At 36.9% G+C, this 72,089-nt stretch overlaps 1 protein-coding gene and 1 non-coding gene across 3 annotated transcripts; one reads left to right on the forward strand and one right to left on the reverse strand.

Annotated features, from left to right (window-relative positions):
* Nucleotides 1-6,014: 6,014 nt before the first annotated feature.
* Nucleotides 6,015-42,124, reverse strand: SGPP1 (sphingosine-1-phosphate phosphatase 1). Of its 2 annotated transcripts, XM_057731063.1 has the most exons (3): nt 41,239-42,124; nt 15,217-15,306; nt 6,015-8,475 (listed from the first exon to the last, which is right to left on the reverse strand). In XM_057731063.1, the coding sequence occupies exons 1-3, from the start codon at nt 41,938-41,940 to the stop codon at nt 7,924-7,926; spliced, it is 1,344 nt and encodes a 447-aa protein (XP_057587046.1). In that variant the 5' UTR covers nt 41,941-42,124; the 3' UTR covers nt 6,015-7,923. The 2 variants fall into 2 exon arrangements, with proteins under 2 accessions (XP_057587046.1, XP_057587047.1); XM_057731064.1 differs by lacking the exon at nt 15,217-15,306.
* Nucleotides 20,125-20,241, forward strand: LOC130852868 (small nucleolar RNA SNORA61). Its single transcript, XR_009053571.1, has one exon. It is a non-coding gene; the product is annotated as a small nucleolar RNA SNORA61 (small nucleolar RNA).
* Nucleotides 42,125-72,089: the final 29,965 nt, after the last annotated feature.

Genomic DNA, 72,089 nt, shown 5'->3' on the forward strand with positions numbered 1-72,089 from the left:
CTAAGACCAGGGACAGCCAAATAAATATTATTAAAAAAAAGAAATTGCCTTACTTCTTAGTAAGTAAACAAGACAATGCTAAACACATAACTCTTCCTTTATCACAGATTTTAAAATATAAATTATCTATCAAACAACAGTTTGGTTACCTTCAAGTTGGGTGCAATTTCACCCACAAGCAATAAATAGTGTAGGTCTTCTACTGGTAAAGAAAGGCAACACTCCACTATTCCCTTTGTTTACTGAACAATTTAACCTCTCAGCTTTACATTCTACCACTCCCTTCCAGGTACCTTGATGGCTCCAGACAAACTGCAATCCATTTGTTTGCCAAACATGTCTAATACATCCCCATTTCCATGCTTTAGTTCATCCAATTTACTTCTACCTAAAATGTATCCGCTGCCCCACCACACTACTCTTAGCCCACTGAAAATTATTTTTAATAAATTTATTTATTTATTTATTGGCTGTGTTGGGTCCCCGTTGCTGTGCACCGGCTTTCTCTAGTTGTGGAGAGCGGGGCTTCTCTTTGTTGGGGTGCGCAGGCTTCTCATTGTGGTGGCTTCTCTTGTTGCAGACCACGGGCTCTAGGCGCATGGGCTTCAGTAGTTCTGGCACATGGGCTCAGTAATTGAGGCTCACAGGCTTACTTGCTCCACAGCATGTGGGAATCTTCCTGGATCAGGGACTGAACCTGTGTCCCCTGCATTGGCAGGTGGATTCTTAACCACTGCACCACCAGGGAAGTCCCCCCCATTGAAATTTTATTTGACTTATTTCATTCCTTCATTTTTTTCAACAATGCATCATAAAGTTATAGTCTGCCTGACTGAGGAAGTATTTAAGAAGACTGCACATGATTACCTGCTAATAAAATATTATAGAATACAATTATGCATTTGGTAAGAAACTGCCATATATGAGCTCTAGGATGCCAGATACATCTAAAGTATTTTGTAATTCTTACCATACGATCCAGCAATCCCACTCCTGGGCATTTATCCAGACAAAACTATAATTCAAAAGGATACATGCACCCCTATGTTCACAGCAGCACTATTCACAACAGCCAAGACATGGAAACAACCTAAATGTCCATCGAAAGATGAATGAATAAAGAAGATGTGGTACATTTATATAATGGAATACTATTCAGCCATAAAAAAGAACGAAAGAATGCCATTTGCAGCAACATGGATGCAACCAGAGATTACATTACTAAGTGAAGTCAGTCAGAAAGACAGACAAATACCATATGATATCACTTACATGCGGGATCTAAAATATGACACAGGACTTCCCTGGTGGCACAGTGGTTGGGAATCCGCCTGCCAATGCAGGGGACACGGGTTCAAGCCCTGTGTGGAAGATCCCACATGCCACAGAGCAACTAAGCCCGTGCGCCACAACTACTGAGCCTGCACTCTAGAGCCAGCAAGCCATAACTACTGAGCTCATGTGCCATAACTACTGAAGACCATGTGCCTAGAGCCAGTGCTCTACAACAAGAGAAGCCACCGCAATGAGAAACGCTTGCACCACAATGAAAAGTAGCCTCTGTTCACCACAACTAAAGTCTGTGCGCAGCAACAAAGACCCAATGTAGCCAAAAATAAATAAATTTTTAAAAAATGAAATAAATAAAACATGACACAAATGAACCATCTCTGAAACAGAAACAAAATCAGGGACATAGAGAATAGACTGGTGCTTGCCAAGGGGAAGGGTGGTGGGAGAGGGTAGGAGTGGGAGTTTGGGATTAGCAGATGCAAATTGGTATATATAGGATGGATAAACAAGGTCCTACTGTATAGCACAGGCAACTATATTCAATATCCTCTGATAAACAATAATGGAAAAGAATATAAAAAAGAATGTATACATGTATAACTGAGTCACTTTACTGTATGGCAGTAATTAACACAACATTGTAATTCAACTATACTTCAATAAAAAAACAGATTAAAAAAATAAATTATTTTGTAATTCTACAATTACCCTTAACATATATAACACAGTTGGAAAATGTAGACAACTTATTTTTAGGAAAGTTAGAAAAATATTTCAGATATAAATGTCACATTTGGGTTTATAATTAATTAATGATATTTATAAATTAAGTTATATGTTAATTTAAAAAATTTACAGCTTGTGTCCATGAATAATTTAAATAAGATTTTGGGAATATACTGCCAAGAGAAAGAAATTTTTAAAAAATATTTATTTTGTAAAGCTGTTTGAAACATTTTTTAGAGTGGAAATGTTGAGGGACTATAACTTTTATTCTTTTACTATTTTTATTATTTCAAGATTGTTATCACAGCATTTCGATCAGAAATTAGAAAAAGTAATTCTACCATTAAAATGAGTTTGGTGAATTTTATCCCTTAAATCAGCCCAGATAAAAGCAGGGAGGGAGGGGCCAAGGGAACTTTAAATATTAGGGGAATTAGAATCGACTTTATTGTCACCAACCCCAGTTGAGTCCCATAAATCTGGGCCTGGAGACATTTGGAATCCAGGAGAATCTTTGTGCTTAAGAAAAAATATTGATACTTAAGCCCTGACTATATCTCATCTACATTTTAATTATAAATATCACTTTAATTATAAAAATCACAGATTGTAAAGTAGCTGGTTATGTGAAAGATTAAAGATCAAACTGTACAAAGTAATATTTTCAAGAACATATTTATATAGCTTATTACTAGAAACTAAAGTTATATCCTCATATATACAGAATATTTCCTTCTCAGATTTTATTTTAATTCCAAAGAAAATAACATCTTAAAACTTACTTGGATACAAATCACATTCTATACAATGGGGAGTTGTAGTAATTACACGCAAAACATTTCAAGAATCTAAATTATTACCCTTTAAATATTTGCATGGGGGACTTCCTAGGTGGTGCAGTGGTTAAGAATCTGCCTGCCAATGCAGGGGACACAGGTTCAAGCCCTGCTCCGGGAAGATCCCACACCCTGTGTAGCAACTAAGCCTGTGCGCCACAACTATTGAGCCTGCGCTCTAGAGCCCATGAGCCACAACTATTGAGTCCATGTGCCACAACTAATGAAGCCCACCCGCCTAGAGCCCATGCTCTGCAACAAGAGAAGCCACCGCAATGAGGAGCCCACACACCACAATGAAGAGGAGCCCCCGCTCGCAGCAACTAGAGAAAGACCGTGTGCAGCAATGAAGACCCAACACAGCCAATAAATAAATAAATAAACAAATAAATAAATAAATAAATTTAAAATAAATAAATATTTGCATGAAAAGTGACAAAATTCTTACTAGATGAGTTGGAAGCATTTATTTACAACCTAAACCTTTGAAACAGCTAGAACAAGAAGTAAAATGTAGACTATTACATAACTTTAAACTTTTTTAGATCATCATTCTTTTTGAGAAGCTGATGAAAATTGTAGAATTTTTTGCCTGGGTAACTGCACATCCTGAAGCCTGTCTATTCACTCAACATACCTTATGAACGCCTGCTCTGTCCCAGGGATCCAGAAGTAAATAGAGGGACAAGCCACTTTTCGTCATGGAGCTTACATCACGGAGATGAAGACAGAAAATTTAAAAAGTAAGTAATACATAAATAATTACAGGTTGTGATATGTGCTACGATGGATTTCAGTTTATGAGAACCCCTAATTTAGGACAAGGGATAAACTTCAAATCTGAAGAGGTAATATTACTGCAGTATTATTTTTTAAAAAGAGACTCCATTTTACATCTCATAAGAAAATATCATTATGTAACAAAGGAAACCTTAAAAATATGTATTAAATCAAACAAATATTGCAAACAGCATAATAGGTTAAACTTGAACTTTTAAAACCTGAGATAATGGACTTCATGACATTTAAGGTTGAGAATAAACCCAATGATATTGTAGACATCATGATACAACCTGTTAGTACAGGTCATAAAGCAATCTTAAAATTCATTTGGCTTTCACAAAATGACAGGAAAATACCCTTAAAAAACACACATTAGATTTCTGTCATGTACTGTTGCTTACAGTACTAGGAGCTGGGCTTTTTAGACATCCATGGAAAATGCACCAAGACTAAACATGATGAAAGGAAAAAAGAAGGCCAAATTAGGAGATACCAGCTAGTTGAGGTTAAAAAGTTAGTGTTTATTTCTGTAAACATTTTTATTAAAAAAAATTTTTTTATTTTTCTTTGAATTTTTTCCCCTTATTTTTTATTTATTTATTTATTTATTTTTTGCTGCATTGGGTCTTAGTTGTGGCACATGGGATCTTTTTTTGTTGCAGCACTCGGGATCTCTAGTTGTGGCACGCCAGCTTAGTTGCCCACAGCACGTGGGATCTTAGTTCCCTGACCAGGGATTGAACCCCCATACCCTGCATTGCAAGGCGGATTCTTTACCCCGGACCACCAGGGAAGTCCCCACATGCTTTGTTTATAAAGATTTGTAGTGGTCTGGTGTGCTTAAAAATAAAGAGCTTTCTAAAACGTCCTTTGTAATTAGCATGTTAAAATTTATTTTTATTGTACTATTTATAGCTTATGTAACTACCATTAAAGTCCAAGTGTAAAAGTTACTTAAAGTTTAAAAGTTTTCTTTTTAACTGATGTATGACAGCAAAAACTGGAAAAACAGGACCACAATTTGACAAAATAATCAGTATAGTCAGCATCCACTACATCCAATTACTCTTTCTCAAACTATTGCCTCTTCCCTTTCTCAAAATAATCTCCACAGCAAACAACAAAAACTCTCTTCAGAAAAACTAATTCAACTATAAAGTTGAATTTTAAAAACTGGCCTTTACTGATGTCCAGATTGAACAGTTTGGTTTTAAATCTAGAGTAAACATTCTTTATTAACAAGAATGAAATTGCTTTGGCAATAAAAAATCTTTGCTGTATATAATTGTGTGAGCATACACAACTTTACTCAAAATAAAAACATTTTAGTATTTGCTCATCTTTATCAAACATTTTATGAAAATCTGCCTTTAAGTTATACTCACATCAGGACTTCCCTGGTGGTCCAGTGGTTTAGACTTCACCTTCCTATGCAGGGGGGTGTGGGTTTGATCCCTCCTCAGGGAGCTAAGATCCCACATGCCTCTTGGCCAAAAACCAAAACATAAAACAGAAGCAATATTATAACAAATTCAAGAAAGACTTTAAAAATGGTCCACATCAAAAAAAAAATCTAGGGGCTTCCCAGGTGGCACAGTGGTTAAGAATCTGCTTGCCAATGCAGGGGACACAGGTTCGACCCTTGCCCCAGGAAGATACTACATGCCACGGAGCAACTAAGCCCGTGTACCACAACTATTGAGCCCACGTGCTGCAACTACTGAAGCCCATGTGCCTAGAAACTATGCTCCGCAACAAGAGAGGCCACCACAATGAGGAGCCCATGCACCACAAGAGTGGCCCCTGCTCGCCACAACTAGAGAAAGCCCATGTGCAACAATGAAGACCCAACACAGCCAATAAATAAATAAATAAATAAATAAATAAATTTATAAGAAAAATCTAAATTATACTTATATCACTTTATATTAGGTCTTATAATGACTTTCAGGTGGCCCTAGTTTTTGCAATTCACATGTTATGGCACTTTATAATTACAAAATGAAATGTTCATATGTTTATTCTGCTTGAAAAAGTACCTTTTCCTAGTGTTATGCTTAATTCCTGAATTAATGGATTAACAGTCAACTACCTACAATACCTAGTCATGGACTTTACTGAAACATGTTTTATGCATAAGTTTTAAAAATAAAGTTATGACACTTTTCACTAAAAGTACAATGTCAGAATGATCACATATAGAGCCCAAAGTCAGTCTGAACCTTAAAGAATTTCTTCAATGTCGTCTATTACAAAAAACAGTACTTCAATGCTTCATAGGAAAAGAGTGTTAGCATGAAAATACTAGATATATTTTTATAAATCTCTACCAGACAATACAGAAACAAATGCACAGAAGGCAAACAAAACACCCTCCAATCTTGAATTTGACTTTTATTTTAAAATACATTTAGCATGGAACTATCATAGGACAGAAAATAATAAATCACAAAGAAATGGAATATTTTCAAATACCGTTTAAGCTAGATATAAAAATTAATAAGATAGCATAGACCCAAATTATAGGAAATAGTCCCTAAAATTCAATTCAGTAAACACATTTTGAAAGAAATTTCTTTGCACACTTTCCAACGTACCGATATGTTCCTAAGTGCCTTGGTTTTCTGTTAACTAAATAGGTAAAGGTTGAAAATTTAGTTGCTTTACTTACAATTATCAGATTTGCTATTGGCAAAAATTACCATGTCCCTAAATTCTCAATCAGAATTATAAAAATATGAGCTCAAATAGTTATGCTGCCCAAAATAGAAACATCTTAAGTTGATACCTCTGGATAATCAGACAGATATTGCACTAAGTCAGTAATTCCATACCTGATGCCCATTTACATGGAAAGTTAATCCTCTTCTTTATGAAAACCTTACTACAAATAAACTTAATGTTAACCTAATTACAATTACACTTCAAATTATAAAGGCACGAACAGAATAAAGAATAGTTTAATACTTATACTCAAATTTTCCACCATGAAAATAATAAAAGGTTGAAAAAATAATAGGATCTAAAATACTGATACTTTTAAATTTTATAATTTACCATAAGTAGCTAATAAATGGGTATTAAAAGTTAATACTGCTAAATCCAATCCTTTCCAAATAATTTAGAAAAATGGTCTGTTTACATATGAAACATGTGCATTGTCCCATCTATAAAGTTCAATTACATTTCCATTCATCGGAAAGATCTACCTATAGTATAAACGATCAAGACAATGTACAAAAAATATATCTTGTTCCTATAACTTACAATGCACAGAAAAATACCTACAAAAATGGAAATATTTATCCATTTAGGTTCCCAATAAATTAGTGAGAAAGTTTAGTCCATTCCACATTGCTTTCTAAACAACGGCTGAAGAACTGAAGGGTGGTTTACTTCTAGCCCTGTTAGCTTGACAGATATTTTTAAAAATATTTGTCTGATTATATGTAACTTAAGATAAAGTTAGTCTTATTTTTATATCACAGTATACATGGCATTTCTTAATTCAGCAACAGAAAGGCACAATTAGCAAGCAACAAAATTCAGTACCTGAATTCTTAAACTAATGTCCAGAACAATTGCAAATAAAGTACATTCAACATGGTGTACAGAACTGGGAAACAAACAAAGAAAGGAATCCAAAAACTAATTTTTCTGAAAATCTGGTCCATTAAAAATGCCTCCTATGTTCAACATCATGGGTAACATGAAAGGTGATGGCAGTGTAAAAAGAGGCAGTAAATCAATATGTGGTAGCATATGAATTCTGGTCTAGTAATTATGCAATTTGATTAGGAAATGGCTCCCATAGTAAATAAACATTAAATATATGTTATTAACAACATACCTGTATTAAGTCCAAATACACAGGCACAACTGTTTGCATATTATTACTGATTTTATAATACACCCCCATGGTTTTAAAAAAAACTTAGGTATATTATTTTATATATAACATATATTAGATACATAATTGTATATTATGGTCCTTAATATATATTATATATAACTTGAATCCATAACAGCACAAAACTCTCCAAATATTACACGAACATTCCAAATGGATGCTTATCATTTTCTCAATGTTGAGTTAGCTCAGCTCACCTAAAACAGTAACTGGATGTGCAATGATAAAATGCACTGACTCTTACGGATTTACTTAAATAATTATTCAAGTTAAATTCCTGCAAAAGCCTAATTCTGATTTGGCTTTTAACTAGAATATGGTTTTAGATATCAGTAACTGATACCCTCCTTTCTTATCATAAACAGTATCTCTCCATCAAGAGATACCAATAAAGAAAAATATGTAAGGAACCAAAAACGTGATAGAGAAACCTACCATTCCATAGGTAATATACCGATAAGGAAGTTCAACTTCCATGTGCTGTCTTGCTTTTCGAATATTGTCATATGGTACACTGAAGATTTTACAGGCTAAAGGAATAGTGATCCTTTTCATTATATCTCTGACTACTAGTACAAATAACATCCCTATGAAGATCCGCAATATGGCTTTTCCAAACAGAGTCACCGAAATGGGGAGCCTAGCTAAAGGTAATATATCCAGAGGAGGATCTAATATTAGACCCATTTTATAGGTAAAATGAGATCCACATGCAATCCCAGCACCACTTCCTAGAATCTCAGCTGTGTCTCCCCGGGATGTACTCCAGGTGTCTAGAGTGAAAGAAAAGATCCCCAAGGCTAAATGAAGCCCGATGATGATTAATGGAGAATATTTGTAAGTTTGGTTGAAGTTGTCAATCAGGTCCACAAATGGATAGAAGATAGCTAAGATTAAAATGGTATACACGAATCCAGCAATAACATCCTGAGAAAAGAAGAAAGTAGAGTTGTTTAGTGTAATACTTCTTTTTGGCATTTAAAGAAATATATATATATATTTTTTCACATTTCAATGTTAGTAAATATACATTTTTTAAAATATGTCACATTCTTAAAGTAAACTTTATACCATATATAATAGGTACTAAAAACTGTTATAATAATCCTAAAAAGATTTACTGATGATGATAAAATGATTATGTTTTTATAGTTCTGCCCTTTTATAAATTAATACATATATGCTATACACATTTATATTCAAATCCTGAACAATAAACTATCCTTAGAGTATGTAGTTGTGATTTCTGGGAAAAACAATATACAGCTGACCCTTGAACAACACGGGTTTGAACTGTGTGGATCCACTTAACTGCTGATTTTTTTCAATAGTAAATAGTAGCACTACATGATCGCTGGCTGGTTGAATCTGAGGATGCAGAACCCCTGATACGAAGGAACTGCAGATATGGAGGAACCGAGTATATGAAGGGCACTCTGTAATTACAGGTGGATTTTTGACTGTGCTGACCTCCGCATTGTCCAAGGATCAACTGTACTTATTTTCAAAGACTTCATCTTCATGCATTTACTATAATAATCACACATTTAAACACATAATTATTTCCATGACTAAAGAGGATACAAAGCCTATTTTTCCTTTTCCTATTCATTCATTTATTCACTGAACAAATATTTATTGAGTACCTAAATGTGCCTGACACTATTTTAGGGGCTGAGTATACACTGCTTAAAAAATGATAAATTCCTACTGCCACAGAACTTACATTTAGTGTGGATGACTGACAATAACCATGTGAGTAAAAAAGCAGATAAATATTACCATTTCAGATTATTATAAAGAAACTAATCAAGACAATGGGATAGAATGATGAAAGACCCTATTAGAGTAATTAGGGAAACCTGTCTGAGGAGGTGACACTTGAGCAGAGATCTATTCCAAAAAAGAGTCAGCCCTATCTTTAGGTCTAAGGAAAAGTGTCCCAGGTAGAGGGAATACCAAGTGCCAAGGCCTTAAAGCAGAAAAGAACCTAGTGAGTTCAAGGACCTGAGAGAAATTTGGTGTGGCTCAAATAGTGAGAAAGAGGCATGTGATATGAGATCAAATCACGTTAGGGAGGGCCCTTGTAGGTCAGGTAAGAAGTTCAGATTTTATTTCAAAAGTGATAGGGAGCCTGAAAGATTCCCAAGTAGGCGTGTAATAAAATCTGACTGATATTTATAAAAGAACACTCCACCTGTTGTGTAGAGAACAGATTATAGGGGTAAAGTATGGAAGCCAGAAGACCACTGGAGACACTAGTGGGAGGCTACTGTAGTGCTTCCCTCTAGGTATGATCCATATAAGGAGACGTACATAGATGGATTTAGTAAAATATTTTAAAATTAGAGTTGACTAACTTCAACTTGGTGATGATCTGACTGTAAGAGAGAAGCAAAAGAAAAAAGGAATTAAAAATGGCTTCTAGTTTTAGGTACAAACAAGTGGGTAGATGACAGAAGATGGTTTTCTGGAGGAAATAATGCTATTATTAAAAGAACTTTCTTTTCCGAATCATTCCTGAAATGAACAAAACTATTCCAGAATTTCCACCTTAAAACAAACAAAACCAAACCCTGGGATGTACTCTCTATCACTGAAAAACTTATCAGAAGAGTTGCTTATGTTCACTGCCTACACTTTCTCACTTCCTATTTTTTCCTACTCATCACTGCATTGAAACCACTCTTCTCACTAGTGACCTTCATGCTGCCCCCGACAATGGTTACTTCTCAACAGCATACAATACAGTTAAGCAACAGAGTAGTTGCTTAATATTTTTGTCCTAAGATTTTTATTATGTAATATTTAGTACATAGAAAAAGATAGTGTATATGAAATTATAAAACGAATATCTATAAAATCACTGCCCCAAAAAAGAACTGTAATAATATTACCAGTACTTTGAATCTATTGGTATGCTGTTTCCTAGTTCTATCACTCTGCATAAACCTGACTATTGGCTGAATAAATACCTGCTTTTAAAAACTGTTTTATCACATATCTCCAAACAAAACATTACCTAGTTTCGCTTCTTTCTGAGCTTTATAAAAATGTTAGGCAAGTATGCAGTCTCCTTTGATGTGCTTTTTACACTTAACATTAAAGTTTTTAAGATTCATTCATCACATGTAGTCAGTTATACAGGTCATTCAACTTTCACAACTGTGTAATATTTTATTGTGTGATTATACAATTTATTTATTTTCCCACTGTTGGTCACTTAGATTGTTTTCAGGTTTTGGATTAGTTCATTGGTTATGGTTGAGCTTAATGCTTTCTTAATTGGCATATATTCTTCAACCAACCAGGATTATACACAATGCTACTATGTTCTTTCTTTCGATGTTCCCTGTATGAGTATGAAAGTTTCTCTAGGACACATGCCTAGGAATGGAATGGCAGAATCATAGTATATGTGCACATTCAATTTTACAAGATAATAAAAAAGATTTCCAAAATGTTTATAGAAATGTATATCCCATCAGTTGTTGGTATTTCTTGATGTTCAATTTGCATTTCCCTGATAATTAGGCATTATTTCATAAGTGTATGGGCTATTCCTTTTCTATACAATGTATATTTGTGTCTTTAGGACACTGTTTCTTTGGATTTTTTCTTCTTGCTGATTTACATGCTTTCTTTATATATATATATATGATAACATATATATAATATAATTATATTTTTAGAAGTATATTTCAGTATGACATAAAACATCCAATATTTGTTGTCCTCCACTTTTTTTGTATAGTTCTATGAATATTAAACTTAGATTGCTACAAGACTCTATACAAATTTGCCTCCTTTTCTGACTGAGTTACTAATTATTTATATTACCCTGGATAAAAAGGGCATATTTAATTTCCATGCTACTGAACCAGAAAGAAGGATTGAATTCAGGACATAAACATGGTGGCTATCATTGTAATATCAATTTAATGTATGACCTTAAAATGTGTAAGTGGTTTTAAGTATTATAGCACAAAGTATGCAATAAAGAAAAGTTGATGTTAAAGGTAACATAAAGAACTCAAAGTAGCAAATTTTCCAAAAAGAAACTTAGCAAAAGTGAATAATTATACATTTGAATGGAATATTCATGCTTCTCATCAGATTTGTGGTAGAAGATACCAAACACCGTAAGCTCAATAAAGATTTATTATGCATTCAACCTGGAATTGTCTCCTTTTCATTTCTCCCAATCAGTAAATAAAACAGGAGAGGCTAGTGATTTGCTGAGACTGGAATTCGAGACTTCCGTCTGCTCCTAGTGTTTTTTGGCTTTTTTTTTTTTAAATTATAACATATTTCTGGTGTCCTGCTTCTAATTCAACATGACAATGATGCCAACACAGTTTCTAACAACAAAATGTATTACTGGAATGTAGTATCCTTGATTATAAAGGCATTATTAATAATGGATTTTGAAATTTTTAATTAAAATTCAAATTAAATACATGTTCACTACAGAAAAACCAGAAAATATGGATAAACAATAACAGGTAATTATTACCCAGAAATAACAACTTAAATTAAAACTCTTAGTGTTTACTGTTCTGGATCTTTCTCCATAACATGTTTTGGGGATTTTTGCTGTTGTTTGGTTAGTTTGATTTTTATATCTTCTTATAAAAATGGGTTTGAGAGGCATGTTCTACTTTATGAGCTCATAATACCTTTCTAAAAAGACTTTCCACATATAGAAAAATAAACTTTTTGTACAATTTTGGGTAAATGTAATGATAACATTCATAATTTTACTAATGTAGAAACAAAATAGTAACTTGACAAGTACTTAATCTAGTAATTCAAAAATGGCTTGTGTTGTAAGAAATTTTTACAGCTAGGTTTGATAATAAATGAAGGAAAAATGGGGACTTCTCTGGTTAAGACTCCACACTCCCAATGCAAGTGGGCACAGGTTCAATCCTGGTCAGGGAACTAAGATCCCGCATGCCACAAAAGGTGGCCAAAAAAAATTTTTTTAATAAAAATTTAAAAATAAATAAATAAGTAAAGGAAAAATGGATGTAGTAACTCCTCTACTTTTCTGGGGATTAAGAAAATCTGTTTAGGAAAGTAGGCAAATGTTAAAAGTTAAAGTGTTGCTCTTTGCATTGTAACAATAAAAAACAAAGCATATGGCAAATAATGAAGTGCTCATTATAAATTATTTAGATTACATTATTAGACTACATTTCCTCTTAATGTTAATAAAGACATCTGCTTTGATAATATGGCATCTAAGTACCTATTAGCAACTTCTAGGACACACTCTACTTATAGTTCCACAGTAATTTCACAATAAACAATGAAGATACAAATTATGACTAAGAAATTAGTTTGAAATGCAGGTAATTACTGAAACATTAAAATACAGGAAAAAGTGAAAATTGTGGGAATATATTAGATCTATAATGTAAAAAAAGGGGGGTTCATTACGACTATAATTTCGTATGTCAATTATCAAATGATACGACCAATATATTATTGACTAGGAATAACTGTGCTTATAACATGAACATAGTTTACAATGCTTACAAGTCATCTGTGATTTTACTTTTAAAAGAATAACAACTTGTAAAAAAAAAAAAAGAATAACAACTTGTAATACTACACATAATAAAATTCAGTAGCTAGTCAGAATAAAACTGATAAAGACATTTTACGGGACAAGATGGTTTTTGAATAATTAAAAGACTAGGGCTGAGGAACTCCCTGGAGGTCGAGCGGTTAGGATTCAGTGCTCTCACTGCTGGGACCGGAGTTTGATCCCTGGTCTGGGAACTAAGATCCCACAAGCCTTGCAATGTGACCAAACAAAAACTAGGGTTATCGGACTCATGATTTGAAAAATAATACATTAATATTGTTTTTACTTCAGCTGATTTAAGAACAGATGTTATCCAGTATCTAAAACACGAACTGAGCTCAGTTTGAATATTTAATCAATCCACTATACATTTCCTTTTTTTTAAGAACAGCATGTTTGAGATTATATACTCAATATATCAAGATTCTTACTCCTCTTTTATGATGATAGTGACTCTAGGGATAATATTATCATTCACAGATGCATAACCTTTTGGTAGTTTTTTAGGTGTGATATTGCTAATTGGGAGTGGAAGGGAATAACTGTTACAAGGCACAGAGATGAAAAACATTTTCTTGTGACAAATATTAGATTTGATATAAAAATGTGATAGTCTACTATAAAATTAGTAGATTAGTCAGAAAGATAGAAGTATATGTCAATTCATAATTTGTATTAATATAAATTATAAAAAATAAAATGCAAACAGTTGGCTTCTTAACAAAGCCTTTGGGACTTCTGGAAGATTACTAGTAAAGGGGCAGCTGCTGGAGGCAAGCAATCTGAGGAAGAAATAGAAACCCAGTATTTCTACAGCTATGAAATAAGTTAATGAAATATTTTTATGAGTAGAAAATTCTAAAAGTGTTAACTTGTTAAGGACAAGAAAAATTCGATATAACCCATTATAAATTTTTGGATTCATGAATTCATTTCCATCTCTCTACCTTTCTTCTCATCCTTTATCTACAAGATAATACATAATACATTCAGAGTGTCCTAAAAGACACCACAGTAGATGCAAGGGATAGAGAGTTACTTTCCTCATGTTGCTTACTGTCTAGTGGGGGAAACAGATAAAGAAAAAAGCAATTGCAATTTAGCATATTTATAAGTACTACGCCAGAGTTATGCTCAAGATGCTTTGGGAGAAAGGTCAGATTTGAGAAAGGAAAGATGGGGAAGATAATGAGGCTTTAGGAGATAATGTTTTTTTGTGAGTTGTGAAGAACAGAGAGGATAGTCAAGCAAAGAAAAGGAAAAGGGCATTCTATGTGGAGGTTAAGGCGTTCCTAACGGTATGGAGATAAGAAACATTCTTTGCATTTGAGGAAACCTAAGTCATTCAGTATGGCATCATATTTGTGTTTGGGGCAGTAAACTACAACAGGAGGCTAAACACTGTACGTAGCAGTGTCACATTGGACGTGGGGCTACTAATTAAGAAGCTGCTGCAGTAATCTGGTTAAGAGATGGTGTGGGCTAGAACTAGGGAATGTCAGCGGGATACAGAGGAAGGGAAGTAAGTTAGGTGTGGTTGAAAGAGTACAGGGTCCCTGTGCTGCTGCTTTTCAAACTGAACTGCATTCTCAAAATAAAATATCTGATGTAAGCCCTAAAATACTGTCAGGAAAGAGAAGAAAACTAGAGTTTAATATTCAAATACAAGTGGCACCAGGACAGTTTACATTCTGTCACTGGGTCTTCACTTATGAGTAAAGCTCCTCGGTGTCTGTATTTACATTGTTGGTTTTGACTCAGTGGTAGGAAAGGCATAGAAGAGAATGAGAAAGAAAATAAAAGTGAAACTGGAAGGAGGGAGAAATATTATCCTGAGTATAATACTCAGTTTATTGTGATTGCTGGGAACTGTTTCTATGAAATACATGATAACTACATTAAAACTTTGCAAAGCATCCTGTTTCTATTTTTGCAAAACAAAGTTAGAAGATTTACAATAACTACATTTTCTCATGTAGGTTTCCAGTAAGTTTGAAAATGATTAAAAATTATAAAACTGCCTGTCAATTTTAGAAAAAAATAAAGCACTATGAACACAATGTTTTCCTTACCAGAATGGAGTGCATGCCCATGTAAATTCTACTTAGGCAAACTAGAGAACACCAGCAGGGAATAAGAATCAGTCCATATATAAGAGGATACTAAAGGGAAAAAAAAAGTAAAATTAGTTAAATAAATTAGGTTAAATATAAACAAGCAAATAAAAAATCACTATACTACAAAACTCGAGGAGAAAAAGAACTATGTGTTTTACTCTCTGTTGTATTCCCAGTACCTAACCCTAAGCATGGCACTTAGCAGACATTCAAGAAACACTTTTACATGAATGAACAAATGAATCAAATGTAATGTTTCTACAATTTTCATTGTGGGAGCTGGCTCATTTTTGCTTCTACAGTAAAGATTCAATCACTGGCATGCTACAGAAGAAAAACAGGTAAGAGACATACTTTTACTGTAGCTCCAGAATGAAAGTGCCTCTGGAATAGTGCCTGAATCTGGTCCAGGTTAAGTATCACTGCTTCCCTGGGGAGGAGGCATTCTCTCCCTCTCACTTCCATCAGTCACTGCTATTTGCCATTTCCCCATCTTCCTTTTAATATTCAACATCATGTAATTTGTTGTCCACTTTTGCCCCTCCACTAAAATTTCAAATGGCAACCTTACTGCAAAAAAATTTGGCGGGATACTGGGAGCAGAAAGCCATAAATTGGGGAAAAAATTAATGTAGACAACTCAGTATCACTGGCACCAGTATTTGAGTCGGCTTTGAAGCTCCTGATATTAGAGGGAAGGAGGAAATGCTTGATGGACATGTCTTAAGTTTGTAAACGAAGAAGGGGGGCACATTTGAGGCGGTTTGTGCCTGATAACTTCACAAATTGAAGCCAAGATGGTTCAATAAGAATTCAAGGTGGTTCAATAAGAAGTGGGGTTGAGAGAGAGAAGTTAAGGAAGGTTGCAAGAAGAGTGGTCAAGACTTAGTACATAGTTGTTTTCGTTTGACTTCTCTACTGTATTTAACACGGCCCACACATTTCTTCTTGAAAGTATAAATACCTTGATTTCTATAGCAGCACACTCTCATGGTTCCCCTTTCACCATCTATTTTTTTCTGTGTTTTCCACACAAGAGCATGTATTCCTCTAATTGTTCCTTAAACATTAGTATAACTAAGGGTTCTGCCTTTAGTAGAATTTACTGGCAGTCTCACCTTTTCTGATTTTTTAAATACTGTGTAGCATGCTGAAGACCTATCCATGTCCTTGGATTAAGAACCGATTAGCCGACCTCTGCACATATCTCCAGCTGAGATCCTGACGGCGTTAAACCCACTATACCTCAAACCCGACTCATCATCCTACCACCCAGACTTGTTCCTCCTCTCATATTCCCTATGTCATCTGGAAGCATCATAATCGAAACGAGAAGTATGAACTACCCTTGATTTCTTCCTTAGCCCTCATATTCACCAATAAGCAAGCCTTACTGATTTTACTTTCTAAATATTTCTTGATTCTGTCATGTCTTCACCCTACTTATACTGTTCCTATTCAGATCCTCAAAGTTTATTTTCTAGGCTCCACGTATTTCTTCAGACATTCTTCCATGTGCATGAGGAACGTGGTTAATGAGGCAGACAGACCTGTGACCCTATAAGGAGGTTAAGGGCTATGATAGGACTATAATAAAAATTCAGAGGGAGTCTAAGGCATGGGCCTTTAACTTACTTTAAGGATATTAGTCAAGTCTCCCAGATTAAGATGCAAATTGTCCCAGAAGATGAATAGGATTTAATCTTTAGAGGAAAAAAGGAGCACAGGGCAAAAAAAGAGGACACTACAAACAGCAGGAGCAAACAAAGAAAGGCCTGTGTCCATGAAGTTATAAGTAGTGAGGTTTTCTAGAATAAGTTTAAATTCTTGCTGTGGGAAGGCACTAACTAATTAACATAAAGTATGCAAATTATATGATACGTAAATATGTAAATGATATTTTATATAAAATGTACAAATTATATAATAAAACATAAGTACTATGGAGAAATAAAAAGAGAACAGGTGTTGAAATAGTAACATTCATCAAATAGTCCTTGTGCTCCTCTTGCAGGTAGATTGGGGCCATGTAACTGGTTTTGACAACAAACTGGGAAAAAGGTGACTTGTGCCACTTTCAATCATTCTATGAACTCTCTCTTCCCTACAGATGTGATGCTGGAAGCTGCATGCTGAGATGCATCACAAGATGGGCAAACTTCCATCAGCCTGGGTCCCTGAGGTTCTAAGTGGAACAGAGCTGTTTGCTAACCCATGACGGATATGAAACACAAATGAGAGATAAGCTTTTGCTGTTAAGCTGTTTTCAGGGTTAAGTCATTACCACAGCATAACCACACCTATCATAATTAAAACAGTAATAGAAACAGGATCAGGAGTATGGGAGTGTGAGTGGGGCCGGTTAAATATTAAAAGATAATCAGTGTAGGCTTTATATTGACAAGCTGAGATTTGAGGCAAGACTGGATGGAAGTGAAACAATTAGCCAACAAGGTATCTGAGGAAAGAACATACGAGGGAGTGGGACTGGGTAGAGCAAAATCTCTGATGAGGACATGCGACTGGCAAGGAGGCCAACGTGGCTGGAACAGAGAGCGCAGGTAGGAGGTGAGGTGAGAGAGGTCATGGCAACCAGAGCAAGCAGAGCCTGAGAGGCCTCTGTAAGGAATATGATTTAGGGGGGATCAACTGGGAGCCATTGCAGGGTTTTGAGCAGAGTAATGTCATGAGATTAGACAACAGGGAGCAAGGGTGGAAGCAGGAAGACCAGTTAGGAGGCTGTTATAATCTAGGTGAGAGATGATGACAGTGGCTTCTGTCTCTGTAGCAGGTACTCCAGGTCTTTTCAATTTTTCTGTTAATTTTTTTTTAAACTGTTAATAGCAAGGGAGCGTCAACAAAGTAAAAACTACCACTGCCACCACCAAAAAAGTTTCCTATGCTTCTTTCTTCTTTCTTATTTCACTTAGATCCCATAAGGAAGTAAAAAATGTACAAAGTTATTAATGGGAATTCTCTGTACACAATAGATAGAAGAAAAATTCATTTATTGAGTCTCAAAAGCTCAGACTAGAGAGGGGAAAAGGAGCATTTTTGAGTAGGAACAATGAAACTGAATTTAACTTAATTCAATCCACATTTATTCAGGTTTACTATCTCCAAGGTTTTTAAATGGGAGAGGTAGGAATGCAATCAAGCTAGATGCAGAGGCTTTTCCCCTATTCCAGAGCACCCTGAGACCTCACTGGGGTAAGACGACTACTTGAGAAAAGAATAAGTCACTTTTATTTTCATTGATTGGTCTATTTTTTTAGCCATTAGTCTCTACCTTCAGAATATTTTCCCTAGATTTTCTCCGTGGAAAGAAACACATTTGTGGGAAGACCTGATCTGGTTCTGACTACATGACTTTCACAGTTACTCCCCACAGAATAACAGAATTCAGTATAATTACAGTATCAAAGCAAAGAAGTATTTTATCAAGTAACTGGTTTTTTTTTTTAATTTTGTTTTATTGCAGCGTTCGGGCTTCTCATTGCAGTGGCTTCTCTTGTTTCAGAGCACAGGCTCTAGGCACTCGGGCTTCAGTAGCTGTGGCATGCAGGCTCAGTAGTTGTGGCTCGTGGGCTCTAGAGGGCAGGCTCAGTAGTTGTTGCACATGGGCTTAGTTGTTCTGCGACATATGGGATCTTCCCAGAACAGGGATTGAAAACAGAGCAAACTAGATAAACTAGATAAAAGTAACACTCCTAAAGTGGGATCATGTTGGGGGAGGAAGATTATGCATAATAACCAATTCATCTGGCATATTTATTTTATATTTAAGAATAACCAGGACTTCCCTGGTGGCGCAGTGGTTAAGAATCCGCCTGCCAATGCAAGGGACGTGGGTTCAGTCCCTGGGCCGGGAAGATCCCACATGCCATGGCAACTAAGCCCGTGAGCCACAACTACTGAGCCTGAGCTCCAGAGCCTGCGAACCACAACTACTGAAGCCCAAGTGCCTAGAGCCCATGTTCCGCAACAATAGAAGCCACCGTAATGAGAAGCCTGTGCACCACAATGGAAGAGTAGCCCCCATACACCACAACTAGAGAAAGCCCATGAGCAGCAATGGAGACCCAACACAGCCAAAAATAAATAAATAATTAAAATAAATCTTTAAAAAAAAAAACAACTTAAAAAAATCCAAATTATAACTACCTTTTTATTTTATGTTAAACTGTCTCTAAAATTAGGACCACTAATATTTAGGACCACTGTCCTCATTTAGATATTACCAGAAAGAAAACAGATTTATGTGGAATTATCCTTGGCTAGGAAATGACAGAATTTATTACAAATATATAAAATATACATAGACCACTCCTTTTCAGTTGTCTTTGTTAACTCCCCCCTTTATTCACAACTCCTTAGTATTAGTGTGCCTATTTCCCAGTCTACACTTACTCTCTTATTGATCTCATCCAGTCCCAGGGATTTATATATACAATCTGTATGTTCGTGACTCAAACTTCCATCTCTAGCCAGGACATCTCTCCTAAATCTCAGACTTTTATATCCAATTACCTATGTGATCAATGTCTAACATGCATCTCAAATGTAACATGACCAAATCTGTACTCCTGATTTCTCTTCCATCTCCACATCTGACCAGCTTAAATTCCTATGGTTATCTCCATCCTAAGAAATAACTTCTCCACTGTTCTATTCCTCAGACCAAATACCTTGTTGTTAACCTTGACTTCCTCATTCATATCCATCAACCAATCCATTAAGTGTCAGTTTTACCTTCAAAATATATCTAGTTAATAATTGTAATCCCCATGGTAATCACAAAGAAAAGCATCTAAAAAATATACACAAAAGGAAATAAGAAGAGAATCAAAATGGTACACTATAACTCTCCAGTTCCCTTTCCCATTGGATCTGAACCCTGGTTTCAGTGGTCGTAAAAGGAGGAATAGTAGTACTGGAGCTGTGTCTGCTATATAGCGTGTGGGCTAGTTTCAAACAATGTAAAAAAAAAAAAAAAAAAGTACACTATAAAAAACTCAAACACAAAAGGAAACAGTAATGTAGGAAATTAGAAGTAAAAAAGGCATAAAGACACACAGAAAACAAACAGCAAAATGCCAAAAGTCATTCCTTATCAGTAATTACTTTAGATAGAAATGGTTTAAACTCTCCAATGAAAAGGCAGAGATTGGTAGAATGGCTAAGAAAACACGATCCAACTATACGTTGCCTAAAGAGGCTCATTTTGGATCCAAAGACACAAATAGGTTGAAAGTCAAAAAAGAGAAAAACATATTTCATGCAAATAGTAACCAAAAGAGAGAGCTAGGTGGCTCCACTAAAATCAGACAGAATAGACTTCAAGTCAAAAATTGTTACCAAAGACAAAGGACAACATGTATTGATAAAAGGATCAATTCACTAAGAAGATATAATGATTGTAAACATATGAAAGGAGTCAAAAATTATCCACACTCTGGCAATAGTTTTAACACAAATTTTAATATAACGGAAGTGCGGACAATTTTTGACTCACTCTCCTATTTGCACCAAACAAAGCCTCAGAATAACTGAAGCAAATATTGACAGAATTGGAAAAATAGTTCTACAAGCCAGTCTCATCAGCATTGAAAACCTGCTTTTCCGCATGGTCTTTTTCCTAAATAACATTTAGCAGATAATTTAAAGATTCTTCCACAGCCTCTTGATCTTGACTCAGGATGACTGCAAGTTTAACATTTTTCATGCTGTGTAGTCTTTTGAAACGTGCAGGCCAGTCTGCACTACAAGAGAAAACTTTAATATTTTCCTTACTCTGGACAGCATGATTTCATTCGCTTTCAGACTCGTAACAATGCTGTCCACTATGCTTCCTTTTTAAAATTGGTTATCATCTCATGTATCTACAAATTCAGCCACTTTCCCACCTTTTCCATAGCTTCATCAGATACTACAGATACTACTTTAGCATTTCCAGAGTGGCCTTACATACACATCAGTGCATTTCCTCTTCCCTTTTCTGGATGCACTTATATTGTTGATGCATTAACACTGAACCCATGGCCAAAAGAACTATAACTGGTGCCTGAATGAATCTTATCTCACACATGTATATTTTCTTTGTAACGCATATCACAGCTTCCTTGCGTGTAGGAACACTAAACAGCACTGCAGGTTGGGGACCATTTTAAACAGCAAAGCCATCAAAAAAAAGCACAAAAACATGGCACTCAACAGACTGCAAAAAGGACTCTTGTTTACAGTATAATAGCTGAAACAAGAAAAGAGATCATTGCCTTGTTCAACCTTGACTGGGAACATGTAGACCATGACTCAAATTTTTCACCATTCTGCACATGTCTGAATGTATTGATTTTCGGGTAACAAATTCTACTGCATGAGTAAATTTAAAAACAAGCAATCCATGAATAATGAGGATCAACTGTATGTAGAAAGTAAACTACTCTTAAATAATCATGGCCAAAGAAGAAATCAAAGGGAAATTATAAAATAAAACAAATAAAAACAAAACACTACATACCAAAAATAATGTAATACAATAAAAGCAGCACTCAGAGGGAAATGTATAGCAGTGGAGCCCTACATTAAAAAGAAAGAAATCAGTCACAACTCTGTACCTTGAGGACTTAGAAAAAGAAGAGCAAACTAAATGCAAAGCTAGCAATAGAGGAAAATAATAAAATGATAACAGTGGAGAAAAATAAAATACAGAATAGAAAAACAAGAGAATCAACAAAACTGAAAGTTATTTCTTTAAAAAGAACAGTAAGACTGACAAATCTATAGCCTGGCTGACAGAAAAAAAAAAAAAAAGATGCAAATAACTAAAATCAGAAATGAAAGTGGAAACATTATTGATCTTACAGAAATAAAAAGAATTATAAGAGAAAACTATGGACAATTATATGCTAACAAATTAGATAACCTAAATGAAATACACAAATTCCTAGAAAAATACAAATTACCAAAACTGACTCAAGAAGAAGTATAGTCTAAACAGACTTATAGCAAGTAAAGAAACTGAATACGTAATCAAAAACCTCCAAAGAAAAACCCCAGACAGTTTTATTGGTGAATTCCACCAAACATTTAAAGAAGATTTAATGTCAATATTTCCCAAGCTCTTCCAAAAAACAGAAGCAGAAAGAACACTTCTTAACTCATTCTGTGAGTCCATTATTACCCTGATACCAAAATCAGACAAGGACATCACAAGAAAACTACAAACCAATATCCCTTGTGAATACTTATGCAAAAATCTTCCACTAAGTATTAGCAAACAAAATCCAACAGCACATTAAGTATTACACACCATGATCAAGTGGTATTTATCCCAGAAATGCAAGGCTGGTTCAATAAAGAACAATCAATCAATGTAATACACCACATTAACAGAATGAAGTCAAAACAAAACAAAACAAAAAACACAATCATCTCAATTGGTGCAGAAAAAGCATTCGACAAAATACAATACTCCTTCATAATAAAAATCCTCAAAACCTAGGAAAAGAAGGGAACTTCCTTAACACGATAACAGGCACTTATGAAATATCTACAGATACTATTACTAGGGTGAGTCAAAAATTATCCACACTCTGGGTGTAGTTTTAATATAATTGAAGTGCAGGTAATTTTTGACTCACCCGCGTACATTCAATGGTTGAAAGACTGAAGGGTCCCTCCCAGCCTACCTGCCAAGATTAGGAACAAGACAAGGATGTCTACCTCTCACCCTCGCCGTCTAATTTTATATTGTAAGTTCTAGCCAGAGCAATTAGGCAAGGAAAAGAAATAAAAAAAACATCTAAATTAGGAAGAAGTAAAACTATCTCTATTCACAGATGGACATGATCTTAAAAACAGAAAATCCCAAAGAATCCACAAAAAACTACTAGAGTTAAGAAACGAATTCAGCAAAGTTGTTGGGCACAAGATTAATGCACAAAAATAAGTTTTGCTTCTATATACCAGCGATGAGCAATCTGAAAAGGAAATTAAGAAAACAATTCAATTTACAATAGCACTCAAAAGAATAAAATACCTAGGAACAAATTTAACCAAATAAATAAAAGAATGGTACACTGAAAACTATAAAACATTACTAAAAGAAATTAAACACCCTTACTTGACACAAAATATATTTATGCATTAGGATATATTTTATGTATATTCTATATGTACATATATATTACAATTACTTATAGGTACTTAAAATAATAGTATTTATTTTAATAATTATCTAGTGTCTGCACATAGTAGGCAGTCAACAAATACTTGCTGAATAAAGTAAACATAAGCCGTTAGCCACTAAGAACATCAGTCTTAGAGTATCTCATACAGGATAACTTGGGGTCAAAAGCCATGGTATCACTGAATTCCTGGCCTCAAACCTGGGCTGTGTTAAACTTAAAAGCATCTCTGGAATTCACCATGATAAACTGCAATCTGAAAATCCTGTTGAGTAAACTCAGGAAAGGGAATTTCCAATACTTGTTTTAGAATAAACATTATTAGGTAAGGATTCTGTAGCTTAAGCTTTTAAAAGTGATATACACTTTCTAAAACAAAGTAATTCAAGTTGCATAGAAATATAAGTCACTTCATTCAACAGCACATTATGAACTACATTTTCTATACTAAAAGGAAAAACAAATAATCAAAAAAACTTAGGCAAAACAGTATGTTTTCCTTCATGGTACTTTCCACACTGGTAGATTATTGTAGAGTAACATGTCGGTTCAAACAGGTAAAACAAAATCTGATCCATATACATTTGATGTACACGTTAATAAAAATGTGTACGAAAACATTTTCAACTCAATCTATTATTTTGACCTATATACATTTGTTGTCATCTTACTCTTTCACTTTCAAACTCTTAAACCACAACAATTTAGCAAAATAACTCATCAACAGAACTTAATTATAATTTAAAATACATTTTATATTACAAACCACAATAAGGAAAGTATAATTAATTTATTACCAAACTAATTGATGTGGCCTTATATTAACAAAATAGGATCCATTTCCCAATTCCTATTATAGGGAAGGGATTTGTGAGGAAAAAGATAAGGGCTGCATCATTTTAGAGCTGCAGGAAAACCACAGCTTTCCATATAAAGATGAACAAGAAATTCCTAATTTCCTCTGCAGAAACCAAAGTAGAACAAAAGAAATTTAGTGAGTCCAGTCTTCCATGCAGTTTCCAATTCATTAATTCATTACGATTTTAACCTGTCAAATAATTTTTAATCTGTCTCTTGGATAATGTGGCCTATTTGCTTACAAGGTCCCAAAAAATTTCTCCACTGTCTATTACAGATTCTGTGGAGATTTTTCTTTTTTAATTCCTAATTCAAATCTCTAGGGTTGGGAGCTAATCTAGTCTGGGATGACAATAGCTCTTCTGGAGATGCGTCAGCACTTGGGAAAGTTGAGTAGAGGCAATTAAGTACAGGAATTTCCAAAATGCAAAGGGCACTGCAATAGATTTTTTTTTTTAACCCCCAATTCAATTCTAGGCATATGTGTGGTTTTTCTTTACTAAGATGTTAATAGATTAAATAATTTAACATACAATTTACTACATACCAGGCACCATTCTAAGAATTTTACAAATATTAGCTCATTTAATCATCAGAACAACCCTAAGGGGTAGGTGTTCTAATTTAAATGCAAAAGGCACAGAAAGGCCCAAAATCAAACAGATATTAAGTTACACAGGTGAGATTCACACACTAGAAGTCTGATTTCCAAGTCTGAGCTCTTAACTGAAACAGGAGGGAAGAGGGCAGAGCACAGCCTTTAAAAGAATAACATAGCCCGAGGACATGACACAAACTGATTAGAACCAAATAGGTCCAAGATAGTCAACCTCCACTAGACCCTGAGCCTCAGTATAGACTTTGAGCATGTTGTAACACATCAGCAAGCTAAATGACACACCCACAGGTGCCACGACGGTTCCAAGGCTGACCATCAAAGACCAAAAAGTAGGCCGTGGCCCAATTTCTGGAAATCCCCACCCGCTCCCCACAACAGCTGGAATACTCCTCCCACTCATTAGCCTATAAAATTACCCACCCCTATAAAAACTGACAACCCCATACTCTGGTGCCACTCTCATCTTCTGAGATGGCCCTCACTGTCTGTGGAATGTGTTTCTCTCTAAATAAATCCACTTCTTACCTATCACTTTGTCTCTCACTGAATTCTTTCTGTGATGAATTAAGTCCTGAGACCAGGTGTGTGATTTCAGTTAAAACAGCCTGGGTTCAAGTCTCAATCTGGGTTTTGGCTGGGTTCAAGTCCCAATCAGGTACACGGTTTCATAATCAATATACTAAACTGTATAAAGTGTGTATAAAATGTGTTGTTGGTTTAATTCCTCGTAACCCTAGGATCAAAAAATTCACAGATATATTTTACTTAGTTTTCTCAGAGTGGAGGCTAGGTACAAAATTAATTACCAGTAGAAAGGATCTTATACTAATTCCACTCCACTCTCTTTACAAAATAAGAAACAGATCCATCGATGCTAAATAATATTTAGTATTATATTCTAGTGGCCTATCTGATGCCTTTTCCAATTTACTATGCTTGTTACTTTACACTTTTATCACTACACAAATAGGTTATAATTTAGAGTTTGGTAGGGGCTCCTAGTTTCTATTTTCTTTTTCTTAGAGAATGTTGAGCTTTTATCTACTGAATTTACATATTTCCTTTAAAAAGAATGCTTTTAATTAAATCTTTAGATCTTATCAAAAAGATGAAAGAGGGAATTCCCTCGTGGCCTAGTGGTGAGGATTCTCAATTTCACTGCTGAAGAGTGCAGATTCAATCCCTCGTCAGGGATCCTACAAGCTGTTTGACCAAAAACAAAAAAACAAAACAACAATAACAAAAAGAACCAACAACAACAAAAAAGATTAAAGAAAAATGTACAAATCCTTCATATTTTCAAATCAATAAAAATTTACCAAACCCAAAACAGATTATATGACCTCCTAGATGTTTTTTAATTTCATGCCACTATCTAATCTTTTCATTGCAAATCATATCACAGAACACTTATCTAAACATTTCCTTCAGTTATTCTACCAAATGGTTTTACCCTTACTGATATGCTTTCCTTAAATATTTATCACACATAATCAGAATTATTTTTTATATTAGGACATTTTCCATTCACATTCACGTAAGTCAGTAAGTCAATAAAATTACTTAAAATTAAAGCAGTTACAAAGACTGTCTTGAGCAGAATTCAAAAATATTTAAAGTAACTTAAGCATGGGACAAAAGCAAGCACCAAGAAAAAAGATTATATTTTCAATTTGAGGAATGGATAGTGTTTATGTAAATAACAGAGGACAAGAATAACCTTAATGATATATCTTATACTGTTTTCATACATTGCTAGTGGAGTAAAAATTGAGGCAACCTTTCTGGAAAGCACTTTGTCAATACATAAAAGACCTTTAAGTGTTCACATACTTTGAATCAGTAATCGCTCTCCTAGAATTCTTCACTAAAGAAACAGAAATGAAGGCAAGGATTATATATAAATATATTTATCATAAAATTATATATACCATACAATGAATAAACCAATATTTATTGATCATAAAGTAGTGTTTAAGATATCAGTTTTTGAGAATTCCCTGGTGGTCCAGTCGTTAAGACTCAGTTCACTGCTGAGGGCCCGGTTCAATCCCTGGTAGGGGAACTAAGATCCCATAAGCCATGCACCACAGCCAAAAATAAATAAATAAAATGTCACTTTTTGGAGCTACACAGACCTGGATCTAGCCACTTACTACATGCAATTATTGGGACTCTAAGAACGTAAATAACATATCAAATTATCTTGAGGTGAAAAAAAAGAGATGTATTGTAAAGATACAGAGTATCTCACAGAACCCTAGGGCAGACTGAGGCTAAACTGCAAGAAGAAACTGGAATTATAAACTGGACAGTCACAGCACCATCTCTTCTCTTTACATATCCACTGAATTCTTTTTCTGCAAACTCGTTTCTCTGTTCTTCAGTCCACATGGTAGATGAAGGTTTCTGAATTTACTACTTCTTCATTGAGGAAACCTACCCAAACAGTACTTGTCTCAGTTCCCAATGGGCAAGATCATGTAGAGAAAATATGACAGCCCTATAGGTGAGGGAGCCTTTAGAGGGTTGGGTACTAGGTAGACTCCCCACAAGGTGCCTACTTCTTCAGGTGTGGGACCATGGGCTAGTTTCATAGTCTCTTTGCAATGCCGCTTCCTCATTTATAAAGATAATAATATCAGCAGTAAGGACAACCCTATAATATAGTATTTTGCAGGACTATGAAAATACTTCATTCATTAATAATGTTTTCTAGAGATTTTTACTGATAGAAAATTTATGACATAATGTATTAGAATTCTTTAGCGAAAAAGAACCAATAGGATGTGTATGTAAACGTATATATTGAGAGATCTAAAGAATTGGCCTTATTATTGGATTTATTTTAAGGATTATGGAGCTTAGCAAATCCAAAATCTGCAGGGTCCGCAAGCAGCCTGGAAACCCAGGGAAACTTAGTGTAGCTCAAGTCCAAAGGCAGTCTGCTGACAGAATCCCTTCTTCCTTGGGGATTCCTTTTTCCTCTTAAGGCCTTCAACTGATTGGATAAAGCCCCATACACATTATGGAATGTAATCTACTTTACCCAAAATCTACTGATTTAAATGTTAGTGTCATCTAAAAATATCCTCATAGAATATTTTGACAAAAAATCTGGGTACTGTGGCCTAGACAAGCTGACACACAAAATTTACCAACACACATTATACTAAATAAAAAAAGAATAAAGTGTATAAAATATGGTCCCAATTATTTCAAAATTGTGAGGAAATAAAGTTAACACTAGCTTTTTCCTATTGTTTTATTTTCCAAGTCTTCTATAAGGTTCAGTACTTATCCTGTTTATCCTCTTAGCAGCATTTAACAATATTAACTACTTTCCTTTTCCAAAATACCCTCTCTCTTTCACTTGTAGTGTATAGCATATTCTTTTTATGATATTGTCCAATCTACACCCCTCTCCTCTGCAAACATCCCCACTTTAGACCCAGCAGTGTGGCCCTGGAGACACGCTCATACTCTGTAATCCTGCTCTCTTGACCACAGCTACTGAATCAGACACAGACACTTGGCTCTAGGGAAGCAAATCCATTGGCTGGACTGAGCCAATTAGATTCTTTTTCCTAACAGTAGTCTGAAATAGTCAGAAAGCCAGTCAGTCTCTGTTATGTGCTTGAATTTGGAAATTACGTAGAACTAGGGGTGAGGCTGACATACACGTGTCAAAGTAGACAGAGAAGAAAGAAGCAGAAATGAGAGATCATGCAACCTCAAGAAACAAAGATGGACGGCATGCCTTTAGTTCTGATAGCATTCCAGAGCCTAGCTCCAATCCCTCAGGAGGCCTGGTAGCACTTTCTTATCCTTGACTTCCATGAGATATCCCCCTCTAGTCTTCCAATAACTTTTCTTTTCTTTTTTGCTTAAGCTAGTTCAAATGGGTTACTAGAACACTGCACCCCACCACACACACACACACACAGCGCCTTAGTAAGCCAATCCCTAAAGTATCTTCTAACTGCCACTTGTCAGATTCTGTTCCTGGTTCTTTCTACTCTATCCATTCCTTTAATATTGATGTCTTTGAAGTTTTTTTTTTTCCCTAGACCCCCTGTTCTTCTTACACTGCGTACTCTCTCAGGGCAATATTATCCACTCTCATCACTTTGTTCTGTATGTATACGTTGATGACATCAAACCATGTCAGATCTCTTTCATGTATACAGCTGCCTCCCAGATAGTTATAAATGGCTGTCTTACAGACATCTCAAACTCAACATATCTAAAACAGAATTCATCTCCTCTATGTTCCTTTCCCCAAATGTGACCTGATTTCAATATTTTCTATCTCTTTAAATCAAACTACTGATTCTCACCCTTCCAAATATCTGGAAATCTGGGAATAATCTTTTACTCCAATTTTTCCTCTTTACAGCCAAATCCAGTTAATTACCATGCCTTGCCAGTCTACCTCCTAATATCTCTCAAATTCATCCATTCCTCTCTACTGCCACTGACACTATTTAGGTCAGGGGCCAGCAAAGTCTTTTTCTGTACAGAGCCAGAAAGTAACTATCTTGGGCTTTGTGGACTATATAATCAATGTCAAAATTATTCAACTCTGCTGTTGTAGCACAAAAGTACCACAGACAATATGTAAATGAATGGACATGGCTGTGTTCCAATAAAGCTTTATTGTACAGCCACCAAAATTTTGAGTAATATAATTTACACGTGTCACAAAATATCATTCTTCTCTTGACTTTATTCAACTATTTAAAAATGTGAAAACCGTCATATAAAATCAGGTAGCAGGCCTGTCTGCAGACTCATGATCTAGGTCCCCATCACCTTTCCCCTGGACTGGTAGAATAACCTCTTAGTAGGCCTGGCTAACCTGCCTCCAGTCTTCCTTCTCTCCAGTCCATTTTCCATATTACAGACACAGAGTGTTTCGAAAACACCAAACTAATCTCCTTGAGCAAACAGACCATATTTGTTTTATACACCCTAATAGCTGGAGGGCTTATCTTATTGCCTAGTACTTATTAGAAATGTGAAGAGATTACATTTGTGGAACTGAATGTCATTATCTTGATTAAAGCTTTTTAGTCAATGAGAAGAAAAAAATGTACAATTACAACAGAACAAATATACTTGTCATTATTCTCAGTTGATGTGATTTTCCCTATAGAGAACAGATGAGACTATCATACAAATTATTAAATTAATGGAGACCTGAACAAAGTATATATGCAATTGATGTATAAAAACTAAGGACATTTCTAATATTCCAGCCGCAAAAAGTTAGAATATTTGAATTTTAACAAGATATCATTTACAATAGTAACAAAAATAAAGTAACTAGAAATAAATCCAACAAAAGATATGCTTCACCCATATGGAGAAAATTACAAAACTTCACTGGAATACATTTAAAAAAACCTAAATAAATAAAATTTGCCATATTCAAACATAACAAAATTCAATATTGTAAGGCTATCAATTCTCTCCATATTAATTTATAAATTCATTGCAATTTCAGTAAAAGTCCAGACAGGATTTTATGTGGAAATTAAAGAGCTGAATCTAAAATGTATATTGAAAACAAATATTCAAAAAAAGCCAACACAGTCTTGAAGAATATGATAGAGAACTTTCATAAACAGATACCAAGACTTCTAAAGCAACTATAGCAATTAAGGCAATGATATTGCTAAGGAGACAAACAGACCAGTGAAACAGAACAGAGAACCCTGAATTAGACGCATACGTGTATGGGAAGTTGATATGTAACATAAGTGGCATTACAGGTAAGTGAAGAAAGGACAAACTATTCAAAAATGGTACAAGGTCAGTTAATTATTTGTATAAAACATTACATTAGATCCATACCTCACAACACACACAAACTAACTGAAGGTGGATCAAAGACTTAAATGTGCAAGGACAACTTTATCTTTCCAGTAAAAAAAAATTTGAAAAGGATTTTTCTTTTAGAACTAGACAAAATCTAAAGTATATAAAGATAAATAAAAACAGCAAGAATTCTGAAAAAATATTTATAAAACTACAATAAATATAATAGTATAGTACTTGCACAAAATATTAGATATATCAATTCTAAATCAAATTATAGACACAGACCCAAATATATACCTATATTTAATATATGATAAAAGTGACAGTTCAAGTCAGTAGGGAAAAATGAATTATTCAATAAATGCTGCCATTGGGAAATATCAAGTTGTATTCCTTTTCAAAACAAGAGATGATTTAAAGATTTAAGCATAAAAAAATGAAACCATAAAACTACTATAAGAAACCATGATAGAAAGCCATCCTAATATTACACAAAACCCCCAAACTATGAAATAAAAGACTGATACATGCAAAGAAAAATTTCTGCTTGGGAAAAAAGTCAGAAGAGGAGTAACAATTAGGAAAACATATTTCCAAATCACACCACAGTCAGAAGTCTAACTTCACCACAACATAAAAGGCTTCAAAAACTAGTAAGTAACCCAAGAGGAAAACAAAAAAACAACAAAAAATCCCAAATGTCCACACAAAAACTCATACAAAAATATCAATGGCAACATTATTCAAAATAACTAAAAAGTGAACCCAAATGTCCATCAGCAGATGAAAGGATAAATAAAATGTGGTATATCCATCCAATAGAATATTACTCAGCAAAAAAAAAGGAATGAAGTACTGATACATGCTATAATATGGATGAATTTTAACACAGTATGCTAAGTGAAAGAAGCTATTCACAATAGCCTACGTACTGTACGCTTCCATTTACGAGATGACATGACCATAGCAGACAAATCTATAGAGTAGATTAGTGGTTGCCTAGGGACTGGGGGAAAATAGGGAACAACTGCTATGGGTATGGGGTTTCTTTGGGGGATAATGAAAATGTTCCAAAGTTGACTGTGGCGATGGTTGCCCAATACTGTGAATATACTTAAAGTCACTGAATTGTATATTTTAAATGGGTGAATTGTACGGTATATGAATTACATCTCAGTAAGCTGTTTTAAATTTAAAAAAAAAAAAGCAGTAGAGGTAAGAGAATTTGTTTCTGCCCATAAATGATTAATTGTTGTAAAAAAACTGGTTGTTGAACTAGGCAAATTATATGAAAGAACTGTTTTCAGATATTGGAAAACAAAAAGCAAAGACTGTGATTCATGGGAAAAGGGAAAACAAATGAGATGAGCCCCAGGACTGCCCTGGCTTGTTGCTAGAGGTAGTTTCCAGGCTGTAGCACAGGATGAGGAACCAAAACAAAGTCCAACAGTCTAACTGAATTAGGAGTTTCCAGAGGCCAAAGCAACAATAATTTTCAAGAGAGTACTGGAGAGAGGACTCTGCACAGAGAAAGAGCCCCGTGAGGGTAGAGGAGTCTCTGCAAATTGTTGGCTGAGCACTAACCTGTGCACACATGGGATGAAAGTCCACCAGGCTGGGGAAAAACTACGGGAAAGTAATCAGCCGAATAATTCCCAATGCTTACACAGCCCTGTAATTGCTTTCCCATCAGGCAGAGTGCTGAGGGAATTGGATAGTCTCTGCAAGGTTTTCACCTTAGTAGCAGGGCTAAATTAGCTCTAGACTATGGTTATTCTAGACCCACTCTAGCACTGACAAGCAATTTAATTGTACACTAGACCAAAGACCCAACAGGAACTTCCAGATATAAAATATATAGTATCTAAAATCATATCCCATCCTACTTGATGAGTTTACCAGAAAATTAGACACTGCAGAAGACCGGTGAATTTGACGTCATAGCAATAGAAACTATCCAAAATGAAGCACAGAGAGCAAAAAACACCGCAATCATCATCATCACCTTCATCCCCATCATCCCCAACACCATCATCATCATCAAAGCATTAGTGATTCACAAGTGACCAGTGTAAAACACATCTAACATACATGAGACTGACGTTCCAGAAGGAGAGGATGTGAGGGAAGAGGGGAGAAAAAAATACTTCTAGAAATAATGCTGGAACACTATACAAAAATAATGACAACGTTTTCTGAGTCTTATACAGAGATGTAAAATGTATGAAAACAATGATACAAAGGAGGGCAAACAGAAAAATGAAGTATATTGTTGCTATACTTGAAGTGGTATAACATTATTTGAAGGTAAAGCAAGGACTTAGAGAAAAGAAGAAAAAAAAAGAAAACCAAAGAGGTATAGTTTTTAAAAATTAGTAAAACACCAACAATCTAATAGGAAAAAAATAGAGCAAGTCTTTGAACTGGCATTACTGGAATAGTCAACTTTTAAATAAATTACTAATACACTGGAACACGTGAAAAAATCAGATCGCTCTCTCCATATATAACACGGAAAATGCTGATATGGAGAGGCAATACATAACACAGTAGTATAGCGTCACTTCACAGCCAAACTGGGTCTGAATCCAGGCTCTGTTAGGTACTTGCAGAGTTACTTTGGGCTAGTTACTTAACTTCCCTCTGCCTCGAAACAGAGACACAGATGTAGAGAACAAACATATGGACACCAAGTGGGGAAAGCGGGGAGGGTTGGGGGGGGGGAACGAACTGGGAGACTGGGATACCAAACTGTACACTCTAAATATATGCAGTTTATTGTAAAAAATAAAAAAATTAAAAGTTAAAAAAAAAAAAAACTTCCCTCTGCCTCAGTTTTTTCTGCAAACCAGTGACAATACTCATGTGATTTTATGGGGATGAAAAGTCAGGTAAGGCATTTAGACATTCACAAGCACAAAATTAGTATTCATTAACTGTTGGGTAAAAGAAAAGGAAAATCTTCACAATATATTTCTAAGTGAAAAAAAGCAAGGTCCAGAACAGTACAGTATGTTGCCATTTGTATGAAAAATAAACTATATAAATATATGCCTACAAAAGTAAAGACTATCTCTAGAAAACTAAATAAGAAACTTCTAACAACGAATCCTTCTGGAAAAGAGATCCTCACAGCTGTGGAACAGAAAAAGAAGAGAAATTGCACTCTCCCCTTCATATGTTTATGTAAATACTGAATTTTCTACAATGTATTACCAATTCAAATAGATTAATTTCAAATCAAGATTTAATAATAAGCTCTTATATAATCAGGAAAATGTGCATTTCAAACACAAGTCTCACACTAGGCAAAAAAAAAATAAAGTAGCAAACCAATTCGATTTTTTAATAAACTGTGTTTCTTCCCAGAATTACTATAATGATCAGATGCCCATGGCTCTGGAAGGCGTTTCTGGTCTTTGTCATTTGTGACCTATTTTTCTAACTCTTACTTCTTATCTTTCTTTTATTCTTTCAAGAACTCACAGATTTCTTCCTTTATTATCTACAATAAACTACATTATGATAGAACATCTTATGTTCATTTTTCCCCAAAGCCTTCATTATGCTTAATTTTTTATTTATATTAGGAAGACAGAAAAGGAAGGGTGACCAAATAAACATTTAATGTCAGTCAAGTTTATGTTTAAAAGAAAGATTTGTAAGTATTGCACGAGTACGTACACATTATCTTCTCAAGGAATATAAAAGCTGTTTTTGTATTTTAAGAACACACGTATCTATTTCAAAAATTTTATTATTGCAAAGATTATTTAAAAATCACAAAGTATGGGACTTCCGTGGTGGTGCAGTGGTTAAGAATCCACTTGCCAATGCAGGGGAGACAGGTTCTATCCCTGGTCCATCTGGGAAGATCCCACATGCCACCGAGCAACTAAGCTCATGCACCACGACTACTGAGCCTGCTGTCTCTAGAGCCTGTAAGCCACAACTGTTGAGCCCATGTGCTGCAACTACTGAATCCCATGCGCCTAGAGCCCGTGCTCCGCCAAAAGGAGAAGCCTTTGCAATAAGAAGCCCGCACACTGCAATGAAGAGCAGCCCCTGCTCACTGCCAACAAGAGAAAAGCCCGTGCACAGCAATGAAGATGCAACACAGCCAGAAAATAATAAATAAATAAAGTTATCTTAAAAAAAAAAATTCATAAAAAAATCATGATGCCAGTAAAAAAAAAAAAATCACAAAGTATGATCGAAAAGAGTTTTCTCTGTAAGTTCTGGAGTCTGTCTATAAGTTTAAAGTCAGCCTGTGACTCACTAGCTATGTTACTTTGAGTAAGTTATTTATCCTACATCTATCTCAGTTTCCTAATTTGTAAAGTTGCATTAATAGTAGGACCAAACATTGGGGTGTTTGAAGAGCAGACTAAATGAGGTAATAAACATTTCAAACAATGTCTGACTGATAGTAAGACCTTAATAAATGTTAATTAAAATTATAATATAGCTATTATTGTTAAAAGTAGTGAAAGAATATGGACTAGTTGGGAACGAGTTAGGCTATAAAGGGTGTGATGTCATTAATTTTTTAAAAATGAAATTCACCTAAAACTTGCTTAATATTATTAAATCATGTATATAATTAGACCTCATTATATGCCATATTATTTAAAAATTAAGACTTTATTTCTGGAAAGAACATGCAGACATAAATACAAAAGGAGCGCTTTATTTTTTATTTTAGATTATTCTTCAAAAGACTATGTTCTTAATATCTTATGTTCCTTATTTCTTACTTTTTCCCAATGCAGGCTACAAAAAATTCCAACAATAATATGAGACCAATAATCATTATCTTGGCCAGTGGATCAAACTACTTAATACCTGGAGACATGCCATAACACTTTCTATCTTGCATTACTGGAAAAAGTTCTTCTGGCAAAGCAAATAATTGTTTACAGCCACACTATTATCTCCTTTTTTGTAAAATTAACATACCTTTAAAAGATTCTAAGACTTGAATTGCAAAAGAACTGAGACAGCAATGTTGGAGAAATATAAAATATATTCTAAGGAAGAAGAGTTAATTTTACTGGATGGGACTGAAGAAAGTACTTTTTTCCTCAAAAATATTTGAGGGATTTCAGTAAAATGCAATACCCCTCACTTATCTAATGAATCAGAATCTCTGAGAGTCAGGTACAGAAACTGCACTTTAAGCAAGCCCCAAGTAATTTTTCTGGCTTACTGTCACTTTAAGATCAAATGGGGAGATAGGATTAAGATGGTGGAGTAGGAGGACGTGTGCTCACTCCCTCTTGCAAGAGCACTGGAATTACAACTAACTGCTGAACAATCATCGACAGAAAGACACTGGAGCTCACCAAAAAAGACACCCCACATCCAGAGACAAAGGAGAAGCCGCAATGAGATGGTAGGAGGGGCGCAATCGCGTTAAAATCAAATCCCGTAAATGCTGGGTGGGTGACTCACAAACTGGAGAACAGTTATACCACAGAAGTCCACCCACTAAAGTGAGGGTTCTGAGCCCCACATCAGGCTTCCCAACCTGGGAGTCCTGCAACGGGAGAAGGAATCCCCAGAGAATCAGACTCTGAAAGCCAGCGGGATTTGATTGCAGGACCTCCACAGGACTGGGGCAAACAGAGACTCCACTCTTGGAGGACACACAAAAAAATGTGCTCACCAGGACCCAGGGAGAAGAAGCAGTGACCCCATAGGAGACTGAACCAGACCCACCTGCTGGGGTTGGAGGGTTGCCTGCAGAGGTGGGGGGCAGCTGTGGCTCACCGAGGAGGCAGGGGCACTGGCAGCAGGAGTTTTGGGAAGTGCTTATTGGTGTGAGCCCTCCCAGAGTCCGCCATTAGCCCCACCAAAGAGCCTGTGGGCTCCAGCACTATGTGGCCTCAGGCCAAACAACCAACAGGGTGTGAACACAGCCCCACCCATTAGCAGACAAGCAGATTAAAGTTTTACTGAACTCCGCCCACCAAATTGGATTAAAGCTTTACTGAGCTCCACCCACCCAGCCCTACCCACCATCAGTCCCTCCTATCAGGAAGCACACAGGAGGCTCCTAGATAGCTTCCTCCACAAGAGGGCGGACAGCAGTATCAAGCAGTATCAACAGTATTTCATCTTGTGGAACTGAAAACCACAGCCACAGAAAGACAGAGAAAATGAAAAAGCAGAGGACTTTGTACCAGATGAAGGGACAGGATAAAGCCCCAGAAAAACAACTAAATGAAGAGGAGATAGGCACCCTTACAGAAAAAGAATTCAGACTAATGATAGTGAAGATGATCCAGGACTTTGAAAATAGACTGGATGCAAAGATCAAAAAGTTCACCAAAGAACTAGAAGAATTAAAGAACAAACAAACAGAGATATGCAACACAATAACGGAAATGAAAAATACACTAGAAGGAACCAAAAGGAGATTAACTGAGGCAGAAGGGTGAATAAGTGACCTGGAAGACAGAATGGTGATCATCACTGATGCAGAAAAGAATAAAGAAAAAAGAATGAAAAGAACTGAAGACAGCCTAAGATACCTCTGGGACAATGTTAAACGCACCAACATTCGCATTATAGGGGTCCCAGAAGGAGACGAGAGAGAGAAAGGACCTCAGAAAATACTGGAAGAGATTATAGTTGAAAACTTCCCTACCATGGGCAAGGAAATAGCTACCCAGGTCCAGGAAGCGCAGAGAGTCCCAGGCAGGAGAAACCCAAGGAGAAACACGCCAAGACATATAGTAGTGAAACTGACAAAAATTAGAGACAGAGAAATATTATTAAAAGCAACAAGGGAAAAACAACAAATAACATACAAGGGAACTCCCATCAGGTTAACAGCTGATTTCTCAGCAGAAACTCTGCAAGCCAGAAGGGAGTGGCATGATATATTTCAAGTGATGAAAGGGAAGAACCTATAACCAAGAATACTCTACCCAGCAAGGATCTCATTCAGATTCCATGGAGAAATCAAAAGCTTTACAGACAAGCAACAGCTAAGAGAATTCAGCACCACCAAACCAGCCCTACAACAAATGCGAAAGGAACTTCTCTAAGCGGGAAACATAAGAAAAGAGAAGGACCTACAAAAACAAAAACAAAACAATTAAGAAAATGGTAATAGGAACATACATATCGATAATTACCTTGAATGTAAATGGACTAAATGCACCAACCAGAAGACACAGACTGGCTGAATGGAAACAAAAACAAGACCCATATACATGCTGTCTCGAAGAGACCCACTTCAGACCTAGGGACACATACAGACGGAAAGTGAGGGGATGGAAAAAGATATTCCATGCAAATGAAAATCAAAAGAAAGCTGGAGTAGCAATACTCATATCAGATAAAATAGACTTTAAAACAAAAAATGTTACAAGAGACAAGAAAGGACATTACATAAAGATCAAGGGATCCATCCAAGAAGAGGAGATAACAATTATAAATATATATGCACCCAGTATAGGAGCACCTCAATACATAAGGCAAATGCTAACAACTATGAAAGAAGAAATGCAAGGCAGAAACAGAGACACAGGTGTAGAGAACAAACACATGGACACCAGGTGGGGAAAGCGGGGAGGGTTGGGGGGGAATGAATTGGGAGATTTGGATACCAAATTGTACACTCTAAATATATGCTGTTTATTGTCTGTTAACTGTATCTCAATAAAAGTTCTTAAAAAAAAAAAAAAAAGAACACATCCTTAAAAGATAAGCTAACAGTTAACTGGTAATAAAGATGTGCGAATAAGCTTTAAAAAAAAACAATTTCCTTGTAAAAAAAAAAAAAAAAAGATCAAATGGGGACTTCCCTGGCAGTCCAGTGGTTAAGACTTCACCTTCCAGTGCAGGGGGGTGCAGGTTCAATCCCTGGTTGGCAGCTAAGAGCCCACATGTTTTGTGGTCAAAAAACCAAAGCATAAAACAGAAGCAATATTGTAACAAATTCAGTAAATACTTTAAAAAAAATGGTCCATATCAAAAAAAATCCTTCAAAAAAAAAAAAAAAGGAACAAATGAATAATGAAACAGAAAGGGTTCATTTAAAAGGCTCCATGTAAGTGAATCTTGACCAGATTTCAAGTAGGAACATGAAGTGGCAAAGAGAGGAGTGAAGTAGTTGTTCCATACCAAAGGGATGGCATGTGAGAAAACTCAGTTTCCAGAGAAGTTTCAGCGTCCTAGGAACATAGAAATAAGCACACCTGTCCTGAATAAGCAGTCAGAGCACAAGTAGATGGAAACGACTGTCAACCAAAACTGCTATTGAAAAACACTACGCTTTCATTAATTCTTATCCCACTTTCCAATATATATATTTTTTCATTACCCACTCTGGAAATATAAGCATTCTAAGTACTACAATACTAATTGGCAAAGAAGAGGACCAAAACACCTTAAGCAAAGGAAGGTACTTTTGTTATCAATTCATAAACAAGGATTTTTTTTTAAATTAAAAATTTTAAGTCATTTTGTTTTTTTGTACTAAATTATTACAACCAAAACATTTATAAACACAGAACTTTCATGTACAGGAGTCTTTCTTTCAAAACAACTAACCAAAGACAATCATTCAAATTTTGGAAGTTTCTTCACATTTAGAGTGGACACGTAAAAGGAGAAACTTAAACTAATTTTACAAGGTTAATTCTAAGGTAACTGGTCAGTTTCTTCATCTGTAAAATCACAGTTTGAGACTAGGTGATTTTTAAAGTTCTGTCTAGTTTAAATTCTAAAATTGTATGATATATAAATTCCTCAAACTTTGAATTAAATATACTAGGTTGTTCAAAGACTATAAAGTAAACATATTCTGATCATTCAAATAAACCCTAAAAATATTGGTAACTGCATCCCATAAACAATCCGTCACTACTGTTTTCAGACATCCTGTTAGCATGCGTTCTGAATGAATGACGAGCAAAAAACTTTCTCTTACTTGGGCTGCTACTATTACCAGCTTGCACCATAGCTGCTCAATGAGGAGTTACAAACGGCTCTATCATTATGGAATCCTGAAAACCTCATAAAATCTCATTAGCAAACCAGTAAATATCACTAACTCAATGACAACCTTAAATTCTTTAGTATTTAGATTCAATAAATTTGAGATATTTATCTATTATGCAAAACAAGCAGCACTACTTTACAATCTCAGTATTACTGTATATCTCCTTAGGTTAAACAGGAAAAAAAAAAAAAACAGAAAAAAAACCTGTTCATGGTATTCTCCCCTCATAATTCTTCCACTCTTACGATACACATTACATATTTTCCATGTTCCTGTAAGAGAGATGCACTGCACACACGCGTCCATGATGACAAGGGTTTAGCTATACTGAAATTAAGTCTGAGATAAGTAGGCTTAGCATAATGGAGTTTTACAAAATGTGTATTTCTCAGTGTAAGGTGATTTTGTGCTGCAGTGGAAAAAAAAAAGCAAGGAAGTCTGATTCCTTAGATTCTTCATAGTTATAACTTTATTCTTAAATGAAGGGACTGGTCTGCAGAACGAACAAATCTTAAGATTTAAGACATAACTAACATGATACTGTAAACTAACTATACTTCAATAAGAATTTTAAAAAGAGAGTGTAAGAGTAAATTTTACTTCTGTATAAAAAAGAATTAGCTTTTAAATCTAAGTAACACTTACAGATCATGAAAAACTGAAAAATGGGAGGGCAGAAGTAGGCAAAAAAAAAAAAAAGTTTACTGTTAAAAACTCATCCCTAGCTGTCATATTTACCATTTTTACGAACCTACTAGTCTGACCAAGAACCCTAATTTCAAGAATAACTTTACAACCAAGCATTTTCACAGCTAATTCAACAAAAATACTGTAACTCAACAACTGATAGTACAGATCAGTGATCCAAAAGCTAATTAAACTGTGTCTATCAGCAAATTAGCAATCACACCCCTTAAAAAGGGCACTCAAGCGGTGCTCCATTAACCTCCACAAAGGGTGGCTCTCATTGAAAATTCATTACTTCATTGCCTGAACGACCATGTTTGTTTTAAAAACACCGTCTCGGGATGAAGTCAATGACTTTACCCGCGCCTGAAACAGAAATCAGTCCGGGGAAAGGCACCACATAAACCGGGGGAATCGCAGTCACCCAACTTTTAATTATAAGGACATCATACTTAGTCATAATTATACTCTGTGCACCACAAGAATTAAAACCGTTTAGAAACTCAACGAAAGCCCGATGATAATGTGTTACTCCACGAACAGTGTTTCCTTTAGGTTCCGAGAAAGGCGTTACTATTAAAATACAGTTGGACGACTAAGTCTCAAGGTTTCCCCCATCGTTTCATTTTTTTTTTTTTTTTAAAGCTAGAAAGGGCCTGTTTGCAGGTACTGCGAAAACCTGTGGAAAGAGAGGGCTGGGAGGGGAACCGCCACATTCAAAAGCAGGACTGGGAGCCCTTTAACGCCCCGAGGCAGCGCGGGGCGAGGGCTGGGACCCTTACCTGCCAGCGGCCGTAGGTGAGAAGGATCATGGAGATGGGGATGGCGGTGCCGGACATGGCATGCGTGGAGGGCATGCTGTACTCTGAGTTGTAGAAAACCTCCAACTTGACCACCGGCGGCGAGGCGGGCCGCGGCCAGCGGATGATGTCCTTGGTGCACTGGCCCAGGTACATGACCAGCACCCAGATGACCACGAGCCTCCGGCCCACCAGGGCGTCCAGGTTCCAGATCCAGAAGGGGAAGAACAGGATGTAGAAGAGTTCATTGCCCAGCTCCGTGCCGAAGCAGAACAGGTAGTAGAGAGGCATGTTGCTCACGTGGGCCAGCTGGCCCTCCTCGCCCGTCAGCGAGTTGCGGCGCAGGGGCCCCGCGCGCCGCGGCGAGGCCGGGCCCAGCTCGGTCGCCCGCCCGTTCCGCACGCCGTTGGGGGCGCCTCCGCCGCCGCCGCCCGGCTTGGCGGGGCACTGATTGCGGTCGCTGCCGGGCGGCCGGGGGCCTCCGGACGCCTCCGACGGCCGCTCTCGGCGCCGGGAGTCTCCGGCGAGGGGCGCCTCCGCCTTCTCATCCTCCCTCGGGTCGGCGGCTGCCGCGGCGGTGCGGCTCGCCGGCGCTTCCACCCCGCACAGCCGCTGGAAACGGGCCACTTTCTGCGGGTCCTGCAAACTGCCCACCAGCCGGCCCAGCCGCTGCCTCAGCGACATGATAACGGGACCGCGCGGCCCGCGGGCCGGAGGACGGCGGCGGGAGGGTGGGCCGGCCCCCGGCGCAGCCCCGATCCGTCTCCGCGCGCCTGGCCGGCGGCAGCGGCAACGCGGGCGGCGCCTCGCTCCACCCGCTGGGCTCTGCCGGGTGACGGCGCCACAGGCCGTAGCGGCCGCCGCGCGCCCCTCCCTCGCCGCGCGCGCGCCCCGCGACCGCCCGCGGCCTCCACGCGCCGGCGCGCGCCGCTCCGCGCCCCGCCCCTCTGGAAGGGGGGGCCGGCCTCGCGGGTCCGCCCCGAGCGCGCCCGGGCGGCGTCTGGGCGCCGAGGCTCGGCCGGGCGGAGGCGGGGAGGTTCTTCTCGTTAATACCCACCAGGCGTCGCGGCGCTCGGCGGGCGGGACTTCGCGCGTCCCCGTCTCCAGCCTGGCTCTGGTTCCCCGCCGGCTGGGGTTGCGGGCTTCTCTCTGTCCGGCGTGGACTGGGAGAGGCCACGATCCCGGTGCCAGGTTCGGCGGTGCCGGTGGCCAAGCACCCGGACGTCCTGCTGGCACGGAATCAAGTGGTGAATGGTGAATGATAGCGAAGTCACCACCATGCGCCCGGAATCCTTCGACTCAAGGAATTACAAGTAATTACGGAGCTGTCCCTGACGACTGCTGTCCTGAAAGCCACGTGCCCGTTGACTAGTGGTGGCAAGAGTGGATGCAGATCACAGGACAACAGCGTGTCGTTGATTGTCAGAGGTTCAGAAATAGCCGGAGTAAAACCAGTAAATCACTGAAGCAGTAATTAGTGAAAGGGTGTTGTGCACACACCAAAAAGACAGTTTGCAATCTGGGATCTCTCAAACCAAAACATGGAGTGAGGCTCAAGGATATGTTGTTATAAAGCAGCTTATATAGTGAGAAGGCAGTGACGGTTTCTTCTTCGCAGTAGAATTTTCAGTGGTTACCTCGCATCAACCTTGAGAAACAGCTCAAGTTTTGTTTATAATTTCCAAAGGCATAAATCAGAAATGACCAAATTGGTTTTGTCTCCCCAGGGAATTTTCAAGACTGGTCTCCGTTTGGTTTTAAGAGATCACAGTTATTCTTGGCTTACATATAGAATTTCCTTTTAATAAGTTCTAATAGCTAGCAGGGTGGCACAGAAGATTGTGATTGGTGGCTGAATGCAAGGGGTAGATTTTTGAGTTTTATAAGGCTGGTTTACAGACTTAACTTTCATGTTTCACAAGTTACAAACTTGACTTCTAGAAAGAATGGTTTTTATTAGAAGGGCCCTGAACTCTTATTCCGGGAAGTTATTTCAGGTACAGTGAATGTCTATAATTTTAAAATTTGAACTTCTTCCAAGAAACAGGCTGGAAAATTCCCCTCCCTCATGTCATTAGAAATGTTTTCCTCTTTCCCAGGGAGAATTACTCTCCTCCTCCCACTCTGCTTGCCAGGCTGTGGCCATAGAAAAATGAATAAATCATCAACTGTGTCCTCAAGTTGCTCATAGTATAAATGGGAGACAGAGATAGATTCCCCTCTGAAGTACAGAGCAGATGGTAAATGCTAAAACTTAGTCATAAACAACATGCCCTGGAAAGGAGAAGAAACAAGTTGACTAGGGACAGCAAGAAAGGTGTTAAGAGGTGATCCTATTGAGCTGGGTCATAATGAAAGAGCAAGATAAGAATAGGTGAAGTCCATCTTAGGAAGAGAGAAAATGAATAAAGACAGGGGCTGGAAATGAAGATGTGTTTGGTAAACAATTAACAACTCATAGAATACACAGTAGGAAGGGTAAGTGACTGGAATGGGGTTAGAAATGGAAGACAGGACCAAATTGTAAAGGCTGGGGGTTTTATTTTGTAAGCAATGGGGAGCCATCGAAGGCCTTTAAGCTAGGCAGTGACACCATTAGAAAGATGACTAGGAAGGTAATCAGTGATGAATTGCCAGAGATTAGAGACCAAAGGCCAGGTAAATCATTAGAAGATGATTACAGTAATCAGGTGAGAGAGAATGAATGCCTGAACTAGAATCGGGTTCTGGAAATTGGAAGGAAGGGATTTCATTTGAATTCATAGGTCTGCAGGCAAATAATAGTCCATCCCTGATTGGAAAATATTGTGTCTAATATTGAGACATTTCTAATCTATTGAGTAAGACCAAACATGAGAAGACATGCAAGTATATGCAAAGGTGTAAAAAGACAAGCATAATAAACAGTTCTAGGAAGTGAGATACAAGGAATCACTATGTGGAGTGAGAGGCAGGGAGCTGGCATTGGGTTAGCTGTGACTGCTTCTGTGAAACAGATGGTTTGCTGGCATTTGAAGTCAAGGAGCAACTTTGTAGAGAGAAATGTTGAACAGTCTCGGTGAGGTAGTTTTCACATGCATATCTGTGAAAATAATTTGTTTGTAGGGGAGTTATTCAGATTCATCCAAGAAGTTTTTGATTCTGGAAATTAGTCTAAAGATAGCAGAAAAAGAGGAAAATATATAAAACAACATAGAAGGTGATCTTTACAGATCTTCCTCTATTTACAGTGGGGTTCCTGATAAACCCATCATAAATTGAAAATATCATAAGTCAAAAATGCATTTAATACACCTAGCCTACTCATCATCATAGCTTAGCCTAGCCTACCTTTAAACATGCTCAGAAAATTTATGTTAGCTTACAGTTGGGCAAAATCACCTAACACAAAGCCTATTTTATAATAAAGTGTTGAATAACTCATGTAATTTATGTATACTGTGGTGAAAGTGAAAAACAGAATGGTTGTGTGGATGCAGAATGGTTATAAGTGTCTCAGCTGTTAACCCTTGTGATCTAGTATCTGACTGGGAGCTGCAGCTCCCTGCCCTGCCCAGCCTTTTGTACTGCATATCCCTAGCACTGGAAAAGGTCAGATTCAAACTGGAGGTATGGTGTCTACTGAATGTGTAACACTTTTGCACCATCATAAAGTCAAAAAACCTTAAACCATCACAAACTGGGGACCGTCTGTGTATTTCATGGCTAAGTTATGGCTCCTTCAACATATATGTATATTCTTTTTCAGATTCTTTTGCATTATAGGTTATTACAAGATACTGAGTCTAGTTGCCTGTGCTATACACTAGGTCCTTGTTGTTTATTTCATGTATAGTGGTGTGTTTATGTTAATCCCAAACTCCTAATTTATCCCTCCACCTGCGCTTTCCCCTTTGGTAACCATAAGTTTGTTTTCTATGTCTGTGAGCCTATTTCTGTTCCGAGTTAACTTCTTATTTGGTAAACTACAAAATTTATATGTTGCAAACTCTTTACCATAAATTATTACTATTACTAGAATATTTTTGACATGTAGATGTCATTACACAGCACTTAGGGCATCAATATGTGGTCATTATGAATATTTTTGAAAGATAAAACCCATGTTTATTAAATTCTTTACATATAACCTAATGATTTTATCCTGCATCTTTGATTAGTTTTATATTTCTCAAAAATAGGATTTCCTCTGAATTCTCAAAAAGATACCTCTCATACTACAAATGTAATGAAAATGTATGATAAACATAGATAAAATTTTATAAGTGATAGTTGAATTTTTTATCCTCTACATTTTTCCATGCCCCAACCTTTCAATCACTTTCTCCCAAAGGAAGATTCTAAGGGGAAAAAATGGTCTGAAAGTATCTCAGTCAACAAAATAAATGGACCCTCACCCACTTTATTTCTGGCCCATGGAGGCTGAAATCACTGTGGAATTTTTTTTCCATACTGTACAGACCATTTATACTCAGTTTTATTTTACCCCAACTCTGTAGTACTTTTTTTTAGATCATTTTTTTCTTCCTGATATTTTACTTCTTTGTTAACATCTCTCTTTGCAGCTCTACTTTTCTTATTCTCAAAATCTGATTTATGGCTCACTTCTCCCCCACCCACCAACCTTCCCAGAAATGATTGGAAATATAGGTGTATGACCAACTCAGAAGATTTTTTTTTTTAAAGTTCAGTACATGAATCCTCCAACCACACCTGGCCATTCACCATTCCAGACATTTTGCTAGGTGTTGATTTGCCTGTAATATTTTGATGTTTTTAATATAATAAATTCTCCATTAATCATAATGGAATATTCTAGTTAATTTTCTAAAGAAGATAAACTTTTTAATAAACTTTTGCTCTTGGTGAAAATATTTATTCAATGTGTTTGTTATATTTTCAAATGTATATTTTGAACAACCGGGGGTTTTTCTGCATTTTTTTATCATGATCAATAACACATAACATAAAATTGACTATCTTAACCTTTTTAACAACCTATCTTTTATGTGTGTGGTTAGTTGAGGACTTTGAAAACTTTTAAGATCAGGATTAGAGATGGACTTAAGGAATTGAAGAGCTAGAAGGGGTTTAGAAACCATCTTATTAATTTCCTCATTTTTGAGAGTCATTCAGTCTACTCCCCTGGCAAACAAAGCACCAACTGCACTAGATTCCTGGAGATGCAATGTTGTTAAAACACAGCTCCTATTTTAAAGATGCATATGTTCATATAGTCATTGAGAGTGCTATGAAGTGCTATCATCCTTCTTTTGGGCTCCCAGACTAGATAACTAGGTGTTGTCTTGAGTTTCCTTCTCTGAACTCTCTCACCCATTCTTCTTTCTTGCTAAGCCAAGTTCAGTTGACAAGGAAAGAAGGAGCAATCTAGGAAATGGTGGAAGATTTCTGTTATAAAGTGGGGTTTTAGAGTCACAGTTGAATCTATACAAGAAATCTATAATGGTTGCTTCAACCAGAGCAAAGTCTGTGTTTATCTTTTAGGTTCATCATAATCAGTTCCTACCTTAGCAATCCAACGTTATTTCCAAGGAACAAGGATGCAGACTCCACTCCAGTCAGGCTTATCTTTCATTCATAGACCACCTACATCACTAACTCAGAGCCTACTTTGCCTGCTTGGAACACAGCCTTTCTTTCCTTCTACCTACCAATATCATGCCCCATATCCAAGGTTTATGTGTTTCATAAAGTACCTAAGAAAATGGGTAGTTGGAATAATCTTTTTTTTTTAAAGCTCTTTATTGGAATATAATTGCTTTACACTGTTGTGCCAGGTTTTGAGGTACGCCAAAGTGAATCAGCTGTATTTGTACATATATCCCCATATCCCCTCCCTCCCACAACTCCCTCCCACTCTTCCTATCCTGGAGTTGGGATAATCTTGCTAGCACTCTGTGGAGTTGATTCCTCTGGTGACCATGGGTTAGGTCCCCACTTTCTGCTGGACCAAAAGAGTAGGTTCCCTGAGATTCTTGTACTTTGGGATAGTCAGAGATGGGTGATATCCATCTAATAGCTTTCTCCTTCAGGAAAAGCTAGATAGCAGTGAGAGAAAGTGAAACTGCCACAGGTAGCAGCAGAAACAAAAGGTTTCAGACTTCTGCCAAGGTTTGAGCCCCTCCTCCCAGGTGTTCCTCAGGCCACCTTTGCTGCCCTGCCTTTCTTCATGCTTGACTGTTCAATTCTTCCTTGGATTTCATGAGCCAATAAATTCCCCTTTCTATTTAAGTTTGTTTGAGGTAGGTTATGCAATTTTCAAATAAAATATAATCACACAGGTAGTGAGAGGCAGATTTAGAACTAGAAGTCCGATCTGATTGCTGACCTACAGCTTTGCTCACAATTTTTTGTTGCTGCAGAACCTGTTTCTGTCCCCCAGAGGCAAGGCCCTGTGCTGAGCTTCTAATTCCTTTTTATTTCTACTGACAAAATGCTGGCAGCAAAATTGGCACTGAATGAAGAGCTGATGAGTTACTATAAACGCATGCAGTTATGGGAAGAACACTGTCTTGGTTCAGAAGAGCTAGATTTGGGGCATGGATCTGCCACTGATTTCTTCTAAGATCCTAGGCAGATAAATCACTTACAACCTCAGAGTTACAAATCCTCATTGCAAAATGGAGAGAACAGGAGCCTTATAGGAGTGTAGAAAGGCTAAAATGACAACATATAGGTAAGCAATTTTTTAACTGTAACGTGAGTTAACCACAGAATATACCTTGGAAATTTTATTTAAACTGAACCTGGTATATTATCATTTTAACACCACCGTGCAACTATCCATCATTATCTCAAACTCTGCATATTCAGATAGAAAGCATTGTCTTCTTCATACCTCTGCCTCCATTCGCCACGCCCCCAAATCTCTTCCCTCCTTTAAAAACTGCTTTTTGAAAGGCAAACCGGATCACATTTCTGTCCTGCTTAAAACCCTTCAGTGTTTCCCCATTGCCTTCAAGGTAAAATTCAAATGTTACTTTGGCATTCCCGAAGGACTAAATTTAGATCTCTCAGGATGCAAGAGGAAAAACAGGTGATTAGGTCCAGTGTATCCAGAACTTTGGTTTTACAGAGGCTCTTTGGCTACTACCTGACTTTCTGTTGTCCCCGCCCGCCCCCCCCCGCCCCCCCCCCCCGCCCCCCTCGCCCCTGCCCCATGCCCATGAAGTATGCAAGCTCAGGGGACTTCGCAGGCAGAGTGAGGGAAGCCAGGTGCTATTCAGGCCTCATATACAAGGTCACCATCATCCTGCTCCTGCCTCTCCCTTGTACCACCGCCCTGATACCCTCACTCTGTATTTAGTTGTTCTGAAATGAATTGCTCTGAATATTTCATGCTCCTTTGTGCCTCCGTGTCAGTGCTCTGTGTCCATTCCCTGTGTCAGTTTAAATTATTTCTGTCTTGAACTCACTTCCTTCCATCTCTCACCTGGCTGAGTCCTTCAAGACTGTCTCCTACACTAGAACATGATTAGTTGAAGACAGGAATAATATCCTGATTTCTATATACCTAGCACCTAAATGTTGTCAACCAAAAAAAAAAAAAAATATATATATATATATATATATGTATAATAAAACATAGAAGGCTGCAAATAAGAAAAAAGTGTATTGGGGGTCTTAAGAAGTGCAATTCAGAAGATACAGATTCAGGTAAAACCAAAAGAGTGTTTTGGGAAAGAGGAAGAGTCAGGGGCTTATAAAGGCAAAAGCAGTGAGTCTGTACTCTGACCTCAGAAAGGAAATATTTGTGCTTAAGGGGTAGGCTGTCATGAGTTATTTTATGGTAAGGATCCAACAATTACTTTGAGTTTCTGGCAGATTTTCTACATGCCTTTGTCAGGACAACAAGTGGTCAAAAGATCAGATTCTACCCAGGCAGAGACATTTATAAGTCACACTTTCTCAGTGATCTCCTGGCTCCATTTTATTTTATTTTATTTTATTTTATTTTATTTTATTTTTATTATTTCTTTTAAGTTTCTTCTCATTCATTTTTTTTTAAATAAATTTATTTTTATTTATCTGTTGGCTGCGTTGGGTCTTTGTTGCTGTGCAAGGGCTTTCTCTAGTTGTGATGAGCAGGGACCACCCCTCATTGAGGTGTGTGGGCATCTCACTGGGGTGGCTTCTTTTGCTATGGAGCCTGGGCTCTAGGTGTGCGGGCTTCACTCATTGTGGCATGCGGGCTCAGTAGTTGTGGCTTGCAAGCTCCAGAGCACAGGCTCAGTAGTTGTGGTGCATGGGCTTAGCTGCCTCATGGCATGTGGGATCTTCCCAGACCAGGGCTTGAACCTGTGTCCGCTGCATTGGCAGGCGGATTCCTAACCACTGCACTACTGGGGAAGGCCTCCTGGCTCCATTTTAGAGAGCTATCTTAGCAATACCAACTCTATGTTGATTTTCCTTCCACAGTGTTTACTGAATAACTGAATGAATATATATGAGTGAGTGAGCTTTAGAAATCCATTCCTACAGAACTCCCCTAGAAAGACCCTGAAGCCTAAAGAGATTGTTAAAATGTATATGAACTTGCAAAGAATGCTGAGGCTGGAGTAGTGATCTTGAGGGAGATTAATTTGCTAGCCACACAAGAAATCAAATAAAATTGGAGGCTAAGGAAACCAGTTAATAATGGGCAGGGATGAAGTTAATAAGGGCCTGAATTAGAGCAGTGGCAGTGGAAAGAAAGAAGATGGCAGATATTCAGAAAAGATGTCGATTTCGGATGAAATACTGTGAAATCAGTTTAATAAGCGTCATAGTCAAAGACAGACTGTTAAACAAACAAATCTGAAAGGATTGTTCAGGGGAAGTCAGGGTTGGGGGGGACTATTGCAATAATGGGGAACCTACGACCAGAAGACGTGCAAGTATCTCAGGAGTTGAGCAAAAAGGGATTTTCTTTTATAGAGAGGAGTGAGCAAAGGTAGAAAAGACCAGGTGAGGGGATGTGGGATGCAAGGATGTGCTGGGAGAGTATATCAGGCATGTTTTGCCCTGAGGCCAGCCTCTTCTCAGGGAGCTGCCCTTAAGGAGGGGCTGTATGCTGCCTCAGACCCCAAGTTCAGGGTCCTCGGGGAAGGAGAGAAGCTTAACCAGAGTTTGGTGAATATTACTTTGTTCCTGTTGATCCGTGTGGACAAAAGAGCGAGTCATTTATGAGGCAAAGAATGGGGATTTGGAGAGTCTGTATGTGGCACTGTCATAGACAAACAAGGCAGGCATCTTGTCCAAGTCCTATGGGGAAGAAGGGTGAGGGGACTGTTTAACTTTCAGATAAAGGTCAGTGTTTTCAAGTAAGATAAGGAGGCATTACTTTACACTCAGATTCCTGTTGAGGAGCAAAAATGTTAGTGCTCTTTGGATGTCAAGCCCAAACCCGTATGGATTTCACTTGAACACCTAGATATAGTCATTCATTCTAACACATCCATATCTAGAAACAGGACAAAGATTCCAGTATTATAAATTTATCTGGAGCTTAGTCATTCCATTGTTTTTAAAGCTGTTCTTATTACAGTTTAGTGCCCTGGGCTACTCACTAAGAACAGGAATGCTTGCCAGATACTAAAATTGTTGCTGAAAGGTAAAGTGCAAAAGTGGAATCTTAGGTTTCAAACCTGTAATTTGAACGCTGTACTTTTTAACTGTTGCTAGTTCAGGATGACAAGGTGAATTGACCTGAAGCAACTTAGATCTTCTCAATGTGAGGCTAGAAAAAGCTGATATCTCAACCATCCCTTCAAGAGACAGACATCACAGTCACTGACAAAGACTCTCCTTGACCAAGCCCAATCAACTTTGGGCTCAGTCCTTGGTTGCTTAGTCTAGTTTTAGCAAGAATCCTGCTGAGTCGGTTTAGTGGAAATCCCCACCTTTGGTATCTGATCACCTTTAATATCACATCAAATTCCTCATCCTGCACTTTTGATATCTTATTACCCTGGGCCAGCCTTCAGCAAGAATCTCCCTTATGCAGATGTTTCCTCTTCATAATGTTCTATTCACTGACCTCTACCCTTCTCCTTGGCTGTAAATCCCCAATTGTCCTTGTATTCAGAATTGAACCCACTCTCTCTTCCCTACTGCAAAATCCTCATTGCAGTAGTTCATCTTTTTTTTTTAATTAATTTATTTATTTTTGACTGCGTTGGATCTTCATTGCTGCACACGGGTTTTCTCTAGTTGTGGTGAGAGGGGGCTACTCTTCATTGTGGTGCGCAGGCTTCTCAGTGTGGTGGCTTCTCTTGTTGCAGAGTATGGGCTCTAGGCACACGAGCTTTAGTAGTTGTGGCACACAGGCTTAGTTGCTCTGTGGCATGTGGGATCTTCCTGGCCCAGGGATCGAACCTGTGTCCCCTGCATTGGCAGGCGGATTCTTAACCACTGTGCCACCAGGGAAGCCCTGCAGTAGTTCATCTTGAATGAAATATTCCTTACTCTCTCTAAAAAGTTTCATGAACATTTTTTTTAACATCAGGTTCACATATATATATATATATATATATATATATACAGAAGTAGTCTATCACTTCAGAAGCAGGTCTTTATTGCTTTCTTCTTCTTTTTCATATTGTTTTGATTGTTTGGTGCACAAAATTATTTAATTTCATGTAGAAATTATGAGTACTATAAATCCATATCATTTCCACTTACCATCTGAGGAGAACAAAACAATCTTTCAACTTCATACTTTCCATTTTTAGAATCTTCTTATAACTCTGCAACTAAATTTAGCCACTGTAGATTTTCAAAAATAGGTATTTTCTTTTTTTAAAATATTTATTTGTTTGTTTATTATTTATTTATTTATATTGGCTGCACTGGATCTTAGTTGCAGCACGTGAGATCTTCATTGTGGCATGTTTAGTTGCGGCATGTGGCATCTTTAGTTGCGACATGCAGGCTCGTAGTTGCAGCCTGTGGGCTTCTTAGTTGCGGCATGCATGTAGGACCTATTTCCCGGACCAGGGATTGAACCCAGGCCCCCTGCATTCTGAGAGTGGAGTCTTACCCACTGGATCACCAGGAAAGTCCCCAAATAGTTATTTTCATCCAAAAATGTGCTCAACTGAAAAAGAATTTAAATGTAATACTTTTATACATTGAGTTATCAAGAATATCAGAATATTAGGACTTCCCTCATGGTTCAGTGGTTAAGAATCCGCCTTCCAATGCAGGGGACATGGGTTTGATCCCTGGTCAGGGAACTAAGATCTCACATGTGGCAGGGCAACTAAGCTCGTGAGCTGCAACTACTGAGCTCACATGCTGCAGCTAGTGAGTCCACGCACTCTGGAGCCTGTGCACCACAACTAGAGAGAAGCCCGCACACCCCAACAAAATATCCCGCATACCGCAACTAAGACCCGACACAGCCAAATAAATAAATAATGTAAAAAGAAATTTATAAAAAAAAGAATACCAGAATATCAAAAGAATAATGATGCTTCATAGTTTACATAGTATATTTCCTTAAAATTGACTTTCATATACATTATTTCATTTGATCCTAACAGTGATACTATATTAAATTATTATCACTGATCTATAGTTGAGATAATTTAGAATGTTGCAGAGCTGGAATGAGAATTAAATCTGCTGGGGTATTGGTGGAGTACTGTCTTCCTTTTACTACAGTGCCATATGTAATACATAGCCAGAGAAATATTCTACGTAGAGTACAAGAAGATTAAATGAAAAAGAATGATAGTGTAGATGAAAGCATTTGAATTCTTTAACAGGTTCATCTTCAATATAATTCAGGAATCTCTATTTACAGAGGAATAATATTTGTATCTACAGATGTATATATTTCTCTTCTCTAGATAAATGGCACTCCTGAACAGTTTTTAAGTATGTTAACGGAAATAGGTTGAATGACTGTTGGGGGCTATATGCTATAACTTAATTTATTAAATACATGTATTATTTGGGGGATTCCAGAGCTGATATAGTTTCTAGATGTACCATTGCATAGGGTAATATTTAATCAGCCTAACATGGCCTTGATAATCAAAATCAGAAAAGGACAAAACAAGAAAGGAAAATCGCCAGCTGCTTGCACTCATGAAATAAGATATGGATATTCTAAACAAAACATTAGCAAAGCAAATCAAACAATGCATTAAAAATGCTAGCATATTGGATTTATCCTGGGGACATGAGGTTGGTTTAATAGTAGACAATTGATTAATGTAATTTACCACATTAACAGATCTAAGGAGAAAAACATATGATCTCAGTAGACGAAGGAAAGATTATTAAATTCAACATCCACTCACAACAAAAAAATTTTTTTAATTAGGATTATAATGGAACTTACTTAACTTGATAAAATTTATCTGCAAAAAACCTATACCAAACATTTTATTTAATAGTGAAATACTAAACATGTCTTTAAGATCAGGAGCAAGTAAAAGATATCCATTATTACCACTTCTCTCCAACATTGTATTGGAAATCTTAGTCGCTTCAATAAGACGAAGATAGGGATGGAAGAAACAAAACTGTCATTATTCGTAGATTATAAAATTTAAAAATCTAGAAATTAATTATTAAAATCGAAAAGAGAAGCTGGCAAGAATATATGAAAATCAATATACAAAAGTCAACTGCAATGCAGCAGTAAAATATCAATAGCAAATGTCAATCAGAAGATGTAATTTTTTAAAAGATGCTATTTTCAATGGCAACAGAAAAACCAAAAGTACTCAGGAATTAATCTCCCTCAAAAAGGAAAAAAATCCTTTTTTGAGGGAGATAAAATGTTATGAAATCCTAAGTAAATAAATATGTCAGGTTATTAGATAAGACTCTATTTGATAGTTTTAGTTCTCCCTAAATTTATCTACAGATTCAATTAAATTAAAATTTAAAACTAGACAGATTTTTAAATTTTTAGTGGAAACCTGATAGCTAATTCTAAATTCATATGTGAGGAAAAAGACTAAGTTTACCCAAGAAGAAAGAGAACTCCTAAAGAAGGAGAACAGGATGAGAGGACTTGATCTACCAGATACCAAGACTTATTAAAGAACTATACTAAGGAAGGCAAACTGTAATTGGCATGGACTTGTATGCAAAGACCAACAGAGTGTAACAAAGACCAAAACAAACTAGCAGAACAACCTTCCAGCATAATGGCCATTGCAGATTCTGGAGGAAAGACTGGGCATTCAATAAACAATGCCAAGGCCATTATGAACCCCTATGGGAAAGCAACAGATCATTCTTCATACAATATACAATAGAAAATTCCAGGTAGTTTGAGATATAACTGTGGAAGGCAAAACTTCAAACCTCTTAAATGATATGTAGGAAAGTATCTTTATTTTTTTGTGTGTGTATGTGTGTCTTGGATATATTTTTTCTTTCTTTTTTTTTAAGTATCTTTATTATATTAGAAGTAGAGAAAGTTTTCTTAAATTGAGCATAAAAAGCACAAACCATAAAAGAATTATGGATGAATTCAATACACCTAAATTAAGAACTTCTGTTTATCAAAAGACACAAAAAAGAGTAATAAACTGAGAAGATACTGTGACACATAAAACTCACAAAAGATTAGCATCCAGAATAATTCTAAGACTGTTAATTAATAAGACAAACTAATACAAAAAGATAGATGTAAGACAGGCATTTCACCAAAGAAGAAATCAAATGGTTCATAACCATATAAAAATATGTTCAACCTCTTTAATAATCAAGAAAATGAAATTTTAAACGAGAGATACTGTTTCACAACAACCAGACTGGCAAAAATTTAAAGTGGGTTACTACCGGATATTGGTAAGAATGTGTGGAGCTATCAGAACTTTGATACGTTGCTGTTAGAAGTTGAAATTGCTACAACCACTTTGGAAAATAATTTGGCATTTTCCGGAAAAAAAGAACACAGGCATGTGCAACAACCCACTGTTTCCACTCCTAGGTACACTTTAAGGCATCTCTTGCACATGTGCCTTAGGAGTATATAAGAATGTTCATAGAAGCAATATTTGTTTTTTTTTAATTAATTAATTTATTGGCTGGATCTGGTCTTCGTTGCTGTGCACAGGCTTTCTCTAGTTGCAGTGAGCAGGGGCTACTCTTTGTTGCAGTGCGTGGGCTTCTCACTGCAGTGGCTTCTCTTGATGCGGAGCACAGGCTCTAGGCGCACAGGCTTCAGTAGTTGTGGCACATGGGCTCAGTAGTTGTGGCTCACAGGCTCTAGAGCGCAGGCTCAGTAGTTGTGGTACACGAGCTTAGTTGCTCCGTAGCATGTGGGATCTTCCTGGACCAGGGCTCGAACCTGTGTCCCTTGCATTGGCAGGCAGATTCTTAACCACTGTGCCACCGGGGAAGTCCCAGAAGCAATATTTGTGACAGCAAAAAATGGGAAACCCAAATGTCCTTCAACAGAAGAATAGACAAATTGTTGTAGGTTCCCACAATAGAATACTCTACACAGTAGTGAAAATCATTTAACTTGTATTCTACTGTCAGTGAAAATTCAATTAACTATCAAATTAAGAAGAAAAGAAAGGAATTTTATTTGAGCAAACTTAGGATTACAACCTGGGAAGAAGATTCTCCTGTTAGAAGTTGAAGGAATAGTCATATACATTTTTGAGGCAAAGGATTGTACATCAAAATGATATGCTGATATTTTACACAGAGTTAACCAAGGATACATAGTCCAGGTAAGCACATACAGCCACCATGACCCCTTACAGAGCCAGGGAAGAACACTTTTTTTTAATAGTTAAAGAGTTTTATTTTATTTTATTTTTTAATTTTATTGGAATATAGTTGATTTACGTTGTGTTAGTTTCAGGTGTACAGCAAAGTTATTCAGTTTTACATATACATATATTCATTCTTTTTCAGATTCTTTTCCTATACAGGTTATGATAGAATATTGAGTAGAGTTCCCTGTCCTTGTTGGTTATCTATTTTATATATTGTAGTGTGTATATATTAATCCCAACCTCCTAATTTATCCCTCCTGCCCCATGTTTCCCCTTTGGTAATCATGTTTGTTTTTGAAATTTGTGAGTCTGCTCCTGTTTTGTAAATAAGTTCATTTGTATCATTTTTTAAAAATCAGATTCCATATGAGTGATATCATATGAGATTTGTCTTTGTCTGACTTACTTCACTTAGTATGATAATCTCTAGGTCCATCCATGTCACTGCAAATGGCATTATTTTGTTCTTTTTTATGGCTGAGTAATATTCCATTGTATATAGATTCCACTTTTTTTTTTTTTGGCAAAGCTTTTCAGGCATTTAAAAAAATTTTTATTTCTATTTTTTGGAATATAGTTGATTTACAATGTTGTGTTAGTTTCTACTGTACAGCAAAGTGAATCAGTTATACATATACATGTATCAACTCTTTTTTTAGATTCTTTCACCATATAGGTCATTACAGAGTGTTGAGTAGAGTTCCCTGTGCTATACAGTAGGTCCTTATTAGTTATCTATTGATATTTTATATATAATAGTGTGTACATGCCAATCCCAATCTCCCAGCTTATTCCTCCTGCCTGCCCTTACCCCCTGGTAACCATAGGTTTGTTTTCTATATCTGTAACCCTATTTCTGTTTTATAGATAAGTTAATTTGTACCCCTTTTTTTTTTAGATTCCACATATAAGCGATATCATATGGTATTTGTCTCTCTCTGTCTGACTTACTTCACTCAGTATGACAATGTCTAGGTCCATCCATGTTGTTGCAAATGGCATTATTTCGTTCTTTTTTATGGCTAAGTATTCCATTGTATATAGGTACCACATATTCTTTATCCATTCATCTGTTGATGGACATTTAGTTTGCTTCCATGTCCTGGCTATTGTAAATAGTGCTGCAGTGAACATTGGGGTGCATGTATCTTTTTGAATTATGGTTTTCTCTAGATATATGCCCAGGAGTGGGATTGCTGGTCATATGGTAGCTCTATTTTTAGTTTTTTAAGGAACCTCCATACTGTTCTCCATAGAGGCTGTACCAATTTACATTCCCATCAATAGTGTAGGAGGGTTCCCTTTTCTCCACACCCTCTCCAGCATTTATTGTTTGTAGACTTTTTGATGATGGCCAGTCACGTGTGAGGTATTGCCTCACACCTCATTATACCTCATTATAGTTTTGATTTGCATTTCTCTAATAATTAGTGATGCTGAACATCTTTTCATGTGCTCTTTGGCCATCTGTATGTCTTCTTTGGAGAACTGTCTAGTTAGATCTTCTGCCCATTTTTTGATTGGATTGGTTGTTTTTTTGACCTAGAGTTGCATGAGCTGTTTGTTTATCTTGGAGACTAATCCCTTATCAGTCTCTTTGTTTGCAAATATTTTCACCCATTCTGTGGGTTGTCTTTTCGTTTTGTTTATGGTTTCCTTTGCTGTGCAAAAGCTTTTAAGTTTCTTTAGGTCCCATTTGTTTACTCTTGTTTTTATTTTCATTACTCTAGGAGGTGGCTCCAAAATGATATTGCTGTGATTTATCTCAAAGAGTGTTCTGCTTATGTTCTCCTTTAAGAGTTTTATAGTGTCTGGCCTTACATTTAGGTCTTTAATCCATTTTGAGTTTATTTTTGTGTATGGTGTTAAGGAATGTTCTAATTTCATTCTTTTACATGTAGCTGTCCAATTTTCCCAGCACCACTAACTGAAGAGACTGTCATTTTGCTATTGTATATTCTTACTTCCTTTATCATAGATTAATTGACCATAGGTGCATGGGTTTATTTCTGGGCTTTCTATACTATTCTTTTGATCTATATTCCTGTTTTTGTGCCAGTAGCAGACTGTTTTGACTACTGTAGCTTTGTTGTATAGTCTTAAGTCAGGGAGTTTGTTTCCTCCAGCTCTGTTTTTCTTTCTCAGGATTGCTTTGGCTATTTGGAGCCTTTTGTGTTACTATACAAATTAAAAAAAAAAATTTTTTTTTGTTCTAATTCTGTGAAAAATGCCATTGGTAATTTAATAGGGATTGCATTGAATCTGCAGATTGCCTTGGATAGTATAGTCACGTTTACAATATTGATTCTTCCAATCCAAGTATATGGTATATCTTTCCGTCTGTGTCATCCTCGATTTCTTTCATCAGCGTCTTATAGTACAGGTCTTTTGTCTCTTTGGGTAGGTTTATTCCCAGGTATTTTATTCTTTTTGATGTAATGGTAAATGGAATTGTTTCCTTAATTTCTCTTTCTGATCTTTCATTGTTAGTGTATCAGAATGTAAGAGATTTCTGTGTATTAATTTTGTGTCCTGCAACCTTACCAAATTCATTGATGAGCACTAGTATTTTTCTGGTAACATATTTAGGATTTTCTAAGTATAGTATCGTGTCATCTGCAAACACTGACAGTTCTACTTCTTTCCCAATTTGGATTCATTCTATTTCTTTTTCTTCTCTAATAGCCATGGCTAGGACTTCCAAAACAGTGTTAACAAAAGAGGTGACAGTGGACATCCTTGTCTTGTTCCTGGTCTTAGAGGTAATGTTTTCAGTTTTTCACCATTGAGAATGATGTTAGCTGTGTGTTTGTCATATATGGCCTTTATTATGTTGAGGTAAGTTCCCTTTATGCCCACTTTCTGGAGAATTTTTATCATAAATGAGTGTTGAACACTATTCTTTTAAGAAGTTATGTTGTTAGAGACAGAAGGTAGAGAAAAAAAATGATCTTTATGGTTGAGCAGGCACTCCCATCTTTGAGGACCTCTGGTTAATGTATAACGCAGATGCACACTGCACATTAGGGTGGGAGGTGGCCCAAACACACAGAGAGAATTTTGTTTAATTTTTTCTTGTCCTGCCTTAAAATATAGATTGTATTTAATCACTACACATGGTCATAGATGATTCTCAAGAAAAAATGTTGAGAGAAAAATTCAAGTCACATAAGAAAAACGCAGTATGATTTCATTTATACAGAGACCAAAGAAATGCAAACCCAGATAATATATAGTGGTTACCTCTCAGACAATGGGGAAAGACACAAAGTGGCATCTAAGGTACCAGGGACTTTCTATTTTTGAATCAGGGGATCCTTTTATTAGTATTCTCTAAATTGTGCAGATACATTTTAAAAAAAAGGAATTACAACAAAAATTGAAAAATTATGGCCGTCATGGAGGAGTTGTGTTTCATCATACCACAGGAAAGGCTGTGATCCATTTGCCAGAGTTTATGGAATCCTGATACACAAGCACCTGAGATTATAGCAATATCTGGGTATGACTGTACTTACAGTATACATTTATAGTGTACCTATGGTCAAGGTTCATTTCTATTTGCAAGTGGCAGAAGCTAAACTCAAATTAGTTTAAACACAAAAGGGTATCCATCAGCTGGGTAGCTGGGAAATGCAAGATTGCTTCCAGTTTCACCTACAGCTAGAGTCAGAGTCTCAGATGATGTCATTGGAATAATGTCACAAACCCACCATTCTCAGCATTTTCTTCTCGCTGTTTTTGGCTTTATTCTCTTACAAGCTTCCTCCGAATGGTGGCAATGATGGCCATCTGCCACTCTAGACTTTTATTTTCCTCACAGCAGCAGAAGAGTGCCTTTTCTTCAGCATTATTGGCAAATGCCCCAAAGAGAACTGTGATTATCCCTGCTTGGTCCCTCCCCATGATCAATCCCTGCTGCCACAGATGTGCAGTATCTAGCTAGGTCTGCACCCTCTGTTTATTTCCTAAGGTGATGGTGGTGGTGGAGGTGGTGGTATATGCAGAAGTGTATGCCTGGTGGAGGTGGGTAGGGAAACAGACCCACTAAAAATGGAGTCCCCACAAGAAAGCAGGGAGGAAATGTCTGCTGGATAGAAAAAGACTCTGGGTGGTGGATAGGAAATAAGCTTTAGGGACAAGTAAAAGTAAGCTCAATTCCTAGATCTGTTACTTGCTAGCTGTGTAATCTTGGAATAGATAACAATGCTTACCTCATAGGAATTTTGCAAAGAATAAATGAGGTTATTTATGTAAAAAGTTCAACACATTTCCCGGCATATAGAAAACATTTAATAAATTGTAGTTATTATTGTTGATCCGCTTCTCTTTACATGGTACTAAAATTGCTATTTTTTTTTTCCTTTGAAGTATTCGTTGTGGCTTTTAAGTTTTCTGTTTCCTCCCATCCTTCATTGCAGTTTCCTACCTTTTGGTCACTGAAAGAAAATTTATTTCGACAATGAAAGATCCTGAAATAACTCAATACCTCACTTGAAGAAAAACTGGTTTAGAGAGTAAAATGAATTTGTTGCATCAGTTTTGTTTAGAGTTGGTATATAAAATTGGCAGTTCTTAAGTACACGATATAGGAAGAGACAATTTGACTATAGAATGCATAGACCACCATAACTGTGAAGTTTTAGAAACTTATAGGAACCCGAGGTTGGATTTCCTTATCATTGTTACAGTGTGTTTCATGATATTTTTATGAAAAAGAAAAAAGATGAAGAAAGGGGTATTATGAAAAGAAAGGAAACATAAAAATTATAAATATTTTATTGCCACACTGAAGAATATTTTTAATTGGAGTTGTGCATGAATACGGTACCTGAGTGATAAACTCTCTGTATTGAATTGATAAGTGATTTTATGTTGAGAAATATTGCTTCAAGTCTGTATTACACCATGTTTATACTTTTTTTATCAGTAAATTTAAACAGATATGCTGCTAAAGGTGCCAGATTTTACTGCAGTATTCTTATGATTCTGAATCTATTATAAAAAAGTTTTAGAAACATTCCTGATGCCATTAACAAAAGAACGTTGACTAGTGGTGTTCCTTTTACTTTTATCCCCATTTAGTTATATATAGTCACATTCTAGTTGAAAGTTACTCATAACTTTAAAGGTTTTCTATGAGGATTTCACATTTGTTGAACATTATAAATTGGAAAATTTTGGATATTATTGGAATATCCAGAAATGTTGGAAATTATAAAGGATAAAAATATTAGTGTCTCTAACCAGTGAGTATTGCTCCTAATGGATTGAAAAGAATCATTTTTTTAAGGCATGCTTGTTCAATGAACCTAATGTTTATTGGAGTAAAACTACGTCACTACACATATTAAAAATAGTTGAGCTGAGATTTTAACTGAATCTCATACCTATTCAAAGATTTATCCGTTAAAGGCTGATAAACTAGCTAGCCTCTTCTCAGTTTAGCCAAAAGCTAGAAGATTAATTCACTTCAGCTGCCTCTCGTCAAGTACTTGTTCTCAGTAATTTAGGGCAGGTGACCAAAGAAAGGAATACATGGCTTACTGACGGATTAGGTTGGTAGAAATGGTTGTTTGATGTTTCAGAAAGTGCTTTCAATCTCTTTAATTCTTTACAATTTAAGTTGCTTGTTTTGTTTGACGTGTTTTTTCAGTGACTGCTATTGATAGCACCTCTTTGCTTTGGATATCTGCTTTTATTTTCTTTCACAGACTTTGTTGGCTTAATTTCTTTTATAATTTCCAACTTTTCCCTACCTTGAACCTCCACCTGGCTTTTGATGTATCCTTTTTTCTTTTGTATCCAGCTTGAGGGCACTGGTGGAAGAAATATAGTTGCGATGACTCCATGTTTACAATCATTGTGCCTTCAGATCTCCTAGAAAGAGGTTCCTTTGGTAAATGCCTCTGGTCTAACAGACCCTAAAGAACTAAAGAATCTCTCTTTGGCGCACGCGCGTGTGTCTGTGTGTGTGTCTGTGTGAATCTCCATGTGTCTGCATATATATACCACATACATATTATACCATATATCACATACACATATTATATACATATATATAATAGAAGCAGAAATATAGATGTGAAATAAGATCTTCACATAACAGAGAACATAAATCAAATTAATGCCAGCCCACAAGGGAATATCATGTCTATCTGAATAGCATGTTAAAGAAAGGCTTGTCTTATAAAACCACCTGGGGTAGACTTATTAGAAATGTCATGAACACCACAATTTTTCCTGCACATTAGTTTCATTTCAGTGTTTATGAGGGCATATATGTCAACCTGGGCTGTTATGCAATTGTTAAAATTTATACTTATGAATTATCTTGAATATTCAAATATTTTATATATTTATGTATTTATGTATTTTACAACAAATAAGGAGTACAGGAGATTTATCTATGCATATGATTTCATCTTTGTAAAAAATGTATAAAAAAGATTAGAAGAAAATACATAAAATGATAGCAATGATTATCTCTTGTAATCTTCCTTCATTTTATTTTCATGTCATTTTCAAATTCTCAATGAGTACCTTTACAATTTGCAGAAATTAAATAAGACATTGTTTTAACATGTTCATAACACTGTATGGTGATTTTTAGTATGTAATGACTACTGTAAAGTTTAGCAGTCCAAATGCAATAATTTAACATTCTATATGTAGCCATGCATTTCAGTTTATTCCTTTTGAAAATGACAGTTATTCCAGAGCTTTCTCAAAATATGAACAAAATGTACTAAATCAAAGTGTACAACTTTAAAAAAGTGGTCTCCAAACTTTTTTGCATATTATTTATTTATTTCTACATTAAATGTCTGTATTACTATACTAATATATAATGTACATTATTCAGTGCATAGACATTTTTAAGGGTGAAATAAAAATATAAATTGACGTTTATTTAATAGTTTCTTCCCATACCCAGCGGATTGTCTTGTGTAGCCCTGAAGGACACACACCAGACTTTGGAGACCATTGCCTTAGAAAACTAAAAAGTCAAATAACTTAAGGTTTTACCTTTATTTACATGCTGTGTTCCTTTCCATTATCAAAAAAAAGATGTGAGAGTAAACAGTAGAAAGAAAATGAGAACTAAATTTTGCATGTCTTTGGTACTAGATTTTGCATTCATTTTTTTGAAGACCATTTTTACTATTTAAGTTCAAAATTTGGCATTTGCTGCTGAAAATTATGTTTCATAGAATTTTATAGGAAAAGCTGGAAGTATAAATGAAACTGTCAGGCACAGCCCATGAACTAGAAAATGTGGGCAGAGCAAGGTTAGGCGGTGTCTAAGAAATACACTAGCGCATAATCTAGAGAGCTGTCCTTGGGCAAAGATGAGCACCATGGGTTTGAATTAAAAGAGTTTTTGCTGCTTTTTTTAGCTTTCTAGCACACTGTTCCTCAGGAATAAGCAAATAGTTCAAGGAATTCAAGCAAGAGCTCAAAAAATATTTCCTCTGTAGTCTCCATTTTTTAGCAGGCATACAGGTAAGGTGATGGGAAATTAATATTGAGTCATGTACAAGGGAGAAAAAAATCTAATGTCTCTGAAGAAAAGAAACCTTGTTAATTGATGCAAAAAATTATTAATAAATTTATATTTAATAAACCAATCAATGTTAGCTCACTATTCTAAATAGAAAGGATCAGGGAGGTAATAAACTGAAAAAAACACAATCTTTTTTGTTTTGTTTTTATTTTGAAAGTGATTAGATTAGATCTGTAGTATGTACATATGAGTAGATTATCTCCAAATCTATGTTAAATGAATAATCAACTACACCTTCACTTTTAGACTTGTAGTCAAAATTACTTGAGAAGCAAAATGAGCTGATTTAATTTTCATCTGTCTGCTCATTGGATATACAAATAAGTAATGGAATAAACAAGAACTGACCAACACCCACATTTGTTCATCATTCTTTTATGTCATCCAGTTGGCTGGCTATGTTAGCACACTATTTCCTTTTTAAAAGATTTATTGGGGGAAAATGCTATCAACAACATGGTTTGGACAATTCAGGAAGCTAAAATGGACTATATTGTTAAATTTCTTGGGCATAAATATGGCATTGTGGTCATGCAGGGGAATACATGCTGAACTATTTAGTAGTGAGATATCATGGTGCCTGCAACTTACTTTCAAATGGTTCAGAAAGTAAGAGAGAGAAAAAAGCAGATTGGTAAAATGCTAACAAGTGGTGAATCCAGGCAAAGAATATAAGTAGATTTATTATGCTATTATTTCCTTTTTTTCTGTAGACTTGAAATTAAAAGTTGGAGGAAGATGATGTAAACAAAAAAAGGTTTTGAAGCCTATCAAAGGGGTTTTCTCCTTGAAACCTTTTGTAAAGAAGCAATACCCATGGCTTTTAGAGGCTGAATAAAACCTATTTTAGGGAATTCCCTGGTGGTCCAATGGTTAGGACTCTGCACTTTCTTTCACTGCCAAGGGATTGGGAACTAAGATCCTGAAAGCCGCAGGGTGCAGCCAAATAACCTGTTTTAATTCCTGAATCGTATTCTGATTTGGCTGAAATACAGGTTTATGAACAAATACTAAACTTTTATCCTCCCAAGAAATTTTAAAAGGAAGGCAATATAGGTAAGTCACAACAAGTTTGCAAGATGGCATTCTTTGGCATCAAGATCAGGATAATAAACATTGAGGGGATAGCGACTGTAGGTAGAAAATATGACTAAATCTGGGCATGTCTGGTCATAGATAAAACTGACGTGTTAGTCTACAGATTGGACTAATGACACATACATGAAAGCTTAGCATAAAATACTACAAAGAGCTCCACGGTGTTTGCATCAGTGAGGCTGTAGTCAGAAAAATAGAAACCACTTTTTGAAAGAGAGAGTTTAATGCAGGAAATTGGTTATACAGTTGATTGAACTGCTGAGGCTGAGAAGCCAAAGGGGACAGTGAAGCAAGAGTTAGCACAGCAAGAAGCCTGTGCTACCTCTAGAGCTGAGAGGACAGTGGGAGGAGATGGTGTCATCAGAGCCTGGAAGTGGGGGCTGTCCTCGGAAGCTAGAGCCAGGACAGCTGTGGGGGTGGTGGGGTGACTGCCAGGTAGGAGCAGGACCCCTGAAAGGAGGGGCTTTTCCATGGAATCTGGAGCTACTGAGGAGACAGTCACTGTCAGAGAGATGGGGAGAAATCCCTACCTTTCCCCTTTCTCCCCTCTCTAACCTTTCACCAGTGCTTCTCAATAGCTGAACCGATGGGGAAGCCATAGGGCAAGAGAGTTAGGGAAAAGTAATTTCTTGTGATAAAGGACAGAGTAGAGAGAGGGCAAGGGATGAATCTGAGAGCCAGCAGCTAGAGAAGAGGCACACATACTATTACACCTTTTTACTTGTTTATTTGTTTGGCTGCATTGGGTCATTGTTGCTGCACGTGGGCTTTCTGTAATTGCAGAGAATCGGGGCTACTCTTCATTGCAGTGAGTGGGCTTCTCATTGCAGTGACTCCTTTTGTTGCGAAGCACGGGCTCTAGGAGCAGGGCTTCAGTAGTTGTGGCATGCAGGCTCAGTAGTTGTGGCTCAAGGGCTCTAGAGCGCAGGCTCAGTAGTTGTGGCGTCCGGACTTAGTTGTTCCACGGCATGTGGGATCTTCCTGGACCAGGGATTGAACCTGTGTCCCCTGCACTGGCAGGTGGATTCTTAACCACTGCACCACCAGGGAAGTCCCCTATTACACTTTTTTGCTGCTTTGCTAAAATTTCTCAAATTCACAATCATTTGTGATAGGCATTTTAGGAACAATAGGAGATACGAAATTCTAGTAGTAATAGTTGTTGAGTTGATTTAAGACTAATGAGAAAATAGGATTTGAACAACAATATGTTGGAAGTATATCTGGCCTTCTACAGGATTGTTACAAAATATCAAATTCATTTTGCATCTTCAGTAAATACTCAAATATTTTTATAATTATATTTGCCATTGGTATTACCTAACTGATGTGTGAACAAAAATCTCCTGGAGAGTGAAATTAGTTTTACAGGAGAATTTACAATCTTAAATTTTGAATACCTGGTTGCCTGAAGGTAAAGCATCATCCCTGGGATATTGAACAGCTGTTGGGACAGCTGGCGCAAATAAGGGAGCAGTTTCTTTGCTGTTGTGTGGTTAAGTATCATAATATATTCAGTTATCCACTGGTAGGGAGTTGTGCAATAGCACAGAGGCACAGATTTAGCAGTGATGAAAAGCTCCATTAATAGAGTCTGTCATACAAAGTGAAGTAAGCCAGAAAGAGAAAAACAAATATAGTATGCTAACTCATCTATACGGAATCTAAAAAAAAAAAAAAATGGTACTGATGAACTCAGTGACAAGACAAGAATAAGGATGCAGATGCAGGGAATGGACTGAAGCACACAAAGGTTGGGGAGGCGGCGTGGGGGGGGGGTTGGTGGGGAGCAGTGCTAAGGGGAAGCTGGGACGAAGTGAGAGAGTAGCATAGACATATATATACTACCGACTGTAAAATAGCCAGTGGGAACTTGCTGTATAACAAAGGGAGATCAACTTGATGATGGGTGATGCCTTAGAGGGCCGGGACGGGGAGGGTGGGGGGGACTCACAGGAGGGAGGAAATATGGGGATGTGTGTATAAATACAGCTGATTGACTTTGGTGTACCTCAAAAACTGGTACAAGAGTGTAAAGCGATTATGTTCCAATAAAGAGCCAAAAAAAAAAAGCTCCATTAATTATTCCCTTCTTGGTAGACCATTCTCTAGATGGGGAAGAAATTCTGGGATAACATTCTTTAATCTTTTCAGTCTGTAGTACACGTCAGAGGAAGAAAGGGGAAATAAAAACCTTGCATTTCACCTATCCTACCTGCTTCCACTTCCCTCTGTAAAGAAAACTTCTGTGGGGAGACAGGGGCAGAAAAGTACTCTGACCTAATTCTGTCTCAGCTAGATCACTTTATCATAGTAGAAGCAAGCACATGGGGATGGGATTGAAGATTTGGTGGTAGAATGGAGGGAGGGACAAGTAAATAGGGGAGAGAACAAGATCTAGTTGGCCCTTTTTGATGAGTTCATGCTTAGAAAGACGAAATGCAGAGTCTAAATTAAAGATGACAAAAAAGCAGAGATGTTTTATTCAACTTGCATGATTTTTTTTTAAATTTTAAGTTGGCATTAAAAATTGAGAATTTCATTAAAAATGTAAATTCTAGCTTCTCTTAAAATTGGGATGCTCTGGCTGCACTGTGCCCTCATCTCACATGGCAAACATTTGCTGGAGCAGGCCCTTTCCAGTACTGCACATCCCAGCTTTACCTGGTTCAAGCATGGGTGTCACCTGCCTGGCCTCTGTAGGCAAATAATCTTCTTTTTTTCTCTTCATTCTAGACTGGCTAAGGATTTGCACTAGCTATCACCCTCATATTCTATCCTTTCATATTGAATCAGTTTTTATAATGCTTAGGATCTAGTACTTGGTAAGTCAGTAGTTGTTGAATCAGTGAAACCCCAGCCCAGAAATTCTAGTAAATACTCCCTTTTCAAATTCCTTGTGAAAGGAGGGATGTATGAAAGTGGTTGTGTGATTATGTGCACAAACACATCTTTGCCTATAACTAAAAGAATTTGCTTTGACTTGAAGTAAATAGATTACAAACCAAAACAATTTATAAAAATATAGAATAGGGAATTCTCTGGTGGTCCAGTGGTTAGGACTCGGTGCCTTCTCTGCCGGGGCCCTGGGTTTAATCACTGGTCAGGGGACTAAGATCCTGCAAGCCACAGCATGGCCAAAAAATTAAAATAAAAAAAAACCCAAAGAACCCAACTAGGATAAAAGGCAAATATCCAGTGATAAATGTTAACTAGGTGAGGTTAAGTCCTTATGTAAGCTTACTTTGACTCTTTCCCTTTTCCGCTTACCCTGTTACAACTTATTTGATGCCTTGCACTCCTGCTAGCCCATAAGCTCTTTTTTTTTTTTTTTTAATTTTAAATTTATTTATTTTTTTGGGGGGGGGGTACACCAGGTTCAATCATTTGTTTTTTATACACATATCCCCGTATTCCCTCCCTTCCTTGACTCCCCCCCCTCGAGTCCCCCCTACCCTCCCTGCCCCAGTCCTCTAAGGCATCTTCCATCCTCGAGTTGGACTCCCTTTGTTATACAACAACTTCCCACTGACTATTTTACAGTTGGTAGTATATATATGTCTGTGCTACTCTCTCGCTTCGTCTCAGCTTCCCCTTCACCCCCCGCCCCCTCCCATACCTCGAGTTCTCCAGTCCATTCTCTGCATCTGCGTCCTTATTCTTGTCTTGTCACTGAGTTCATCAGTACCATTTTTAGATTCCGTATATGTGAGTTAGCATACAATATTTGTCCTTCTCTTTCTGACTTACTTCACTCTGTATGACAGATTGTAGTTCTATCCACCTCGTTACATATAGCTCCATCTCATCCCTTTTTATAGCTGAGTAATATTCCATTGTATATATGTGCCACATCTTCTTTATCCACTCATTTGTTGATGGGCATTTAGGTTGCTTCCATGTCCTATTGTAAAGAGTGCTGCAACGAACATTGTGCTTTATGTTTCTTTTTGGATTATGGTTTTCTTTGGGTATATGCCCAGGAGTGGGATTACTGGATCATATGGTAGTTCTATTTGTAGTTTTTTAAGGAACCTCCAAATTGTTTTCCATAGTGGCTGTACCAACTTACATTCCCACCAACACTGCAGGAGAGTTCCCTTTTCTCCACACCCTCTCCAACATTTGTGGTTTCCAGACTTTGTGATGATGGCCATTCTGATCGGTGTGAGGTGATACCTCATTGTGGCTTTGACTTGCATTTCTCTGATGATTAGTGATGTTGAGCATCTTTTCGTGTGTTTGTTGGCCATCTGTATTTCTTCTTTGGAGAAATGTCTATTTAGGTCTTCTGCCCATTTGTGGATTGGGTTACTTGCTTTTTTGGTATTGAGCTTCATGAGCTGCTTGTATATTTTGGAGGTTAATCCTTTGTCCATTGTTTCATAGGCAATTATTTTTTCCCATTCTGAGGGTTGCCTTTTAGTTTTGTTTATGGTTTCTTTTGCTGTGCAAAAGCTTTTGAGTTTCATGAGGTCCCATTTGTTTATTCTTGATTTGATTTCCATGATTCTAGGAGGTGGGTCAAAAAGGATGTTGCTTTGATGTATGTCATAGAGTGTTCTGCCTATGTTTTCCTCTAGGAGTTTTATAGTGTCTGGCCTTACATGTAGGTCTTGAATCCATTTGGAGTTTATTTTTGTGTATGGTGTTAGGAAGTGTTCTAATTTCATTCTTTTACATGTTGCTGTCCAATTTTCCCAGGACCACTTATTGAAGAGGCTGTCTTTTTTCCATTGTATACTCGTGCCTCCTTTGTCAAAGATAAGGTGCCCATATGTGTTTGGGCTTACTTCTGAGTTCTCTGTTCTATTCCATTGATCATCCTTTCTGTTTTTGTGCCAGTACCATACTGTCTTGATCACTATGGCCTTGTAGTATAGTTTGAAGTCAGGAAGCCTGATTCCACCAACTCCATTTTTCCTTCTCAAGATTGCTTTGGCTATTCGGGGTCTTTTGCGTTTCCATAAAAATCGTAAGATTTCTTGCTCTAGTTCTGTGAAGAATGCCATTGGTAATTTGATCGGGATTGCATTGAATCTGTAAATTGCTTTGGGTAGTACAGTCATTTTCACGATGTTGATTCTTCCAATCCAGGAACATGGTATGTCCCTCCATCTGTTTGTGTCGTCTTTGATTTCTTTCATCAATGTCTTAAAGTTTTCTGCATACAGATCTTTTGCCTCCTTAGGCAGGTTTATTCCTAGGTATTTGATTCTTTTTGTTGCAATGGTGAATGGGAGAGTTTCCTTAATTTCTCTTTCTGCTCTTCCGTTGTTAGTGTATAGGAATGCAAGAGATTTCTGTGCATTAATTTTGTATCCTGCTACTTTACTAAACTCATCAATTAGTGCTAGCAGTTTTCTGGTAGAGTCTTTAGGGTTTTCTATATAGAATATCATGTCATCTGCAAAGAATGACAATTTTACTTCTTCTTTTCCAATTTGGATTCCTTTGATTTCTTTTTCTTCTCTGATTGCTGTGGCTAAAACTTCCAAAACTATGTTGAATAATAGTGGTGAGAGTGGACACCCTTGGCTTGTTCCTGTTCTTAGAGGGAATTCTTCCAGTTTTTCCCCATTGAGAACGATGTTGGCTTTTGGTTTTTCATATATGGCTTTTATGATGTTGAGGTAATTTCCTTCTATGCCCATTTTCTGGAGAGCTTTTATCATAAATGGATGTTGAACTTTGTCAAAAGCTTTTTCTGCATCTATTGAAATGATCATATGGTTTTTATCCTTCAAGTTGTTGATATGATGTATCACGTTGATTGATTTGCGTATATTGAAGAATCCTTGCATCCCAGGGATAAACCCCACTTGATCGTGGTGGATGATTTTTTTAATGTGCTGTTGCAGTCTGTTAGCTAGTATTTTGTTGAGGATTTTTGCATCTATATTCATCAGTGATATTGGTCTGTAGTTTTCTTTTTTTGTGACATCTTTGCCTGGTTTTGGTATCAGGGTGATGGTAGCCTCGTAGAATGAGTTTGGGAGTGCTCCGCCTTCTGCAATATTTTGGAAGAGTTTGAGAAGGATAGGTGTTAACTCTTCTCGAAATGTTTGATAGAATTCGCCCGTGAACCCATCTGGTCCTGGGCTTTTGTGTGTTGGGAGATTTTTAATCACTGCCTCAATTTCCCTACTTGTGATTGGTCTGTTCATGGTTTCTATTTCTTCCTGGTTCAGTCTTGGAAGATTGTATTTTTCTAAGAATGTATCCATTTCTTCCAGGTTATCCAATTGATTGGCATAGAGTTGCTTGTAGTAGTCTCTCATGATCTTTTGTATTTCTGAGGTGTCCGTTGTGACTTCTCCTTTTTCATTTCTAATCCTGTTGATTTGCATCTTCTCCCTTTTTTTCTTGATGAGGCTGGCTAATGGTTTATCAATTTTGTTAATCTTCTCAAAGAACCAGCTTTTAGTTTTATTTATTTTTCTTATGGTTTCTTTCCTTTCTTTTTCATTTATTTCTGCTCTGATCTTTATGATTTCTTTCCTTCTGCTCACTTTGGGGTTTCTTTGTTCTTCTTTCTCTAGTTGTTTTAGGTGTAAGGTTAGGTTGTTTATTCAATCATTTTCTTGTTTCTTAAGGTAGGACTGTATTGCTATAAACTTCCCTCTTAGAACTGCTTTTGCTGCATCCCATAGGTTTTGGGTTGTTGTGTTTTTGTTGTCATTTGTTTCTAAATATTTTTTGATTTCCTCTTTGATTTCTTTAGTGATTCCTTGGTTGTTTAAGAGTGAATTGTTTAGCCTCCATGTGTTTGTATTTTTTGCAGTTTTTTTCCTGTAATTGATATCTAGTCTCATGGCATTGTGGTCTGAGAAGATGCTTGATATGATTTCAATTTTCTTGAATTTGCTGAGGTTTGATTTGTGACCCAAGATGTGATCTATCCTGGAAAATGTTCCATGTGCACTTGAGAAGAAAGTGTATTCTGTCGTTTTTGGATGGAATGTCCTATAAATATCAATTAAGTTGAGATGGTCTAATGTGTCATTTAAAGCTTGTGTGTCTTTATTTATTTTCTGTTTGGATGATCTGTCCATTGGTGTAAGTGGGGTGTTCAAGTCTCCCACTATTATTGTGTTCCTGTCGATGTCCCCTTTTATAGCTGTTAGCATTTGCCTTATGTATTGAGGTGCTCCTATATTGGGGGCATAGATATTTACCATTGTGATATGTTCTTCTTGGATGGATCCCTTGATCATTATGTAGTGCCCTTCCTTGTCTCTTTTCATAGTCTTTACTTTAAAGTCTAATTTGTCCGATATGAGTATTGCTACTCTGGCTTTCTTTTGACTTCCATTTGCATGGAATATCTTTTTCCATCCCTTTACTTTCAGTCTATATGTATCCCTTGGTCTGAAGTGGGTTTCTTGTAGGCAGCATATAGAAGGGTC

This window comes from Hippopotamus amphibius, chromosome 4, assembly GCF_030028045.1.
Source record: "Hippopotamus amphibius kiboko isolate mHipAmp2 chromosome 4, mHipAmp2.hap2, whole genome shotgun sequence".
Taxonomy (NCBI): Eukaryota; Metazoa; Chordata; class Mammalia; order Artiodactyla; family Hippopotamidae; genus Hippopotamus; species Hippopotamus amphibius.

Excerpts from the sequence above, each read along its gene's own strand:
- SGPP1 (XM_057731063.1), bottom strand. The coding sequence starts at position 41,940 with ATGTCGCTGAGGCAGCGGCTGGGCCGGCTGGTGGGCAGTTTGCAGGAC. Across the intron at positions 15,307-41,238 it reads TCACCTACGGCCGCTGGCAG|TATCCTCTTATATATGGACT; the intron begins GTAAGGGTCCCA and ends TTTTCCCTTTAG. Across the intron at positions 8,476-15,216 it reads TGGGCATGCACTCCATTCTG|GATGTTATTGCTGGATTCGT; the intron begins GTAAGGAAAACA and ends TTCTTTTCTCAG.